Source organism: Macaca thibetana, chromosome 13 (genome assembly GCF_024542745.1).
Source record: "Macaca thibetana thibetana isolate TM-01 chromosome 13, ASM2454274v1, whole genome shotgun sequence".
Taxonomy (NCBI): domain Eukaryota; kingdom Metazoa; phylum Chordata; class Mammalia; order Primates; family Cercopithecidae; genus Macaca; species Macaca thibetana.
Genome location: NC_065590.1, coordinates 48601737 through 48673825, shown reverse-complemented (window position 1 = coordinate 48673825; position 72089 = coordinate 48601737). Strand labels below are relative to the sequence as shown.

The 72089-nt window shown below is 37.3% G+C and overlaps 1 long non-coding RNA gene across 2 annotated transcripts; it reads right to left on the bottom strand.

Annotated features, from left to right (window-relative positions):
- Positions 1–19940: 19940 nt before the first annotated feature.
- On the bottom strand, positions 19941–54559 carry LOC126933956 (uncharacterized). Of its 2 annotated transcripts, XR_007718784.1 has the most exons (5): positions 54417–54559; positions 46263–46356; positions 44724–44808; positions 35654–35980; positions 19941–20014 (listed from the first exon to the last, which is right to left on the bottom strand). It is a non-coding gene; the product is annotated as an uncharacterized LOC126933956 (long non-coding RNA). The 2 variants fall into 2 exon arrangements; XR_007718783.1 differs by lacking the exons at positions 19941–20014; positions 35654–35980 and adding an exon at positions 44480–44629 and having other exon boundaries at positions 54417–54556.
- Positions 54560–72089: the final 17530 nt, after the last annotated feature.

Sequence of the window (72089 nt, the reverse complement as noted above, 5' to 3'; positions counted from 1 at the left end):
TTGCAGTGAGCCGAGATCGCGCCACTGCACTCCAGCCTGGGTGACACAGCGAGACTCCGTCTCAAAAAAAAAAAAAAAAAAAAAAAAGTTCTTCAGTGCTGTGAGAGCTGAACTATAAAAGAAATCCAAGTATTAATGGACAAGATACCGGAAACATTGGGGGAACTACTGCAGTAAATTTGACAAGGGTACTTGTATTACTAAAAATATACAAAGGTGGTCTCAAATTTCTAAGCTGCCCAAGAATACTACATACTTAAAGAAGAGTTCAGGTAAATAAAAATGGTTGGTGAGAGGGAGAAAATGTATATATGGCAACTTTGAGTGACTTGCTCAGTTTTTCTGTTAATGTAAAACTGGTCTATAAAAATGAAATCTAGGCTGGGCATGTTAGCTTACACCTGTAATCCCAGTATTATGGGAGGCCGAGGTGGGTGGATTACTTGAGTTCAGGAGTTCAAGTCCAGCCTGGCCAACATGGTGAAATCCTGTCTTTACTAAAAATACAAAAATTAGCCAGGTGTGGTGGTGCGTGTCTGTAAACCCAGCTACTCAGGAGGCTGAGGCATGAGAATTTCTTGAACCCAGGAGGTAGAGGTTGCAGTGAGGCAAGATCATGTCACTGCACTCCAGCCTGGGTGACAGAGTGACACTCCGTCTCAAAAAATAAAATAAAATCTATTAATTAAAAAATAAAAATGATTGAGAATGAACTGTCATTGTTACAAATAGCTATAAAAAATATTATAAATAAAAGTAAGCATAATTACTTTTAGGTATTACAGCTGATCTGGATCCATGGTTAGGGTTAAGAGGACTGAAAGAAAGCATATTTGCTCAATCATTTTAAAACCTAACTTGCTGATATGCCGCCTTGTTCTAAATTGCAAGTTTCATAAGCACTAAAAATTGGCTGACCTACTTCACCATAGTAATTGAAAGGGATTATTACTGACAATTAGCAAGCAAGCAATAGTAATAGATAATTTACTTTCCAAATATTTTGCAAGCAAGCACATTTTTTTTAAAAAAAGAAAACACATTAGACAGTTGTTTCTTGGCAAATTACAATGCATCTTTTATTTCTTGACAAATAATTCATACTGCAATGTTTTTTACAGCCTGTAATTCTAATGTGGCTGTTACATTCGTTATGTCTACAGACACTTTGTCAGGATAAGTATTCAGTACAATGCATAGGGACTTAGCCACATAGTGCTCATTATAGCCAATAGTCCCAAGATCATGGCCTGGGCAAAGCTCAGAGAGGAGGCCTTTCATAGCCAGATTTTGTCCTTCGAGGGAAAATGGAGTCATTTTCTATGTAAATGTTAAAACTCTTCCAGCCTCAGATAGTCTATAACAGCCTTTCCAAGATGTTTTCTTTCCTAACCGTAGTGAAAAATATAGTAAAGTCATGGCATATTTTTCTCATCCCACACAATGGAACAGAAATCACTATATCTTTAGCAAAGGTTAAGTAAGGTGAAGGATGGAAGAGGCTCTGATGATTCACAATGTATTGTTGGATAACATCTTCATTTTCAGGAAAACTATATTTTGAGTTTAAATTAATTATTACTTATTGGATTATATTTCTGGTCAATATGCCATTATTTAGCACTCTGTTCTCTAATTACAACCTTGTCATACAATTTCTATGACTTATATCACTATCAGGTTAAGTTTAACGCAAAATACGTATTAGGTAATCCAAAACTACCTGAATGAATTTAGTCCTCTGTGGTTTTCTGCAAAGGCACTGCATTAATGGGTTCTTCAGTGTCAATAAATCATTTTCTTTCCTTATCCTCAGAAAAATACATTGTTTTCTGCATAGAAAAGAAATTATGGTAGAAATTAAAGCATAGGATTTGCCAATCAAAAACTCTGGGGGCAGTATGCTGCTCTTTGTTCTAATGAAAAGCCTGGGCTATTCTAAAGTCATGGACCTGTGTTAACATGGTTTCTTTTTGTTGGAATAGTACTCAAACACTGTTTGTTATATGAATGGGTGAATAAATGAGTGAGAGAATGAATGAAAGTCCTTCTCTTTACCTTCTGTCTGGATCTAAGGTATTCTTTAGAGCTCACCCTTACTGCTGTGACTTACCCATCAAACACCTGTAGTTATACTTTGTGCATCTCCCCACACATCAGGAATCCAGCTTTCTGTTCAGTAAATATCTAATGAATTAATGAACCAGCTGACAGCAGTTTACTTGCCCTCTTAATAGATTGTGGCACTATTGACACTATGTCCTTCTTGAAATAAACTGTACTCTTGCCTGATTTTTCTGCTTCCCTCTAGCTATTTCTTCTCAGACTCCTTTAGCAATTTGTTCTGCTCTTTCTTCTATTTCAACATTCTTAGTTAATTTCATCCATTACTTTAGTTTTATATACTATGTAGGATAATGCCCTCTAGGGCCATGCATGTTATAGTAAGTGAAATAAGCCTGACAGAAAAAAAAAAAAATCTTGCATGACCTCACTTATATATGGACACGTTTTTTAAAGGCCTAATGTAAAGAGATAGAGAATAAAATGACAGGGTTTGGGAGGGTAGAAAATGGAAGATGTGGGTAAAAGATACAAAGTAGAAAATATGTAGGATGAACAAGTCAAAAGATCTAACGAAACGAGAACTATAGTTAATAATGGTGTATTATATTCAGAACTTTTGCTAAATGAGTAGATTATAGCTGCTCTTGCCATGAGAAGTTGGGAAGGCAAAAATGGGTAACTATGTGAGATGATGAATATGTTAACTTGTTACACCGTAGTCATCATTTTAGTATATATACATATATATTTATCTTTTATAATATCATGTTGTATTCCTTAAATATATACAACTAAATGTATTTTTAAAAAATAAATAGTATCAAAATGTTGAAAACCCTACAAATTATATTTCTTTCTCAGACCAATCTTCAATCTTCCGAGCTCTAACTTCATTTATATTATTATTTATTATATATTATATATATTTATATATACATATATAACTTCATATTTATTTTTATACATATAACTCCATATATATGTATATTTACATATATGGTGCATCTTCTCTATTCCAGGTGTCATAACAAAATACCACAGACTGGGTAGCTTAAACAACAGGAATTTATTTTTCACAGTCTGGAGTTGGGGAAGTCCCAGATGAAGATACCAGCTGATTTAGTTCCTTGGTGAGGGCTCTCTTCCAGGCTTGCAGATGGCAGATGCCCTTCTTGATGTGTTTTCACATGGTGGAGAGAGATGGAGGAAGCAAGCTTTCTAGTTTCTCTTCCTACAAGGGTACTAATCCATCGTGAGCACCCCACCCTCAGATCTCATTTAAACTTAATTACTTCCCAAAGACTCCGTCTTCAAATGCTATCATGGTGGGAGGTAGGGTTTCACCATGTGAGTGGTGAGGCGATACAATTTAGCCCGTGGCACCAGGTAATCTCTCCATGGATACAGACTGAACAAAACTGATACGGGATCCTTTCTTACAGAACTACATTCTAGTTAAGGAAAGCAAACAGGAACCCAGTAAACAAAAATAAATCATTTCAATTCTTATGTGCCAGTAAAATATAACGGTTAAAAAGTAAAAAAGATAATTTGAGATAGTGATAAATGCTCTGAGGAAAAGAAACAGGGTAGTGTGACAGTAAAACTAGAATGGGATCAGGAGTTTAAAGGGCATGAAAAATAGGGCTAGTCTTTGTAGGGATGTGAACATTTAAGTCCTGGATCTGAGTAATAAGAAGGAACAAGCTAAAATTTAGGGCAAGAGTTTTCTAGGGAGAACAACCCTGAACTTGGCTACTTTGAGAAATAAAAATAATTTTATAAACAAGACTATAATTGGCATACCTAGTTGGCCACCTAAAAGACATTTTGTGAATGTAATCTTAAAACCAGTTCTAGATCACCCCCTAGAAATGTATATCTTTCCTGATCTTCCCTACCTCAGTAAATGGTTCTACCATGAGCTTAATTGATTAAGCAAGACTTCTAGGAGTGATTTCTGTTATCTCTCCGCCTCTCACTTCCAACATGCAATCCTGCTCCAAGACCTGTCTCCAAAATACATGTGTTCACTTTTCCTCCTTACCACAACACCAATACTAGTCACCATGATTTCTCCGCAGGAACTGTTTAAATTATATATTTATTTATATCTTTATTTGTTTTTTTCAGCAGGATCTAAACTTCAGGTGGTCAGAGATCTTGTTCTATTTTTGTCCAACGCTGGCTATTTTCTGCCTAGAGTTTGCCTGCCAACACATTAGTAAATAATAGTTTGTACACAGAAGTAAAGCCGGGCATGGTGGCTCACGCCTGTAATCCCAGCACTTTGGGAGGCCGAGGCAGGTGGATCACCTGAGGTCGGGAGTTCAAGACCAGCCTGATCAACATGGAGAAACCTGGGCTGTACTTTAAAAAAATACAAAATTACCCAGGGTGGTGGCGCATGCCTGTAATCCCAGCTACTTGGGAGGCTGAGGCAGGAGGATCACTTGAACCTAGGGGGCAGAGGTTGCAGTGAGCCAAGATCGCGCTATTGCACCCTAGCGTGGGCAAAAAGAGCGAAACTCCATCTCAAAAAAAAAAAAAAAAAAAGAAAAGAAAAGAAAAAAAGAAAAAGAAAAAGAAAAAAAGAATGAATACTGAGTATAATTTTAGATGGTTCACCTTATGTAGAATTTCTAAAACCAGATTAGACCACGGATGAACTGAAGTTTCAGAAAGTATTTCCTATCTTTTTAATGTTTCAGTGATACTTTTTCTATCAGCAACTTTTTATATAAAAACTTATTACTCCGGGTTTTTAAAAATGCTGATTTAAAACATGTTTAGAGTGAGGTTGAAATTTCAAGGAAATCTTAAACGGTATTACCAAGAATTATTTTTTCTGATGCCAGAGGGAATTTTTTAAGAAAATAATATGGCTATTGTTTTGTAGCTTAATGAACTCAAAGTGAGGAAATGCGCACAGCTGCTGGCATTTAGATCTATCAATAGGTAAATAAGGCAAGAAAACAAGTAATAAACCTTGCTTTCATTTTTGATTGCCAGGAGTAAAATTAGAGTTGTTAAGAGAAAGATGGAGCAAAATGTTGGGGTTTTGTTAATTAAAAAAACCTAGTATATATGCTTAAAATATTCTTAAGGCAATGAAGGTGATGAAAGATATATATTAAATACCTAGGTGCTACATTTTTCAACTGCCAGTGAAAATTCTGAACATTTTGGATGCACTTAATTTTTAGAAGAGCAGAAATTAAATAGTTTATACTGCGGTAAACTATAATCTTTAATTTTCTTAGCAAAAATATATTTTCGTTAACAATATTGAAATGTTGACATTTTTATGCAGTATATATTTTATATGAGGTAGCTACACTATCTGCTTCTCAAACTTTAATGTGCACAAGAATATAATATATCCAGGAGAATCGTATAAAATGAAGATTTTGATTCAGTAGATCTTGGATGAGGCCTAAACTTCTGCATTTCTAGTAACTTCCTGGGTGATGCCAATGCTGCGGGTCCAGAGACCACACTTTGCATAGTAGTGATCAGTACACTATTGAACTTTGTTGGCAGAGGTAGTTCCATCACTAAAAAAGTATAACTAGATGGTACCTTGAAGATCATTTCGTGATTTCCTGCCTTCAGGAGAGGAACATGTATCATGAGGGCAGATGGCTTTTCTCTTTTTGAAGATCTTAAGGAAATACTAAACTGCTTAATTTACATCCCATTATAATGTTTATTCACGTTGCTCCTTAAGGATCACATATCCTGGTGAAAGTGGCAAACATATAGGCATGTGAACCACTGAAAAATAATACAAGGCAATAGATGACTATGGGCTACTGACACCCTTGGCTCTTGACTCAAATATATATTTCTTTATATCATTTTTCACTTGATTTTTATCTTTAACTGTTCTGTTCATATTATTATATATATAATCATATGCTACATCAAATAATTGTTTGAATTATAAAAATACAAGTTAGAGAATGCTACATGAGTGTTTTACATAGTAAGTCTGATAGAAATTCAGAGAAAGGGAAAAGTGTAGAGATCACTAGACATTGTCCTAGAATGCTTCTTTTAGGAGGTGTTTTTAAGCTGGGTCTGCAGCAATACGAGTGAAGTATAGAAAGGTAGGACAAATAAGCTAAAGAATGAGTAGAACAACTACCTAGAGCAAAGTGTTGGGAGATAATAAGAAATTAAATAGAGGAAAAATTTAAAAGTAAAATTGGAGTTAGGCAGTAGAAAACTTTAAGGAATAAGACTCAGTGATTTGCCTACTCTTCCAAAGGGGAGTCATGGGAGGTTTTCTGTGCGCAAATGACAAGATGAAAGCACAGTTGAACAGGCTGGTGGGAGCTGGAAGTAGCTGGAGTCACAGAGCCCATCACCCTACAAGCCTATAGAACCCTGCCATGGACATGGAAGTGCAGGGAGAGGAACTAGCTCTGGAGAATATGCATTTGGACCAAAAATCTGAATCTGGTCTAACATAAATGTTTCCAGCTTTAAGTCAATATGTTTGCTTGATTTCTGTAAACATAGGAGAAAATGATTAGACTCTGAATAAACCAAAAAACTCAAAATCTAGATATGTTAGAAAATAATAGGTTTTTAAATGTAAATGACGAGTTGATGGGTGCAACAAACCAACATGGCACATGTATACCCATGTATATGTTGTGCACATGTACCCTAGATCTTAAAAGCATAATAATATAAATAAAAATACATAATAGGCTTTTTACTCTTTACTAGATATTTTTAACCTGTCAAAATGTTTAATGCTTGGCTCAGTTAGCCTAAAACACACAAACACAAACATGCACACACAGATACATACACAAATACATAATACATACACACACATGTTCTCTCAACCTTGCTCTTCACTTCTTTTGCCATTCTATTTCTCTCCTTCTTTAACTGCTCTGTGTATAGATGAGTCTACATTCATGGCCTGCCCTTCAACATTGCAAATTTGCTCCTTAAACACGTTGCAGTCTGTCTTCTGTGCCCCGAACCCCCATACACAGTTGAAATTTTGCTGAAGAATAATTTACTAATTTTCAAATTGAGTAGACTAAACAAAATTTTACTGTGAAAAATTTCAAATATAAAGGCAAATAGCAATATAATGAACTTTGTGTTACCATCATTTATATTCAAAAATTACCAAGACTTTGCCACATTTGCTCCATTTTCCTTTCCTCTATTGAATCACTAGAAAACAAACCCCAAACGTCATGTCATTTCACTGCTACATATTTAGATACTTTATTTCTAAACAAATATGGACATTTTCTTTTATAATTATAATGTCATTATCAACCATAATAAAATTAACAATTACTCCTTAATATAATCTGATACCTAGTACTGTAATCAAATTTCTCCTAATTGTCTCAAAATAATTATAATTGCTTAGTTTGAATCAGGATCTAAATAAGGTACGCACATGACAATTTCTTGATAAGTCTCTGAAGCCTGTCATAATCAAAAGCATTTATCCCTAGCTTCTGTTCCCTCCTTTTTCTTCTCTCTGCCTCTGACTTGCTAAAGAAACTGGGTCAATTGATTTGAAGAATATCCCACAGTCTGGATTTGACTGTTTGCTTTCTTGTGGTATCATTTTGATTGTTCCTTTTCCTGTTGTATTTGCTGTATGTAGAGGTTACCTCTAGATGCTTGTTTAGATTCAAGCTTAGAATTTTATAGCAAATAATTTATAGGTGATCCTATGTGCTTCAGACTACATCAAATCAACAGGCACATAATGTCTTAAGTCCTATTTTTACTGCTGCTAATATTGATCAATGGGTGCAAGTATTGACAGCCTGATCTCTCCATCAACTGTTCACCTAATGGTTCATCCATGTCGGGTTTTGCCTAAATCACTTTACATCATTAGAGTTTGAAAACTGAATTTCTAATTCTATTATCCATTGCAAATTTCTGGAGTTTATTTGTAAACAGGTACTTTTCCTTCTTCATCAATAGGGCTATTTGGTTAGCCTGCAATGTTTATACAGGAAAGGCAGAATAAATGCTTACCTCTTTCCTTTTAATTGACAGTCTTGAAAGTAAGGCATTGGTATTTAGTTAATATAAATGGTATCCAATGAGATACCATCTCCACCCTCTCACTTTCGAATTCTCTATTTTTCTCCACCTCTGTCTGTTGTGAAGGATCGTTTTGAATTCATAAGACAGTACTTAACGGTTTTAACCAATTGCATCATTATTTTTGATGCTGAAATTATTTCATCTTTGGCTACTTGGAAGTCTTCCATGTTGTCCACTGAGTCCTTTGATGGAGACCTTGCCTTCCAACCCATCAAGATTTTTCAGGCTCGTATTGTATAATTCTTCCCCCTGATGTGGAATTTTTTTCCATGAAACTGTTACCAAAATATCAGGGGGTTGATCTAGGTCCTGTTGATCATTGCACGAAAAGCCTATCACTGAGAAAACGAGTATTGCCACGGAAGAAGGCTTTATTTCGATGCAGCAGCTGTGGAGATAGGAGATAAGTCTCAAATCCATCTCCTCAATCGACTACATTTGGGGGATTATATAGTAGGGACAGAATGTAGCTATGTTTGGGGAAACAGGAATTAGAAAGGGGTAAGAAAGGCAAGTTTTGTGCTTACTACTACCTGGGAAGCCTGACAGTCAGTTTCCTGAGGAAGGAACTCAGATAAGACAAATGTGAGTTTCAAGCATTAATACTGAGAGGGTCAGTTTCTATGTTTATCCAAAAACCATCTACAGGACAACTGGGCTGGTTTCAAAACCCTGATCCCTTTTAGTGGGGATTGGCATTAAAATGTTACAAACTGGCCCTGCATGTACTCACAGTAATAGTAAGCTCCGGGTTCACAGAAATCAAACAAAAGTAACTGATTTACCTTAAAGGTAGAAACATTTATATTGGACTGAATAGCTTAAACAACAGAAATTCACTTTTTTACAGTTCTGTAAGCTAGAAGTCCAAGATTAAGGTTCCAGCAAGGCAGGTCTCTGATGAGGCCTCTCTTCCTGCCTTGCAGATGCCCACCTTCCTGCTGTGACCTCACAAGGTTTTCCCTCTGCGTGCACACTGACAGAGAGAGAGCGCTGGCGTATTTTGCCTTCCTATAAGGACAACAGTCCTGTTGAATTAGAGCCCCACCCTTATGACCTCATTAAACTTAATTACCTCCTTAAAAGCTCTATTTAAATGTAGTCACATTGAGAGTTAGGCCTTCTATATGTGAACTTGGAAAATGGGGCACAATTTAATTCATAATACTCATTTTTTTATAGATTGCTATTGCTTCTAGGCTTTTTTAGTGGACAAAGCTAAGAAGAATTTATTTGGGAAAAAAACTTGGTTATGTAAATTCATGTTGTTTTTTCTAATTTAAACGTAAATAAAATGGTAGGGTTTTAACCTAATTTTTTGGATTTTATTTTTGTTTCTTTTTCCTTTACTTTGAGAATCTTGGTTCCTAACAGTTATAACAATTACTCATTTGCATCATTCTATCATATACATAAAATAATTTCAAAATAATAATACCAATATTACTACTACTACTAAATAAGATTAACATTTCTTTGAAGCTCTATTTGTCTTAGAATATATTTCAATAAGGGCATACAGTCTCTCTTAAGTGAATTTAAATAAACTATTTTCTCTGAGTGGTTTTGTTATCAATTGGTATGTACTTTGGTTAAACACTTTTGTTTGTTTATTCTTTGAGGGTTTTTTTGTTTTTTTTTTTTCCAGACAGATCTCCCTCTGTCACCCAGGCTAGAATGCGGTAGCGTGATCTTGGCTCACTGCAGCCTCTGCCTCCCAGGCTCAAGCAATCCTCCCACCTCAGCCTCCTGAGTAGCTGGACCTACAGGTGCATGCTACCACTCCAGGCTAATTCTTGTATTTTTTTTTTTTTTTTGTAGAGACAGAGTTTCGCCATGTTGCCCAGGCTGGTCTCCAACTCCGAGACTCAAGCAATCTGCCGGCCTCAACCTCTCAAAGTGCTAGGATCAAAGGCATGAGCCACTGCACCCAGCCCAGAATTTATTTCTTAATTATTTATTTTGAGAAGGCAAAATACTTGTATTTCCAAAATCAAACCTACATAACATGGAATATTCAGAAAAGTCTTACCTTCATTCCTGTTTCCTCTACCATATTTCCCCCCTTCTCTTCTAGATAAATATTTTTTTAAATTGACATTTGATTTATCCTTGCTTGGTTTATTTTTACTAGGCTAGCAGGATCGTTTTACAATGACAGTCTCAGCTCTGTATCTGTTAATTTTTTTGTTTGTAGATAGTCCACTTCTGTGCCTTTTATTTTTTTGTTCAACATATTCTAATGAAATCTGTCCTGGTTTTAAGTTAAAACTTTTCTTAACATGTTCATTTTGAATATTGTTTTTTTTCAAAGTACACACAAACTTCAAAAATATAAAAAATGTAAAAGGTTTGGTCCCTAACTGGATAGAATATCATCTAAGACCTACTCTCTGATGTTTTACTAGTTACAAAAAATCACTCACACTTTCAGGTGAGAAAATATAGCAATTTTTAAAAAACAGAAAAATCTCAGTCAATCAGGGAGCTGGAGCTTACTTTCTAGTTAAAGTAGACAGACAATGAACAAGTACCTAAATAATATATAAAATGAATATGCAACATGTAAGTCATATCCATTTCTCAGGGCTGTCACAACAAAGAACCGCAAATTGAGTGGATAACAACAACAGAAATTTATTCCTTCACAGTTCTAGAGGCTAACAGTCTGAAATCAAGGTGTCAGCCAGGCCATGCTTTCTCAGAAGCCTCTAGGGGAGGGTCATTCCTGGTCTCTTCTAGCTTCTGGTAGCCCCAAGTGTTCCTTGGCTTGTGGCAGCCTAATTCCAATCTCTGCTTCCATTTGCTTATGGCATTCCCTCTGTGTGTCTCTCTGTGTCTGCACATGACTATTTTCTTAGAAGGCCATCAGTCATATTGGATTAGGAGCTCTCTCTACTCCAGTATGACCTCATCTCAACTAATTACATTGGAAATGACACTAAATGACACTAAATGACTCCAAATAAGGTCACATTCTCCAGTCCTGAGGGTTAGGATTTCAACATGTATTTTTTTGGTGGAACACAACCTAATCTATAACATTGGGTATTGGTAAATATTACAAAGAAAACAAAGTAGAGCAAGGAGGATAGAGATGATACTGCAGTAGTATTGAAGGAACGTGAGACATGATGAGATATTGAGCATATTTTTTTTAAGATACATTTTTCAGAAATCATGGATAGATATGACATGTTATCAAGGATTATTCCAAGTTTTTGGTCGAAGCCACTGGAACAATAAAGGCACCATTTGCTGTGGTAAAAATTAAAAAGTAAAAGTTTTGAGGGAATAATTAAGATTTGAGGTTTTGATCAATTTTAAGATGCCTGTTGGACACACAAATGGAGATGACAAATAAGCAGTTGGATATACAAATATAGACTCTAGAGGGGTGGCTCAGACAGGAAATATAAATTTGGGGGTCATCAATGACAAATTATATTAAAAGCCATGAGACTGTATAAGATCATACAGAGACTGAGAATAATTAGTGACTTGGCTTTTAGTAGAATCAAAGTTTGGAGATTGGAAAACTAAAGAGGCACTTGCATTGAAAACTGAGAAATATTGGCCTGTGACTTAGAAAAAGGCATCATTCTGAGTCTTAAGTCTTTCAAGAACAGTAGATCCTGGTAGACCAAATACAGTGAGGATGTTATTAACCATTGGATATGGCAATGTGAAGGCCATTTGTGATCTTGACAAGAACTGTTGATAAGAGTGGTAGGACAAAATCCTGACTATAGTAGATTCACAAGGGAATGTATAGAGAAGAATTGGACATACTGCACACAGGTGAATCTCATGGGGTGAAATTTGCTAAGAAAGGAAGCAGAGAAAAAAGCTGGAGGGAAAGTTGGATTCAAAGGGTTACTTTTTAGATGACCAGTAGAGAAGGAAAAACAATGATACAGGAGACAGAGGAGGCAGTTGTAGATGCAGTCGAGTAAATATGAGGGAACTGGATCTAGGGAGGCACTGACCTTAGTTTGAAGCTATAACTTCTATCTACAGTTTATTTCTAGTAACAACAGGAAAGCAAGGATATCAATGTGGATTGAGTTGTGCATAAATTTGCTGTTTTGCTGCTGGAAGCATATGAATTGTTCGTTATTTCAAAGACATAAGAAGCAGTGTCATTAACTGAAAGGGAGTCCTCCAAATTAAGGCCAAGATGAAGACTTCAGCACGCACAATTACTCACTTTATAATAGCATAATGAAGACTTACTTTATCATGTATCACTTGTTTTCTATACTCATCATACACAAGTCTATACTGTAATATTTTTTAAGACTCTGGAATTTTCCACTATGAAAGTGTATTTCTGAGTTTCCTTAAGGATATAAGAAAAACATTGTAATGGGGATGATTTACTTTATTATATAAACTTTAAATGGTGCTTTTTGGGATTTAAAAAAGAAAATGCTCATTATAGATATGATGGTCTATAAGCCAAACTTTTATAAAACTTTAATAATTTTTGCAACCATAAAAGTGATCTATTTCAAAATTAGACAGCCTCACTCATTTCTATTCATTTGGGTAGAAATTTGTCAAGCAACTGAATGAAGCAGAAAAGATAAGAAACAAACAATGGAAAATAATTTATTTCACATACGAAATTAGTTAATAGAAGGACACAAAGAAAATTATTTAAACAAAATTTTCCTTTAAGGTAGTACCAGCAAGATATCTAGTGGTAGATGAAGAGAAAACCCCATAATATATCCAAAAGAGATGGTGTTTGTTTTATTATTTTCAGCAACAAATATATAATCTAAAATTTATGAAAACAATGTTCTTGACAGAAGCATCTAAGTTTGAATGTTTTCTTAAAAAATTTTCAAAGAACATATTACGTTTAAAATTAATTTTTAAAAATTTGCACTTGTGTCTATATTAATATTTGAATGTCAAAGCTTTGTGGCCTCCTGTGTCCATTTGTGTGTGTATGTGTGTGTGTGTATGTGTGTATGTTCAAAAAGAGGTAGGAGAGTAGAAAGTTAAAAGTTTATTTTTGGAAAAAAATGCATTGCTTGGAAGAGTTTACAGTCTGGTTGCAGAGAACATACATAGAAGAGAATGACACACAGATGTTATGTAAATGAAGATAATTTAAAACACATACAAGTGGAAGCTAACACAGTAACATGAGCTCCTAAGTGCCTGACAGTATAGTAAGGACTTTTGAATGCCAATGGAGGAGAGTACATAGAAGTTAGTTGTAATAAGAACCTGGGTATGGCTTTCTCAGCAACATTTAAAATGACTAATTGCTCCCTCTTTGGTATTCTCTCTTTTTTAGATTTCAAGATACTATTATTTTCTAAATTTTGTGCTTTCTCTCTTTCTTGGTTTCTTTAGCCAGCTCTCCTTTCTCCCAGGAAGCAAGATTCAATATTAATTCTCTTCTTTGGCAACCACGATAGATAACCAGCACTGTTATATTAATCATTGTTCTGAAAACAATTTTTTTGCTTAATCCTCACAATATCTTATGAGGTAGAGATTATTATTACTGTCATCTGGCAACGAGGAAACTGAAATCAAATTACTTGCCCAGGTAATTTGCCCAATATCTTTTCAAAGTTTCTGTACCCCTTAGTTTTAGCATGAAGTCTGTTTCTTACATTTAAAATATAACATTTTTTTCCTAAGTACAGAAGTAATTCATGAGGGTCTGTATTAGTAAGGGTTCTCCAGAGAAGCAAAACCAATAGGATGATTTATTATTAGGAATTGGATCATACAATTTTGGAGGCTGAGAAATGCCAAGACCTGCTGTCAGCAAGCTTGGAGGCCCAGGAGAGCTGATGGTATAGTTCCAGCGCAAGTACAAGATAGAAGACAGGGGACGACCAATATCCCAGCTTGAAGGCACTCAGGCAGAGAGAGGGAATTCTCTCTTGCTTAGTCTTTGTGTTCTGTAGTAGTCCCCCCCTTATCGGTAGTTTCTGTTACTCGAAGTAACCATCATCTGAAAATATTAAATGAAAAATTCCAGAAATAAACAATTTATACATTTTAAATTGTGTACCATTCTGAGTAGCAACATGAAATCTCACATATACTCTCTGTGTCTTACCTGGGATGTGAGTCATCTCTTTGTCCAGTGTACCATGCTGTATATGGAACCCACTTGTTGCTGTATAGGAAAAAAACAGTGTTTATGGGATTAGGTCTGATCCAGGGTTTGAGGCATCCACTGAGGATATCCACCCCAGATAAGGAGAGACTATTGTATTTCTTCCTTCAATTAATTGCGTGAGGCCTACCCACACTGGGGAGGGCCATCTGCTCTACTCAATTTACCAATTCACACCTTAATCTCATACAAAAACTCTTAGAGACACACCCAGAATAATGTTTGACCAAATATTTGGGCACCCCTTGGCCCAGTCAAGTTGACAAATAAAATTAACTATCACAGTGTCATAAAATTTTAAAACCAATACAAAACTAGGAATTGATAATACCTCCTCTCTTATTTTTTGCCATCATTCATTCTGCTCCTGTTCCACTAACCTGCTTTCTGCACTTCAAACAGTCTAAGTGTTGACCCATATTGGAAATCTTGCCCATGCTGTTTTGTCTGCTCATAACAATTTTTCTTTCTTCTCATCATTTAAATTTTAACTAAATTGTTACCTCCCCGAAGTGACCAAGTGATACCCTTTTTCTAACATAGTACTCAACCCAACCTCCCAATATTAACCTGAGAAATTTCCATTCACTTTTTATTTTGCTTTCCTGTTGTAGTTTCTTTGTGGAACTCATTATCTGAAATTATCTTACTTATTTTCATTTTATCTTTTGAGTTTATTATCTTTCTCTTCAACTAGGAGATAACCACTACAAAGGTAAGAGCCATATCTATCTCGTTCATTACTTTGTCTCCAGAACTCAGACAAGTATCTGGCACAGAGCAAATGCTTCATAAATATGGAATGAATGAATGAATGCATGAATGAATGAATAGGAGCTCCTAGCATCTTCAGTCAACCATCCTGAACTAACCGTTGTGGCCAGTAGATAGAATAATCTTCCTAAAGCAGCATTAATCATATCATTTCCCTGCTCAGCAGCCGTTAATGTTTTCCCATGGTTTTCTGAATAGCTTACAGATTTTGGTTGCCATTCAAGGCCCTAGATTATAAACAAGGGATATTTTAGCAGCTCTAACCATTTCTCCCAAACACTCCAATGTTCAACCAAACTGTACCAGTCACAAAGCTTCCCATTTCTGTATTAAAATATTTCCCATCAGTGTAGATTAAGCTCCAATCTCACCACTTCCTTTGAGGCTTCCCTGAACACCCTGAATGAGCCAGTAGAGTTTATCTTTTTCATCTGGATTCTGGTGATCCTTGCTTTATGCCACTGTATGTGAATATATAGCTTTAAATTAATGTTATTTTAGCATACGCATTCTTTTCCGTTATTAGAATGCAAGCATGCTGAAAACAGAGTGAGACAGACTGGTGCAGTTGAAAGAGTGCAAACTTTGATATGGGTGAAGTAATTTACTTAAACACTCTAAAAAATCTAAAGCACTCTTAAAATGGAGAACCAAACATAATGTCTCTAGTAGGTTGCCTGCCATGTGTCAAGGTACCTGATAAATGTTAGTTTTCTACCTTTATTCCATATTTATCTTTATAGTTTTATAGGGCTATTGCCACAGATATATAGCAAATATTTGCAGAATAAATTGAACAAAAATTATCTTCATAATTCCAATTTATCACATCAGCTCCATGCCTGTGTTTTAACTTCTACGTGGGTAACCTGCCATAACCGCAAACTTACCACATCCCACATATGACTCCATATCATCCTTGTTCCGCTGTTCAATCACCTTAGTTTTGTCACTGGTAAGACTACTCTCCACTTCTCAATACAGTTGAGTCACCCTATCTTTTTCATCTTCTTTATCTTTGTTGCCTGCTAAATGTCTTTTTCCTGCTTACCTTTTAAGATATCTCTAGCATCTGTCTCTTTCTTTTCACTCCACTACCACCATTCTAGTTCAGTCTCTTAGCAAAACTTAGCTAAATCAGTCTATGAAATCCCCTGAAATATTAGAAAAGGTTCAAGCATTAGTACTATGTATTTAGGTTAAAGGATGGATGGTTGGATGGGTGGATGGATGGGTCAATTGAAAATAGACCTAATCCCTGATATTGTGCATTAGTTTCCAAAACTGAATTTGTGATAGGGTGTTTTCAACTATTTTAAGAGATCAAAAACTTTCCAAAACAAAATTAGTTTACTTGAATTTGAAAATTCATATCATTAAGCAATTCAAAAATTAAGTTTGCAGGTGAGTGTGTTTGGGAAAGTGTGCTATACTTAAACCAACACAGAATATTTTAACTCCAAGTTAGAGCTTACCTTTTAAAACAGCTCATCATCAGGAACTAGTGATCACTGTCAAAGGAAAAACAACGATGGAGATCAACAGTGAGCCCTGGGCCTTCATAGGGGATGAGAACATAAACAGACTTCATATTTAAAAATCAGTATGGACTATATAGTACCTGAATCCAAGCCAAAAAAATCATTTATTTCAAATGGTTTCATCAAATTATTCCTACAGTCTCTGTTGTTTTAAATGCACTCAGCCACAGTTTGGCATTAGTCACACCTGATATTCTGGCAAATGACTCTAGGCCATATATTGCCTAACTTTGTTTTCTCCTTGTTAAGCAGTCAGCCTCCAAGACAACCTTTAACAATTCCTGCCTACTGGTATTCACACCCATGTATTAATCCTCTCCCAGATTATTCTAGGGTTGGTCCATGTGAGTATATCAGAAGTGATGTTGTGTCACTTCCAAGATTAGGTTATAAAAGACTGTAGCTTCTGTCTTAGACTGTACTTCAACTCACACTAATGAGTGCATGTGGAGTTCTCCTGACTAGTTTACAAGGAAGGAAAATACTTAAGCTTGATATACAGGTGATTCTGCATGATATTCAGACAGCATCCAAAAGTGAACGACTGCAGCCTCTGCTTCATTCGGGGATGATCCTGAAGGACAGTGGTGAAGGGAAATACTCTAACTTACAGAACTCTGAGCAGTGTGCCTAGCTGTTTATTTTTCCTAGAAAGAAAGATGCCCAGAGATATTGATATGTACCAACTCATGGGCTCTGTCTAATGGTTTGACTGAATGAGCAGGGACTTGGATGAAACATGATTGGAAAATGGATGAGAATGATGTCTATGGAAGAAATATATGAATAAAGCCTTCCAGATGGGAACAGAGTGTAAAGATATTTACATTCCATGTGGAGGTTCACCAAAGGGTGCCTCAGTACCATAAGATTTTATTAATCAGGTAGATAAAATGACCATTGACCATAAAATGTGGATTTCAATCAGCCTCCTTCTTCAGTCACTCCTGCCGATGTCCAGTGGGTTCATGAACAAAGCATCAAGGATGAAGGATTTGCAGAAGCTCAACAACATGGACTTTCACCCACCAGGGCTGATTTAGCTACAGCCATTCCTGGGTGCCTAGTCTACCAATAGCAGAGACCAACACAGAAACCCTCATATGGCACCTCCTGGAGGGATTAATCAACTTCTTGGCCACATTAAACCACTTCAATAATGGGGCTGGTGGCACTTGTTCCTAACAGAATAGACATGGACTTCCATACCCTGACTGCTACTACACAATGGAAATAAGGAGGAATAAGTCTGGAATGCAGGAGATTCTCTGCAGGATTTTCTATGTCCTGTGATTAAAATAAATGGAAAACTACCACAACCCAATTGAGGCAGAGCCGTTAACAGTCCAGACCCTTCAGGAATAAAAGTTTGCCTCACCCATCCATCAGACAGTGAACTATGTTAGGTGTTAGCTTTTTGCTAGGGCAAAGAGAATATGAAACAAGTGGTGAAAGAAGGTGGTTATAAATACAAGCTATGACCAAGCGACCAGTTACATAAATGAGAACTGTAATAGTTATATTTCTTGCATATTTTTATATGAATATGTTTGTATATATATTGACCAAATATTTTTGTTTACTTCCTCTCTCTCTCATCCATTTACCATCTAACATGTGTTAATAGTAGTTAACTTCGTATCTCAGTATTTAAGTTACATCATAACAAAGAAAAAAATATGAATGAGCTAGAATAGGCTTTGATAAACTTTTTAAGTAAAAAGCCAGACAGTAAATGTTTTGGACTTTTTTAGACTTTGTGGGCCACTTACAGTCTCTGCTGCATATTTTTTCTTTTTCTTTTTTTTTTTGACAACCTTTAATTTAAAAATAATGTTATTTTATATTTTATTTGTTATTTTCATCCTATTGGTATATTATTAAATTATCATAAAATACTTTGAAGCAAAACTTTTAGCTCTCAGGCTGTATAAAAACAGGTGAAGGGATGAATTTTGCTTACAGGCCATAGTTTTCCAACCCCTAGACTAGAAAAAGAATAACCATTATCCAGAGACAAAAGCAAAACTTTGTGTTGTCTTCTGGGAAAAGGCTTAGCATGTTTTCTTTGTAGGCAGAATAAGTGTATCGTATTAGACATAATGTCATTATTGTTTCTATTTGGAGATTAAGTATAGTTTAAGAAAATATGTCTGGGTGCCAAAGTGATAAGTGGTGGACTGGTAGCTTTGTAATGTGTCAACTTGGTTAGAATGAATGACATTTCCCAGAATTCCCTTCCCAGCATGTTGCCAGTTAGAGTAGGCCACAAGTGAATCTTATGCAAGATTTGGAGGGCAGAAGAAGAGAAGCAGCAGCAGTCGTTCTGAATGCTCACACACATTGTCACTGGCATGGAGCAGTAGCCAAATCTGCAACTGCCCTATCTTCCCCCGAATCCCCAGATGATGAAGAATGCCAGATTCTCCTATAGACACTCATACTATGAACATCAGAATGATAGAAATTGCCAGCTCATGCTTATGGGTCCCAGCTAGCTCTTGCACTTCCCTACTTTCCATCTTCTCTTCCTAACTCTGCTTTCCCTGCAGTCCTTGAGCTCCAGCATAGCTCTCAAAGGCAACAGCCTTGCAGAGACAATCCAGTGAGCTTCCACAATTGTGTAATATCAAACCCCAGTAACAAATGTCTTTTTAAAATGTATATATCTGTGTATCTATGTGTGTATGTATGTGTGTACATATATAAAATCTCCTAATGGCTTTGCTTCTCTAACTGATATACCCTGCTAGCTGAGTTTAGTGGTATCTTGCCTCTGAGAGCTGTTATACTATTTCCATCTCCAACTAGAAGAACCAAGAAGCAGTAAGTCTTTGTATATTAGAATTCTGAGCTTGGTATATTTTCCTTATTCTGAGTGTGCAGTAAAATAATATGGCTACTGTTAAGAGAATTTCATACTTTAGAGCTCAAAAAAATGTTTTAAGATACAACTTTTGCATAGTGATCGTTTATTGCACCAAATTACTTCCTTATTATCTTTCTCTGATTCAGAAAGATCCCAATTATAGAATGCATAGATTTCTGCATACTATTTATTTATAAAACCGTAAAAAAAATCTATTTTAATGCAAACAAGTACCGACAACCTGTAATCTTATTTGGCACTCTTCTCTTATTTGTCTAGATGCTAGTAATCTCATACTTTCACTAAATGGTTCCTATCGAGCTTACTTTGTATCCTGTGGTCAGCTTACTACAGTGCAAAGCCAATTACTCTCAGATAATAGACTTACACTCTTATTTGTAGCTGTATCTATTCCTATGGAACATACCTAGTGAAATAGCTCCCGGATCCAAATTGCTTTTGTCTCAGGATTCCTGATCCTGAAATGTTATGATTTACCATCTGAAGAGTGAAACAATATATTACCATGTGGTGGCAGGAACAAAGGAGACATGGCTAACGGGGAGAAGAGACAAAAATAAAGACTTAAGGAAAAGATAATAGCAATAAAAATAAGTTGCTATCACGTGTTTTACATAGATTCTGTGCCACACATTATGCTATGCTTCTAAAAAAGCATATTTTCAGTATATCAGGAAATAATAAGTACTTTTTAATCTTTGATTATGAAATATTTTATATAATACCATAAGTAAATTTTTTAAATAACATCTATGTGTAAGAAATGGAACATTATCAACAGCTTGAATGTCCTCTACATCCCCTTCTTGAGGCATCATCCTGATTTCCATCGTGTCCAAATGTAGGTACAGATCTGAATTTTGTGTTTCTTATTTTCTTGCTTTTCTTTATCATTTGGCCTCATGTATATGTATCCTGAAACAATGTATTTAGCTTTGCTTGTCTTTATACTTCATATAGATGGAATTAAATTGCATATATTCAGTGAGTTCCTTTTTTACTCAACCTTATGCTTGTGAGATGAATCTATGTTCTGTGTGTATGTACTTGGGGCTTATTCATTTTCACTATTGTGGACTTTCTGATGATACCTGACTTTATTTATCCATTCATCTATCAATAGATACCTGGGTTATTTGCTATTCTGTTTTTTCCATGATTAAAATTAATTCTGTTATAAATATTCTTGAATGTATCCTTTGATCAACATGTGTTAGTGATTTTCTTTCACCCATAAGTGTTTCCTGGATTTGTTTTCACTCTACAAGTTATTTCTATATTGTTTTCCAAAGCAGTTGCAACTATATATATATATATGTGTGTGTGTGTGTGTGTGTGTATATATATATATACCCATCAGCATTATTAAAAGGAAATTCCTTTTGTTATATTTTTTCAATTTTTCACAATCTGGTGGGTATGAAATTAAAGCCACATTGAACTTTAATTTGCATTTTCCCAACTATTAAAGGGGTTGAATATTTTTTCATATGTTCATTGGCTATTTGTTTTCCATATTTCTTGAAATGTCAGTTCATATTTTTTGTCTTTTTTAAACTACTGATTTTTTTTCTTAAGGATTTTTAGTGCTTTTTTATATATTCTGGAAGCTAAGCCTTTGTCCACTATGCGCAACAAATAACTTCTTTCATTTTGTGGCTTATTATTTAGGTTTCTTTATGGTATCTCTTAATTAGCAAAAGTTCTTAATTTTAATATGCTTGAATGTATCAATCAATCTTTCCTTTATGGCTAGTACTTATCTGCCCTGTTTATGGAAATATTACTTATCCTGAGCTCTTAAAATGGTTCATATTTTCCTTTAAGTTTTGGCATTGCCTTTCATATTTAATTACTTAATCCACTTATGTAGTAGACACACATTTTATTTTTCTACTTGTACCAAAAAGGCTACATTTCCATCCAGCTTCATAGTTTGGTGGAGCCATGGGAACACGTACTGGGCCCTAAAATCTCTTGCAAGATCCTCAGTGCTCCCCATCTGCCAGCCAGCTGCAGAAGACACAGAGGATAACTAAGCCAAGGGGATGGCAGAGCCACTAGCTTAAAGGAGCTGGATCTCTGAATGACAATGGAGATCAGAGCATTGACATACCTCTCCCCCACAAATATACATTGGAATGTGACACAGATAGGAAATAAACGTGTTTCATGTTAATCCATTGTAATCTGTGGAGGTAACAAAAATAGCATGCCCAGCTAATAAAACCTAGGAATTAATTTTTGTATGGTTAAGAAAGATGCAATTCATTGCCTCATGAATAAACAATGGTCCAAGTTTCATGTATTGAATACATCCAGCCTTTCCTCATCGACCTGCATTGCCATATCTGTCATATATCAAGTTTCCAAATATGTTTGGGAATACACCTGGAGTTTCTATTCCATTCCAAGCATCTATCCCTGTACCAGTACAGATGGTTTTAGTTACTGGTGTTAGGATAAATCTTGTCATGTAGCAGAACAAGAACCACCACTTTATTCTGCTTTGTCAAGAAATTCTTGTCTTGGATGTTCACTCTTCTATACAGAGTTTAGGATCAGCCTCACAAATTTTATGAAAAACTTTATGAGATTCTTTTATTGAAGTTGCTTTGAAGCAATAGATAAACTGGGGGAAATTGACATCCTCATAATATAAAGGCTTCTTACCCATTTGTTTGTATTTACTTGGTGTTTTTCAGTTTAGTTTTACAATTTTATCCAGAAAAGCATGAAATCAAAAACTTAGATAGCATTTGTGGTAGGCAGAATAATGCCCCTTCCCCATTCCCCAAATGTCAATGTACTAATTCCCAGAACCTGTTAATATGTTACCTTAAATGACAAAAGGGACTTTGCAGATGGGATTAGGGTTAAGGACTTTGAGATGAGAGGATCCTGTTTTACCCAAGTGGATCCAATTGAATCACATGAATACTTAAAAATGAGGACCTTTACTGGCTGTGATCGGAGGAAGATGTGACTGCAGAGAATGGTCAGAAAATACGCTTTGAAAATGGAGGAAGAGGAACATGAGCCAAGAAATGTAGGTGGCCTATGAAAGCTTGTAATGGCAAGGCAAAGATTCTCCCCTTAAAGCCTCCAGAAATGAATGCAGTGTTTGTTGCTGACATGAAGATTTTAACCCAATGAGACCTGTGTCAAACTCCTAGCTGCTAAACTGTAAGATAATAAATTTATATTCTTTTAGGCCATCAAATTTGTGGCAATTTGTGATGGCAGCAATAGAAAACTATTAAAGTATTATTATTGGTTGATACAATTAGATATTGTTCAACTTTACCTGTATATTTATCATTTTTATTGCCAATGATTCTTTTTGAATTTTAGAACCTCCTAGGTGATGATTTGGCTCTGTGTCCCCACCCAAATCTCATGTTGAACTGTGATCCTCAGTGTTGGAGCTGGGGCCGGGTAAGAGGTAATTGGGTCATGGGGGCGGAATTCCCCCTTGCTGTTCTCATGATAGTGAGTGAGTTCTCACGAGATCTGGTTGCTTAAAAGCATGGAGCACTTCCTCCTTAGCTCTCTGTCTCTCTTCTGCTCCACCATAGTAAGATGTGTTTGCCTCTTCTTGGCCTTCTGCCATGATTGTAAGTTTCCTGAGGCCTCCCAGCCATGCTTCCTGTACAGCCTGTAGAACTGAGTCAATTAAACCCCTTTCTTCATAAATATCCCAGTCTCAGGTAGTTCTTTATAGCAGTGTGAGAAGAACCTAATACACTAGGATTAGCGTTTTTCTTTCTGAAGTCAGCTTTAGAAGGTAGTTGACTTAGCATATGTTTATGAAACACTTAGGTTCTTTGTTTGCCTTTTGTTTGTCTTTGTTTTTGAAAAATTTCACAGAGTGTGCAATTTAATGTTGACAATTGTTTTTCTCTCAGTACTTTGAAGATATTCCCCTCTTTCTCATTCAAATATCAGATATCTGACTAATTAATTATTCTTCATTGGGTATTCTGTCTTTTCTTTCTGGCTACTTTTAAACTTTCTCTTTGTCTGTGGTTTTCTTTATTTTCACTGTATTATTTCTAAGTGCATTTCTTTTTATGTAAGCGTCTGGGGATTTGTTTGCTTCTTGAGTATGAAAATCCTTGTATTTCTCATTAGTTATCTCTTCAATGTTTTGTCTTCACAATTGTCTCTATTATCTTTTTTTTATTAATTTTTTATGCAACTCCATGTGTTGAACTTTCTCACTCAGAGATCTATACTCTTAACCCAACATTCATATTTTCTATTTCTATGTCTTTCTGAGCTTCATTCTGGATAATTCATTGTCTCTGAGTTTGAAAATGGATACAGTTAAATTGAGATAACCACTAGTACAGTCAGAATTTGGGTTTGGAAGCTACAAGGTGAAGACTTAGAATCGAAAGTTCTTTTTTTTTTTTTTATTTTTTGAGACAGGTTCTAACTTTGTTGCCCAGGCTGGAGTGCAATGGCACAATCATAACTTACTGCAGCCTCCATCTTTTGGGCTCAAGTGATCCTCCCATCTCAGCCTCCTAGGTAGCTGGGACTACAGGTGTGCATCACCATGCCTGGCTAAATTTTTTTATTTTCTTAGTAGAGACAAGGTCATGCTATGTTACCCAGGCTGCTCTTGAATTCCTGAACTCAAGCAATCCTCCTGTCTTGGCCTCCTAAGGTGCTGGGATTATAAGCATGAGCCACAGTGCCTGGCAAGAATTGAAAATTCTAAGACTCTAGATAAGAGAGAGGAAAAGGTACAGAGTAGCGAATACTAACTAAGTATGGATAGTAGGAAGGGAAGCAGAAAAAGCAGGTTTTGAAATGTTTCAAGTCATCATTTAGAAAATTATTTCTGAAAAGAGAATAATGGGAAACCTGTATGTAAAAAAATGTTTTGTTCAATCTCCTACTCTGACAAATAAGTAAAGAGCACATCCTGCTTGAATTTTTCTCTGCTTTGTACCAGAGAATAGATGGCATTTTAAAAAATGGAAGAAAAGTCTTGACTAGTAATAAAGTTTATTAGCTAGGCTTCACAATTTAAAGGTTAAATGTTAAAGAAGGCACTATGAACACCTATAGATATGTAGGGATAAAGGAGAGTCACTACAAAGAACTCAAGTGTACAGACATTGCTTTCATAGTAAGCATGAGTGTTTCCTTTATATTTTGATTTGTATTACCTAAGTAGTGGTTCGAAGCTGCATTTCTTTGCAAAAAATAAAAACATCACATATAAAGTCAAAATCCCTCTACTATCCTCCTCAATTTTAGAATATTCATCCTAGAGGAACCATGATGTAGATTTTCCCTAAATATTTACATTAAAAGGTGCCCAGATAAAGCATATGAACTAATTGTATGTGTACTGTATGTGTAGTTTGTATATATGTGTTTCATATAAGATTAGAAACATAAGTAGATGCCGCCCACCAGAAAGCCAGAATGAAACTGATAATATTCTAATCAGGAAGTAATCAGGTCCCAAAAAAGGGCTGACAGAGCAAAGGAAGCTGCTAAAGTTGATAAATGAGTATATGTGGAAGGAGAAAGATTTGAAAGTAAAGATAATGCCAAAGATTTGGGCTTAAATACCGGGATAGCAGCTGGTGATTCCCTTGGTGTTTAGGAAGTAGGGCAGTTGGGAAAATTTTAAATGAAACAAAGACATTTGTCTGAGGCATGCTGATTTGAGGTGGAAATGACCTCAAATCTGATTTAAATCTTTAATCAAATAATAGTCTTCTGTGGCTTGAAATGTACCGTATTTGACTATCTATTTAATAAGTAATCTATCCTACTGAATATTGATATCTATTTATATCCATCCCAGTCATCATTATATTCAAAATTTCAAAATCTTTAAAAAGTGTTTCTCTAATTTTTTTTCCTTTAACGGACATTCTTTAAGAATTTACTATTTGGCCGGGCGCGGTGGCTCAAGCCTGTAATCTCAGCACTTTGGGAGGCCGAGGCGGGCGGATCACAAGGTCAGGAGATCGAGACCACAGTGAAACCCCGTCTCTACTAAAAATACAAAAAATTAGCCGGGCGCGGTGGCGGGCGCCTGTAGTCCTAGCTACTCAGGAGGCTGAGGCAGGAGAATGGCGTGAACCCGGGAGGCGGAGCTTGCAGTGAGCCGAGATCGCGCCACTGCACTCCAGCCTGGGCAACAGCGTGAGACTCCGTCTCAAAAAAAAAAAAAAAAAAAAAAAAAAGAATTTACTATTTAACTGTAGTGTTGAACAGTAAATTTTTAATCTGGACAATTAGAGTTGTGTAACCTCAGTTAAGTCATTTGCCTTCTTGTGGCAAGTGTGCTGTTTAAACAAGGAAATGTAGGCTTCCTTTCTCATCAACATTGAAGACTAGGTATCCTAACTTACCCTTCTGCTGAACGCAACTAAATGCTAAACAATTCTTTTTTAACTCCTTAAGTGCATTAATAATATGACTACAAGACAAATAAAAAACTAAGTGAAGTCAAGATTTCAGAAGTGTTCCTATGTAAGAATAAGAGTAAGTTAGAAACAAACCAGATTCCTTCCTCCCTGCACCCCACACGCCACCCCCTGCCACTCAGAATGCAAGGAAAATAGCATGATGGTCAATAAGAGAGAAAAAAATTCTCCTTTGAAATTTGCTAAAGAAATGCCAACCCTCAGAGCTTATAGGTCAGTTTACATTGACTGGGTTCTTCAAAAATCTTAAAATGGCGTGCCAGAAGCAAATGCAAGTGCTCTTTGGAGGAATTTACCTCAATCATAGGTCTCAAAGAATTTTAATAGATGATATTTCACATGAGATAACATATGACAGAAACAGACTACAAAAAATGGCAGATACATAAATCATCGATTATGGATTATAAACCAACCATGTTAAATGTTTAAGAAATAAGACAGTAGCTTGAAAGTATGAGCGGGAAAAAAGGAAATATAAAAAAGGAACAAGCATTTTTGGAAAAGAAAACAAGTAGAACTAGAAATAAAAATTTTAATAAATTTAAAATTCAGTGGATTGTACTAACTACACAGTAGATTAAATTAGAGAAACAATAAGTGTACTGGAAGGTGGATCTGAGAAATTATTTGGAATGTAGAATGGAGAGACAAAGAAACAGGAAATATATAAAAGTGATAATAGAAATACGGAGCATAGAGTGAGAAAATTTACCTTTTAAAAAAGAAAAAGAAGAGAATTGATATAGCGGAAGCGAGATTTGAAAAATTTCCACAACCAATAACAAACAATAATCCACACCTTCAAGAAGCTCAGCAAATTACAAACATAAAAAAGTTCATACCTGACAAATCCTACTGGAATTGCAGAGGCCTACGTGGTCGAGATATTATTTTAAAAGACCCATTACATTAACAGAAGCAATGATAAACCAGGAATTAATGAACTCTACTGTGAAGGGTGAGATGGTCAATGATTTAGGTTCTGAAGGCTGTATAATATCTATCACAAATATTAAACTCTGCCATTGCAGCAAAACCAGCGATAGAAAATGTGTAAATTATTAAGCATGGCTGTGTTTCAATAAAGCTTTATATACAGAAACAAGCAAAAAAAAAAAAAAGATGATGATCCAGATTTGGCAGGTGGGTCACAGTTTGCTCACCCCTAAGTTAGACTGACATCTAACTCCTCAACAACAAAAATGGGAGACAGAGGCAGTAGCATATCTGTAATGAAATGAAATAAGACCATGGCCAACCTGCCTTTCCATAGGCAGCAAAATGGCATTCAAGAATAAGGTAAACAGTGGCTCACACCTGTAATCCCAGCACTTTGGGAGGCCGAGGCGGGCGGATCACGAGGTCAGGAGATCGAGACCATCCTGGCTAACACGGTGAAACCCTGTCTCTACTAAAAATAGAAAAAAATAGCCGGGCGTGGTGGCGGGGCCTGTAGTCCCAGCTACTCGGGAGGCTGAGGCCAGAGAATGGCGTGAACCCGAGAGGCGAAGCTTGCAGTGAGCTGAGATCGCGCCACTGCACTCCAGCCCGGGCAACAGAGCAGACTCTGTCTCAAAAAAAAAAAAAAAAAAAAAAAAGGTAAACAAAGGACATTCCCCAGAAAAAAAAATTTGATAGATTTTTCCATCAATATAACTTCACTGAATAAAATTCTTAAAAATGTAACTTCAGGCAAGGGGAAAAAGTGATCTCAGATAAAGAAATAAAAAGATAAAGAGCAATAAAAATAATATATGAGTAAGTCTAAATCAGGATCAACTATGTAAAACAAAAATAAAGGTATAACAAGTATATAAACAATAATAAATAAGATAGAGCTAAAATTTCCAATGATAATAGCATTTACTGTGAAAGAAGTGACTGGAATAAAGTGCTCTAAGTTCTTAAATTATTCAGAATGAGGATGGAAATATTGATTAACTTTAGGCTATAATATTGATATAAGTAAATTAAATGTTTGTAAATGTATATAAACTTTCTAAAGGAAGCACTACATAATAGAAGCAGAAAAAGGAAACCCAAACAAGTAAGGGAGAAATACGTGTTTTAAAAACCTACTATAAGAAAGTCAAGAAAGGAAAGAAAAAAATCATAGAAAGAGACATACGAAAAGGACAAAAAATATGGTAGAAACGTCTACATACATAAGCAGTTAGCATTAATATAAATATACTGAATGCTCCAAATAAATAAAAATGGTAATGCTGGTTTTTAAAAAGCCACCCATTTACTACCCTAGGGAAGAGAGCAATTTGAGCCTAAAGCAAGCAAAAGGGAATAAATAGTAAAATTTAAAGCAGAAATCAATGAAATTACAAAGACGTAAACAATAAGAGATTTTTTGTTTTTGTTTTTGAGACAGGGTCTCGCCCTGTCACACAGGCTATAGTGCAGTGGTCATCATAGCTCACTGCAACCTCAAATTCCAGTTCAAGTGATCCTCCTGCCTCAGCCTCCCAACAGCTGGCACCACAAGTATGTGCCACCATGCCTGGCTAAATTTTGTATTCTTTGTAGAGATGAGGATCTCGCTATGTTGTCCAGGTTGGTCTCAAACTCCTGGGATCAAGCAATTCTCTCACCACAGCCTCCTAAAATGCTGGGATTACAGATGTGAGCTACTGCACCCAGCCTAAGAAGAGAATATTGACAAACCACAAACCTCATTCTTTGAAAAGATTAATACATGTATTAGCCTAAAGAACCAGGCTAACCAAGAAAAAAGAGAGAAGACACAAATTACAAATATCAGATGAAAGAAGGTCATTATTACTGATCCCATGGATATTAAAAGGATAATAAAATAATACCACAAATAACTCTATGCTTACAAGTTTGATAACTTAGATGAAATGGACCAATTCCTTGAAAGACACAAAGTACCAAAATTCACAAAGAGAAATAGATAATCTGAATAGGCCTATGTCTATTTTTAAAATTATATCAATAATTCATAATCTTCCCCCAAAAAAGCATCAGGCCCAGATGGTTTTATCGCTAAATTCTACCAAACATTTAAGGATGAAATTACATGTACCAATTTTTCACATTCTCGTCGAGAAATAGAAGCAGACAGAATATTTCTAAACTTATTATATGAAGCTAGAATTAACCTATACCAAAGTCAGACAAAGACATTACAAGGAAGGATAACTAAAGACAAATAGCTTTCATGAACATAGAAAGCTAAAGTAATCTTTTGTTAAAGATTTCATACAAAATCTTTAACAAAATATTCATAAATCAATTTCAAAAATGTATAAAGAAAATAATATGCTATGATAGAGTGGGATTTATTCCAAGTGTGCAAGTCTGGTTCAAAATTCAAAAATCAATCAATGTACTTCACCAGTTAGGCTAAAGACAAAAAAAGTCACATAATCACATCCATTGATGTGGAAAAAGCATTTAACATAATCCAACATCCATGCATAATAAAATTCCTCAGCAAATTAAGAATAGAAGAGAACTTCCCCACTTGATAAAGAAAATCACAAAAAGACCCACAGTTAACATTATACTTAATGGTGATAAACTAAATGTTTTACTCCTAAGACTGGGTACAAGGACAGGGCATCATTTCATTCCAGGTACCCATTCAATTTTTTGTGCTGGAAGACCAAGCCTATTCAATTATATAAGAAAAGAAGAGAAAATATATAAAGATTGAAAAAAAGAAATAAGATATCTTTATTTGCAGATGACATGATTGTCTATGTAAAAAATTTCAAAGACTTGACAAAAAAAATACACACTCATGGATCTAACAAGTGAGTACTGCAAGGTCACAAGATATAAGGATAACATGCAAAATGAATGTTTTTCTATATGCCAGGAATGAACAATTGGAATTTAAATTTTAAACAAACAAAACACTTACAATAGCACAAAAAAGAGAAAGAAATACTTAGTTATAAATCTAACAAAATATGTACAGGATCTATATGTGGAAAGCTACCCAAGTCTGATGCAAGAAATTAAAGAATAGGTAAATACATGAAGAGATAGTCCATGTTCATAGAAAGAAGACTCAATATTATTAGTCTAACTTGATCCATAAGCACACTCCTAATCAAAATCCCAGGAAGCTATTTTACATATATTAATACACTTATCTAAAATTTACATAGAAAGGCAAAAGATCTGAGATAGCCAATACAAAAAAACAAAGGACACCATCTAATTTCAAGACTTACTTTAAAGCTACAGTAATCAAGACAGGATGGTATTGGTGAAATAATAGATACGTAGATCAATTGAATAGAATAGAGAGCCCAGAAAAAGACCTACAGAAATATAATTAACTGATTGTTGACAGAGGAGGAAAGGCAATTGTATTAATTTACTATTGCTATTGTAAAAAATTACCACAAATTTTTTACAATTTGTGTAAAAAATTGTACACAACACAACAATTTATCTTATAGTTGTTGTGGATTGCACAACACAAATTTATCTTATAGTTCTAGAGTTCAAAGGTCTGACATGGGTCTCACATGGCTAAAATCAAGTTGTCTCTAGGGGTGTGTTCCTCTCAAAAGATTCTAGGGGACAATCCATTTCCCTGCCTATTTTAGCTTCTTGAGGTGCCACATTTCTTGGCTCATGGCTCAATTTTATCTTCAAAGTTGGCAATAGCCTGTCATGTCTTTCTCACATTGCATCACTGTGACATTGCTTCCATCATTAAATCTTGTCCTTTAATTCTTTCACCGCTCTCTTCTACTTTTAAGGAGTCCTGTGGTTACTTTGAAGGGCCACATAGATAATCCAGAATAATCTCCCCATCTCGAAATTAAATGATTAGCAATCTCAATTCTATCTTCAGCTTTGATTCTCCTTTGCCACGTAACCTAAACGTAATTTACTCAGAGGTCTTGGGAATTAGGATGTAAACATCTTTGTCAGGGTGTTGTGGGGGAGGAGTGGATTTTTATTTTCTTTTCTTTTCTTTCTTTTTTTTTTTTTTTTTTTTTTGCTTACCACAGCAATTCAGGAGAAAGAATAAACTTTAGTAAATGGTGCATGAACAATTGGCTGTCCGTGTGTTAAAAGAAAAAAAAAAAAGGTTAATCTAGCACAACTTTCACAAAAATAAATCCGGATCATGACCTCAGAGTGAACCATAGACCTAAACGTAAAATACAAAACTATAAAACTTCTTGAAGAAAAACATAAGAGAAAATCTAGGTGGCCTTGGGTTTGTGTTGAGTTTTTAAATACAACACCAATAGTAAGAACCATGAAAAAAAAATCTGGCAAATTGTAACTTAATAAATTTTAAAAGACACTGTCAAAAGAATAAAAAGACAAGTCCCAGTCTTAGACAAAATATTTGCAAAACGCATGTCTGATAAAGCACTTGTATCCAAAACACAAAAAGAATTCTTGAAACTCAACAATAAGAAAACAAACAATCCAATTTTAAAATAGGCAAAAATATCTGAGAAGACACTACTTTAAAGAAGATACACAGATAGCAAATAAGCAAATGAAAGATGTTCAATGTTTTCTATCTTTTTGGAATTACAAATTAAAACTTTAAGGAGAAATTTCTATACACTAGTTACAACAACAAACAAACACACAAACAAAATACCTCTAAATCTGACCATACAAATTACTGTCAATGATAAGCAACAGGAACTCTCATTCTTTGCTGATGGAAATTCAAAATGGTATAAACACTTGGAAGATAGTTCGGCAATTTCTCAAAAAGCTAAAAAGTCTTACCATACAACTTAGACTGCACTTGTGTTTAGTTACCTAACTGATTTGAAAACTTATGCTCCACACAACCTGCCCATGAATTATTATAGCGGCTTTATTTGTAATCAGCAAAACACTGGAAGCTAGCTAGATGTCCTTCAATAGAAGAAATGGTATGTAAACTGTGATAATCCATGCTAGGAATTACTAGTCCATAATAAAAAATAAATGAGCTGTTAAGCCACAAAAATAGATGGATGAATCATAAATGTGCATTGCTACACAAGTGAAGCCAGTTGGAAAAGCCTATATATTCTGTGATTTCAATTAGATTTGTCTTGGAAAAGGCAAAACTATAGAGACAGTTAAAGGATCAGTAGTTGCCAAGAGTTTAGGGGAGAGAGGAGAGTTGAATAGGTGAAGCACAGGGCAGTGATATTTTGGGGTAGTAAAACTATTCTGAATAATACTGTAAAGGTAAATACATGAAACTTTGTCAAAACCTATAGAACTTTACAGCACAAAGAGTAAACTTTAATGTATACACATTTTTAAAAAATCATTCAAGAGGTTGTGGGATCCGGAATGGAATGTGGAATGCGACAAGACAGTATACCTTTATTACAACATTTAAAACAATTTCACTGAAGCATTATGGGAAAAAGTTGCCAAGCTAAGTAACTTTGGAAATGAGTACAGTTTGTTAGACAAAAGGCAAAAGAATCTGTACATAAGCACTATACTCTAGTTGATAAAGGTGGTTCCCATGAGGTTACTGCTAAACAACTCTGATAGCGCTCTGCATTTATACTGAAACTAAACAATTAAGTAAATGGGTGACCAATGGTAGGAGCCAGGTTTCTTACTGTCGGAGCATGAGATTGCTGATATACCAAGGAAGTAGCCTAGAAAGATCCATGTGGTGGTAATGGACCACAGTTGAGGACATCAGTATGAACACATGTTTAGCTTACTATATATAGATGATTATAACATAAATATTATAGATATGTATGTACATATACCTGGATTAGTATACACATATATTTTCTTGCTGTATCAACTGAGAAAATCTAGAAGCAATGATAATCCAGGAGTAACAAACATACCTAACACATAGATCTTGGTTTCTCATGCCACTCTCCAATAAAAAGAAGCAAGGCTTCCTGGTAAAATGGCTGATTCTAGGATTGGGATGGGAAATGTACAAGAGTATCCTGGAGCATCTAATGTAAGATGATAATAATAGGGGAAACTGGGTGAGAAGTATATGGGAACTTTCTGAACTATCTTCACAATTTTTTTCTAAACCTATAACTGTTCTAAAAGAAAACATTCATTTTAAAAGAAATCTTGTATTAAGCCAAAAGAAGGTGATAGGAAGAGCAGAAAGTTGGAAGATGCAAGATGGACAAATAGACAAGAATGACAAAAACTAAATAATTACATAAAGTTTATGTAAATTAATGCCACTAATTACAAGGCAGAGATTATCAGACTGAATTAAAAAGCAGAACTCATCTATAAGTTCTCTAAAATTGGTGCGTTTAAAATTTAAAAGCACACAGAGATTAAAATGAAAAAGATGGAAAAAGATATACCATGAAACCTGTAAGCATAAGAAAGCTAGAGTGTTTATGTTAATATCAAATAAAACAGGCATCAACACAAGGGGTATAACCAAAGGTAAAGGACATTTTAAATGTGTGCTAAATTCTACAATTTTTTTAATGGGAGAGTTACGCTACATGATTTCTAAAGTCCTTCCTGCACTAAGGTCTATGATTTCAGAGCTGGGCAGTAGCAAGTCTGATTTCTAAAAGTGAGCACATTTTGCTATGCCTTTACAAGTCCATAAAGAGCTGTTGGATTCACATGGATAAATTCTGATGGGCTCTTTCTGAACAGATTTGTCTATGCAGAATATTTTGCTTGAATTCAAATGAAATTTGTATTAACCTTTGTAAGTGGGAAAGCATAAAGAAATAGCACAAGAGGTTTATAGACATACCAGACCATAAGATTGTTTGCTTATGAAAGCTGTTGAACTATTTATTTGATCCACACCACACACATTTAGGAGGCATTGAACTGAAAGCATAATAAACCCTAGGGTGTGTATGTATTCTAGAGAAAGAGAAAGACTTGCATTCAAATGAATTCATTTTGTTTAATGTATGTTTTAGAACCATACTTGAAAAGTACTCTATGAAATTTCAATTTGATTTTGTTGGGTCATTTTCATTTAGAACTTAGTAAAATCTAAACTGCCTAATGAATATTTAGTATACCTTAGACAGTTCAGCATTTTCAAACCTGCATTAAATTGAAACATCAAAACAAAAATATATTATTTTTCAAATTCTTCTTGATATTTTCCTTTTGTGCCTCCTAAATAAAGATAGTCTAATAGCTGGAAATACTAGTATAAAATGAAGAGGGTAATGAGTAGGAAAAGAAAGGTTAGGAAGTTACAATCAATTGTGAGCTTCAATACAATCCTAAACCATGAGAGCTAAATAAGTCCTATCTCTGCCTTTGCCCTTTCCTTGTAATAATGCACACAGTGATTTTTAAGTAATATAAGCCTGAGATAAAAACTGCAAAGTTCAATTATCTTAGCAATGAAACATTAGGAAGGAAAAGTGGATATGTTTGAATAAGTGATAAGAGTGGAAATATGACAACATAATGACATTTCAGTAACAAAATTAATTTACCTCAGATATAAGAGGGTACATTTTCCCATACTGATTGCTACTGATTTTTTGGTTTAGTTTAGTGAATTGTAAATCTCCCTGCTGCTGTTCTAGTAATTATATATTCATTTGAATTATGAAAATGATTACCGTAATATTTCAGCCTCTAGGGAGCTATAGACGTTTTCCATCACTTGAACCATTTTTTCCATTTTTTAAAACTCAGAATGACTTACATTCATTTTGTAAATTGTATAGAAATATTTGTGAGTTTAAATGTGATGTGATTCTAACTTGCCTTATTGAAAAAGCTAATTTCTGATGGTTTTGTGTGTGTTTGTGTGTGCATGAAATAACGAAGTTATTTCGTTGGAATGCACAGAAACTGAAGAACTAATGAGTTACTAAGTTGAGAATGAACAGAAACAGAGCAATGAAAGACTGAAAAATGAGTGCATTTCCCCATAGGGCCATTTTAAATTTAAACCTAATAAAGATATATCAGGGAAGGGGCAGCGAAAATGGGGAAAGACAGCATATAGTCTCACTTTGTATATATATAATAGAAAAGGTGACGGCAAATTTTGGAGAACAAAAATGTTTAGAGATTCTTTTGCAGTGGAAATCTTAGAATTGAAAGAGAAAACTAACTTGAAAACAAATAGCATATTACCATTTTCTCTCTCTTTTTCTTTGGCTCCATAAATAGGTACTAAGTCTCTGCCAAATGCAAGGACACTTAGCTAACTGTGAGGATGGCAGTATATACAACACTGGTCCTCAAGGAGCTTTTATTCCCTTAATTGGAAGGCAGTGAGGGAGCTCGCCCGTTGTGTTGTGTTACAACTAGGGAAGAACATTTAGATAAAAATTCAGAGAGTGAATATTTTTAGGATGTCCCAAGGCTAGTATTTTTTTTTTCTGTTTTTCTTTTTTAAACAGGGCTTTGCTGTCACCCACGCTGGCATGCAGTGGCATGATCATGGGTTCACTGCAGCCTCGATCTCCCAGGCTTGGGTGCAAGCAATCCTCCCACCTCATCCTCCCAAGTACCTGGGACTATAAGCATGTATCACCTCGCAAGGCCAGTATTTCTGTGAGCCTCATTTCCACTTCCCTCAGCACCATCTTACTGATGGAGTCAGTAATTGATGGGCTAATTCCATGTATGCAAACTTAAGATCATTTCCAGTCATGAACTGTTCAAGCCCCATCTTTCTTCCTACCTGCTTTCCTCCTTGTGTCCAACATTAGTATGAGGTCATGTTTCTAAATATGCTTCTTAAAGACCCCACAGTTCTGAATGAAGCAAAATCATTCACAGTTCCAAAATGCGTAAAGAATTTGGGTCGGGTTGTGGGCAGTTCAGATGCCATCTCCTCTTCTCATGTGCATATAATTCCTTCCTGGATAAAGTGTGCATTCACATGAATTTCTCTTCAGTTCTGACTTTCCATCTTGAAGTGATTGTCTCTGCAGATTGGAGTCCTTCAGTCCTGGGAAGATACTATAAGCTTCATTAGTGTTATTCTGCTGTCCCCGAGCTCAGCAGCCTATGGAAATAAATTTGGCTGTATTAGAATGTATTCTCAGGCAGGTGCGGTGGCTCACGCCTGTAATCACAGCACTTTGGGAAGCCGAGGTGGGTGGATCACCTGAGGTTGGGAGTTCAAGACCAGCCTGACATGGAGAAACCCTGTCTCTACTAAAAACACAAAATTAGCCAGGCATGGTGACATGTGCCTGTTATCCCAGCTACTTAGGAGGCTGAGGCAGGAGAATTGCTTGAACCAGGGAGACGGAGGTTGCAGTGAGCTGAGTTTGTGCCATTGCACTCTAGTCTGGGCAACAAGAGTGAAATTCTGTCCCCCCGACTCCCTTCAAAAAAAAGAATGTATTCTCAAATTTTGCTGTTTGGATATGCCCCTATATCCTCCTGCAGCCCCCCAAAACAACAGCAAACCTGGTTATGCAGAACCCAGCACATGATAAGCTTTCTCTGTGAAGTGTTTCTGGAAGACTTCAGGGGGTGTCTCATGGGGGCCAAACACGTCTGTGCTGCTGGCTGCTGTATGCCCCCCACCCCATCTCCTTTGCCACTGGCTGGCTGCCAGCAGTGACGCAGGTGCTCTGCCACTGCATTTTCAGGAGCTCCCTCTGGTGCCTGTTGTAGAAACTCAGGTTTGCAAGATGTTATTATTTTGGTTGCATTTGTGTAATTTACATCAGTAGACAATTTTTTTTTTTCCAAAGCGCTAAGTTAGTTGTGTCTATCCTGAATTTGCACTTCCAAATTTGGGGAAATTTTAGCCTATGTTATTGGAGGACAGAATTATTTATATATAAAATCTTTAACTTCAGCATTATCAAGTAATTTTTAATGATGCAGATACAAAAAGAACAAAACTAGAATGACCCAAAGTATGTCATTATAACTCATGGAAAAAAATCATAATTGCCAAAACTTGAAAGCAAGCAGTATGTCCTTCAGCAGGTGAATGGACAAATGAACTGCAGCATATCCAGACGATGGATGGCTAAAAAGAAATGAGCTATCAAGCCATGAAAAGATGCAGAGGAAAATGCAATGAATGTTACTAAGTGAAAGAAGTCAATCTGAAAAGGCTACATACTTTACAATTTCAACTAGATGACATTCTGGAAATGACAAAACTATGGAGACAGTAAAATGATCAGTGGTTTCCAGAGGTATGGGGAGGGAGAGATGACCAGGCCAAACACAGACGATGTTTAGGGTGATTCCTATACTATTTGATGCTGTAATGATGGATACATGTCATTTAAAATTTGTCCAAATGGCATAGAATGCACAGCACCAAGCATGAACTCTAATGCAAACTATGGACTTTGGATTATAATGATGTGTCAATGTAGGTTTATCAATTGTAATAAATATACCACTCTGATGGGGAATATTGATAATGGGGGAGGCTCTGTGTGTGTCAGGATACAGGATATATGGGAAATCTCTGTTATCTTCCTCTTAGTTTTGATGTGAACAAAAAAAAAATGCTCTAAAAAAGTAAAATGTTTAAAAAACGTAAAAGTTGTGATATTTATTTATATTTTACTCCTTAGCCTATATAAATAGCTTTGAACATCATTACTTTTACTAAACTATCCTTTTTTAAAAAAATAAAATGGAATCTGTTTTATATTGTCTTTTCTGAGGATGTAACACTGAGCTTAGTTTCTCTTAGAAAAAAAAAAAAAAGCCTAAGTCCCTTTCTTTTTTTATGTTTCATTTTTATAGATTTAGGGGGTACAGCCTACAATGATACATTGTGCATTTGTGAAATCTGGGTGTTTAATGTAACCATCACCCAAATAATGTACTAGTTAGGCAATTTCTCAACCCTGACCCTGCCTTCACCCTCCCACCTTTCCAAGTGTCCAACGTCTATTATTCCACTTTCTATGTTCATGTACACACATTATTTAGCTCATTCTTGTAAGTGGGAACATGTGGTATTTAATTTCCTGTTTCTGAGTTGTTTCACTGAAAGTGGTGACCTCCAGTTCCATCTAGGTTGCTGCAAAAGACGTGACAATTTCATTCTTTTTACGGCTAAGTAGTATTCCATGGTGTGTGTATGTACATATACAAAGAAAGACGTGATATATTAAAAGATATAGAAAATAAAGAAAATGTGATATGTCCAATCATCTGTTGATGGACACTTAGGTTGATTCCGTATCTTTGCTATTGTGAATGGTGCAGCAATAGACATGAGAGTACAGGTATCTTTTTGATATAATGATTTCTTCTCTCTAAGTAGATACCCAGTATCTAGTAGTAATCCCAGTAGGACTGCTGGATCACATAATAGTTCTATTTTTAGTGCTTTGATAAATCTCCACACTGTGTTTCATAGAGGTTGTACCAATTTACATTCCCACCAACACTGTATAAGCATTCCACTTTCTCCACATCCTCACCAACATAAGCTGATTTTGCCTTTGTATTAATAGTCATTTTGACTGGCATGATATCTCATTGTAATTTTAATTTGCATTGCTCTGATGATTAGTGATGTTGAACATTTGTTCATGCTTCTTGGCCAATTGTACAAAGTCATGTTGTTATTTACTATTGAAGATAAGTTGTAACTGCCAATGGCCATAGATACATGGGTCTCATGTTGTTTTCAAATAGAACAATGCAGAATTATTCTAAAGCAGCTTTTATTTGCCAAAAATAAAGCAAGTTGTGAGTTATAAATAACAATTGAACACAAATTGTTTGGTTGTGTCCCTTTTTAACCCAGTGTATAATTGTTTATAAAAGCAAAACATCTGGTTCTAATTTTATGGGTATCAAAGTTACAAGAAGAGGCAACATGCAAACAATGAGCAGATTTGTCACTTTTGTAAGAGGGTCAAAAATCTTCTACTGCTTACACCCTAATGTGAGCAAAATGCTGCTCTTCCTCTTCACTCAGAGCAGAATCTTTGATCCCTCCCCAGATGTTCTCAAGGCCAAAGCCAGAAGTCATGTCCCACTTCCTGATTTTCAAAATGTGGCTATAGATTTGGTCATCTTTTCTGCAAAGATCACAGGAAAATGGGTATCATTCATTCCAGGAACCTATAGAAATTAGAAAACGATAATTTAGGACTGCAATATGAGCCTCTTGCAGTTCTTTCCTAGGGGAGTGATTGAGTGATATGCTCCCATCTGGTGGTTGAAATCCAGTGCCATAGAGTCCTATAGAAGCCCCAGTCATTTTACTATGCTGACTACCATGCTCAGATCATCTTTTTAACAGCTTTTAAAATACTATATATTTATTTGGAAGAGTAAACAAGCATTCTATTATTGTAGTGCTACTATTCTTCTAATTGAGTTAAATTAGATGCTGATTTTGTGAAGAACAGAGTCATTTTTATCACTGATTACACAGCACAAATCTCCGATATATGTAGGCTTCCTTCCTGACATGAGCATCCTCACTCATCCATTCATGCCCACTTCAGCATTGGCTTGAACATCCAACTTCCATGTTCCATGCAGATCTTGTGTTCTCTGAGAAGCCTGTCTTAGACACAGTCATAGAACAGCAGAGCTGGGAGATCACTCTAGCAACATTACAGATAGGACACTGAAACGGAAAGCTATTAAGCAATTTGCCTGAGATCATCCAGCTGGTTAGTATAAAAGTTCAGACTGAGCTTGGGTCTCAGATGGCTCAGGCCACAATGACTTTGGCATTTTCTGGATTCTTACAGTCTACTACATTATTTAACACTTAATTATGTATTGCCTGGCCATACTCCCTAAATAACTCTTGTGTCTGGACCTTGCCTTACAGGCATACCTTGTTTTATTTTGCTTTGCTTTATTGTCCTTTTAACGCAGGTTTTACAAATTGGAAATTTGTATTAACCCTGTGTTAAACAAGTCTATTAGTGCCATGTTTTCAACATGTACTCACTTCATCTCTCTATGTCATATTTTGATAATTCTTGCAACATATAAAATTATTTTTATATCTGTTATGGTGACATGGGATCAGTGATCTTTGGTGTTCCTATTGTAATTGTTTCGGGGTGTCATGAATCACACCCATATAAGACAGTGAAGTTAATATATAAATGTTGTGTGTGTTCTGACTGCTGCAGTGACAGGCCAGTTGCAGCCTTTTTCTTTCCTCAGGCCTCCATGTTCTTTGAGACATTTCAATATTAAAAGTAGGCCAATTGGCCGGGCACGGTGGCTCACGCCTGTAATCCCACCACTTTGGGAGGCCGAGGCGGGAGGATCATGAGGTCAGGAGATCGAGACCATCCTGGTTAACATGGTGAAACCTCATCTCTACTAAAAATACAAAAAATTAGCCGGGCGTGGTGGCGGGCGCCTGTAGTCCCAGCTACTCAGGAGGCTGAGGCAGGAGAATGGCGTGAACCTGGGAGGCGGAGCTTGCAGTGAGCCGAGACTGCGCCACTGCACTCCAGCCTGGGCGACAGAGCAAGACTCTGTCTCAAAAAGAAAAAAAAAAAAAAAGTAGGCCAATTAATAACCCTACAATGGCCTCTAAATTTTCAAAGGAGAGAAAGAGTTGCACATCTCACTTAAAATCAAAAGTTTAAAATGATTAAGATTAGTGAGGAAGGCATGTCAAAAGCTGAGATAGGCCAAGAGCTAGGCCTCTTGTGCCAAAGATATCCAAGTTGTGAATGCAAAGGGAAAGTTCTTGAAGGAAATTTAAAGTGTTATTCCAGTGAGCGCATGAAAGATAAGAAAGCAAAATAGGCCAGTCATGGTGGCTCATGCCTGTAATCTCAGCACTTTGGGAGGCCGAGGTGGGTAAATTGCTTGAAGACAGGAGCCCGAGACCAGCCTGGCCAACATGGTGAAACCCTGTCTCTACCAAAAATACAAAAAATAGCTGAGCGTGGTGGTGCACCTGTGATCTCAGTTACTTGGGAGGCTGAGGCAGGAGAATTGCTTGAACCCAGGAGGTAGAGGTTGCAGTGAGCAGAGATCATGACACTGCACTCCAGCCTGGGTGGCAGAGTGAGACTCTGTCTCTTCTACCCCCCACCCCTCCACACACACACCCCCAAAAAAGGAAAAAAGAAAACAAGGAAAAAAAAAGGAAAAAAGAAAGCAAAACAGCTTTATTGCTCATAGGAAGAAAGTCTTGGTCTAGATAGAAGACCAAATGAGCCACAACATTGCCTCAAGTCAAAGCCTAATCCACAGCAAGGCCCTAACTTTCTTCAATTCTATAAAGGCTGACAAAGGTGAGGAAGCTGCAGAAGAAAAGTCTGAAGCTAGCAGAGGTTGGTTCATGAGGTTTAGGGAAGAAGTTTCTCTATCATAGAAGTACAAGGTGAAGTAGTAAGTGCTGATGAAGAAGCTGCAGCAAGTTATCCAGAATGTCTAGCTAAGATCATTGATGAAGACGGCTGTGCCAAATAATAGTTTTCCATATAGATAGAAGAGCCTTTTATTGAAAGAAGATGACATTAAGTGTTTTCATAGCTAGAGAGGAAAAGTCAAGGCCTGGTTTCAAAGCTTCAAAGGACAGGCTAACTGTCTTGTTAGGGGCTATGGCAGCTAGTGACTTTAACTTTAACCAATACTCATTTACCATTCCGAAAGCCCTGGGACCCTTAACAATTAAGCTGAAACTATTCTGCCTGTGCTCTCTAAATGGAAAAAGAAAGCCTGGATAACAGCACGTCTGTTTACAGCATGGTTTACTAAATATTTGAAGTCCATTGTTAAACCCTACTGCTCAGAAAGAAAAAAAAAAAAAGGTTTCTTTCAAAATATTACTGCTCATTGCCAATGCACTTGGTCACCCGAGAGCTTTGATGGAGATGTACAAGGAGGTTAATGGTGTTTTCACACCAGCTAACACAACACACATTGTGAAGCCCATGGACCAAGAGTATTTTTGACTTTGAAGTGTTATTATTTAAGTAATACATTTTGGAAGGCTATAGTGCCATAGATAGTAATTCCTTTGATATACCTGAAGAAAGAAAATTGAAAACCATCTGAGAAGAATTTGCCATTCTAGATGTCATTAAGAACTTTCATGATTCAAGGAAGGAGGTCAAAATATCAATGTTAACTGGAGCTTGGAAGAAGTTGATTTCAACCCTCATGGATGACCTGGAGGAGTTGAAGACTTCAGCTAAGGAAGTAACTGCAAATGTGGTAGAAATGGCAAGAGAACTAGAATGAGAAGTGGAGCCTGAAGATGTGAGTGAATTACTGCAATCTCATGATGAAACTTCAGTAGATGAGGAGTCACTTCATATGGATAGGCAAAGAAGGCAGTTTCTTGAGATGGAATCTACTCCTGCTGAAGATGCTGTGAACATTTTTGAAATGGCAACACAGGATTTAGAATATTATATCAACTTATTTGATAAAAAATAGCAGGAAGGTTTAACAGGATTGACTCCAATTTTGAAAGAAGTTCTACTGGAGGTAAAATGCTATCAAGCAGCATCACATGCTACAGATAAATTTTTTGTGAAAGGAAGAGTCAAATAGATGTGGCAAACTTTATTGTTGTCTTATTTTAAGAAATTGCCATAGGCACCCCAATCTTCAGCAACCACCACCTTGATCAGTCAGCAGCCATTGACATCAAGGTAATAGCCTAGGCAACATAGTGAGACCTTGTCTCTACAAAAACTTTTTAAATTAGCCAGGAGTGGTGGCATGTGCCTGTAGTCCCAGTTACTGAGGAGGCTGAGGTGGAAGGATTGCTTGACTCCAGAAGGTTGAGACTGCAGTGAGTCGAGATCATGCCACTGTACTCTAGCCTGGGTGACAGAGTGAGACCCTGTCTCAAAAAACAAAAAAAAAAATACCATCGTAGCAAACCCATCAGCACAAAGATGGCAGAGTTTCGCTCTTGTTGCCCAGGCTGGAGTGCAATGGCACTCCAGCTCTCTGCAACCTCCGCCTCCTGGGTTCAAGTGATTTTCTTGCCTCAGCCTCCCAAGTAGCTGGTATTACAGGCATGCACCACCACACCCAGCAAATTTTTTGTATTTTTAGTAGGGATGATGTTGGTCAGGCTGGTGTCGAATTCCCGACCTCATGTGATCTGCCCACCTCAGCCTCCCAAAGTGCTGGGATTACAGGTGTGACCAACTGCACCAGGCTGTTAACATAACTTTTATATGCACTGGGAACACAAAAAAATCATGTGATTTGTTTTATTGCAATATTGGGCGGCCTGGAACTGAACCCACAATATCTCCGGAGTATGCCTGTATCTATTGACTGCTGACTCCATGGTAGGTGCTCCAGAAACATGTTAATTGACTGACAAGGCTCACGCCTGTAATCCCAGCACTTTGGGAGGCCGAGGCGGGCGGATCACAAGGTCAGGAGATCGAGACCATGGTGAAACCCCGTCTCTACTAAAAATACAAAAAATTAGCCGGGCGCGGTTGTGGGCGCCTGTAGTCCCAGCTACTCGGGAGGCTGAGGCAGGAGAATGGCGTGAACCCGGGAGGCGGAGCTTGCAGTGAGCCGAGATCGCGCCACTGCACTCCAGCCTGGGCGACAGAGCGAGACTCCCTCTCAAAAAAAAAAAAAAAAAAAAAATATGCAGTGATGTGGATATTGCCTCTTGAAAACTCTATCATGAGACCAAAAAGAAGAATTCCATTAAGATTTTCTGTTCTCATCCTTGAGATCTTGAAAATATTCCATAGAACAGTGGTAATCCTGCCTATTTTAAAAATCAATACATTCAATATTGATATTACTAACTTTTAACAGATAAATCCCTTTTTATAAAAGGAAGCAGAATCATATGGAACAAAGTATCTTTCACTACTGGAAAAGGTAAAGAATGAGACATTAGCTCATTGTGTCCTTCCATACCCAATGCTAAGAAATTGGCATGAAAACTAAAAAAATTCAGCCAATTATCTGGATATTTTAGTTTGTCTTATAAAAAATGGTATATAGAAGGTGTCCAAAATTCTATCATTGCTTAGTTGTCAGTCAAAAAGTCATTGTTATACATAAATATGATGTCATATCAATGCATAATAAACCTTCCTGTCAATCAAAAGTATTGTTATGTATAGATTTTGTGTCAGACATTTTAGGCTTTGCATTGAGATATGAAGTGCATGCAAATTAAGGAAAATTTAAAGATGGCATGGCCACAGGCAAATATATTTTAATAGAGTTAGACTTTACAGGGAAATTGACACTTGAGCAAAAACACAAAATGCAAGTAAATACAGTTTGCTAAACAAAGGAGCTAGCTTTTGAAGGGGGAAAGAAAATATATAATTTTATCATTATACAGGCATATTTTCAATTTAGACAATCCACCCATTAGGATTCTATAATTCAAAATGGGAAAATAATAAATGGAGACAAGATATCAAGACAAACTTCTTGTCTCAATTTCTACATTTTCTAATATTTAAAAAATTATTTAATATAGCTAATTTTCAAAGAAATTAATTATCTGTCCAGTTATATATTACATTGTATGAGATCTAATATCGAAAATAATAGTTTCACCTGGAAATTTAATTCAATTTTCCATTCTTATCACTGGCAAAATTTCTTTCACTGAGGGGGTCAGCAGGATTCCTGAAGAACAGGGATTATGTAGTTGGTCACCTCCTGTCTTGCCCTGAACTCCTCTCTATGTGTTATGTTATCCCTGCTGTGGCTGCAACTAAAATTAAAAAAAAAAAAAAAAGAGTCAAAGCAGGAGGCATAGGACAGGAATGATCTAAACTCACATCCTATCTAATCCAAGCAGCACAAACCTTCTGCAAGGGTGCCTGCCTAAATCTGGTACTTGCAGAATTCGACGTATGACTTTGGCCACTTAACATGACACAGGTTCTTCATCTACAAACATAAAAAAGTGAAAATAAGTTCATTTACATAATAAACATATTTTGAATACTTTCTATGTTCTAAATACCAGGATAGAGTAATAAGCTAGAATATGGTTCAACCTAGAAGGAGGGGCAGACTTTAATACATTTCCTGGTTCACTATCTAGTTGCAGGTGGGATAAGTGCTCTTGAGCAACATATTTGAGGATATACAGCAGGGGACTCATATACTCAAAGGCACAGTTAGAGGTAGGTGGGTGGATAGTCCAGATGAAAAAAACCCTAGCAATTACAAATGGGCTTTGTGAACCTCACGTATAATGGTTATAAGAAACTGCCTTGCAAAGTATGAAGGGCTAGATACATTCTAGTATTATTAATTTGGAATGTATAATTATGAACATCAGCACTTAGTTCAGAGTTAATTAACATCATAGATGCTAAAAATATATGTGCTGGATTGATTGCTTTTATAGACCCCTTCACAGATTGAGTTTATTCCAAAAATAAAGTCATGCAATATTAAATGTAAGTTACAAAGTCCAAGAAGGCAGGAGTCATGCTGTCTTGTTTATTTCTGGTACAGGCCCTAGCATATAGAAGACACTAAATGAACACATGATTTGGGGCTAAATGAAACAATGGACTTTAATTGTTCCATTTTACAGATGAGAAAACTAAAGGCCAGAGAAATTGCTTTGTTCAAGGTCAGAGGCTACAAGTTAGTACAAATAAAGTCTGAACCTAGGATTTTAGCTCTTAATCCATTAATAATAGTAAAATTTGTGAAAATAACAGGATATCCATTGATTACTGACACAGGGGATAAGATCAAACATGATTTCGAGAGGAGATAATTTTCTTCTTAGGAACAAACAAACAAAACTTTATGGTAACATATCGTGTGCATTGCTTTTCTTTTGTAGCAGGCTGAGATTAAATTTCTACCACATAGGTCACCTTGCTACCCCTTACAGAGGTTAGGGGGGACCTCAGTAACAAAAAAGTAAGGCATATGGGTGCCAATTACTGATAGCTAATGTTGAATGCTTCACAATGGTCAAAAGCATGCTAATAAGAGAATTATCATTTTCTCACAGAGCTGAAAAGGTTTGGGGAGAAAATTCATTCTCTTAGTGGAGAGTTTTTTAATGTGTATAGTTGAGGGGTAACACTGCTGTAGCTAAGACTAGAAGGCCCCATGTATTAGTATCTATTGTTGCATGGCAAATTATCCTAAAACTTAGAGCCTTAAAACAACAATAAAAATTATCTTACAGACTTTCTGTGGGTTCAAAACATTTGTTATCACACATGATTATTGTGGGACAGGAAGTTAGAATTGGTTAAGCTGGATGATTATGAGGTCTGTTATGAGTTTGTAGTTAAGATGTCAAATGGGGCTACAGTCATCTGAAGGTTGGATGAGAGCCAAGAAAGGCACCTTTAAGATGGTTCACTCACAGGCCTGGTGCTGGCTGTTGTCAGGAGTCCTTAGTTCCTCACCATGCATATCTCTCCATAGAGCTAAGGGTCTTCATGGCACAGCTGGCATTTTCTAAAGTAATTTCCAAGAAAGCAAGGTGGAAGGCACAATATCATTTATGGCCTAACCCCAAAGGCCATACTTCATCATTTCTGCAGTATTAGAAGTTATTCTGTGTGGAAGAGGATGGCACGAAGGCATAAATACCAAGAGACAAAACTTACTGGGAGCCATATTGGAAACTGGCTACCAGATCACCCAAGATCACATGCTCTTCCAGGAAAGAAAGTGGACATTGGGGCCAGCGTACAAGAAAGTGCCTATAGTACACCAGTTGCACCTGGTTGATAAATTACAATATAATAGACTAAAACCTTCACTTGTTTACCCTTTTGAAAAGCAAGGGAACTATTAAAATTTCTCAACTTAGGTTCAAACAAACAAACAAACAAACAACAAGCATAATAAGGAAGCATATAATGTAGAAAGACATTCTCTCCTAGTATCAGGGGACATATTTCGTGTCAAGTTTGAAATAATTGGTAACCAGAAGGGACTATATATGCTTGCGGAATTGTTCTGAAAATATCTTCATCCCGCTGATCAATCCATAGAGAGATGCTGGTAACAGTCAGAGGAGGTCACAAAGTTTCACTTGCTAGATAGAGAAAAGATGTCCCATGAAGGAAGTAGAGGAACTGAGAGATATAGGAAGTTTGTAAAAGGGCAGAAAGGTGATCTACCCTAAAGGTGGACTGCAACTCACCTAGGGATCCCTGAAGCTACTTACCACCAAACCAAGCAACAGAACAACCTCGTCACACAAGGCAAGGGATTTAGACTATTTGAGACCAATTCACCATTGAGTACCTCTGTGGGAAACTTGGTTTAATCCCAAAGATGGGCATTTCTCACTGTCCTGAGGAAGTGTACATTCTCACAGTTCCTAGTCAAAAATGAAATGTGCTTCAAAGTAGGTCAGAGCTGAATAACAGCTCTCAGGAGCTTTGCAGTACACCATGCATGTAAAGGAGGAAAAACAAAGCTGCTTACAGAAGAGTCTCAATTCTCAGATTTTAGAATGAATTCTGTAGCTGGAATGAAGTAAAGAATAATCTTTTTGCATTTATTGAATGATTGCAGTAAGATTTTTGGCCATGAATTTTATCATGTAGCGTGATTTTTCTTCTTCACACTTCCATTTTTTGGGAATTTGGGTGTATGATAACTACTCCAGATTCTGTTATTAACAAGCAACTTACAGATTTTTGTTTCAATAAATGTTTTGAAAGTTAATCTAAACATACCCAACTAAGTGTTTACAGCTGTTTCTCATTATCTGTAGTAACAATTCTTTTTTTGTTTTTTGAGACGGAGTCTCGCTCAGTCGCCCAGGCTGGAGTACAGTGGCACGATCTTGGCTCACTGCAAGCTCCGCCTCCCGGGTTCACGCCATTCTCCTGCCTCAGCCTCCCGAGTAGCTGGGACTACAGGCGCCTGCCACCACGCCCGGCTAATTGTTTGTATTTTTAGTAGAGACGGGGTTTCACCGTGTTAGTAAGGATGGTCTTGATCTCCTGACCTCATGATTCGCCCGCTTCGGCCTCCCAAAGTGCTGGGCTTACAGGCGTGAGCCACCGCGTCTAGCCTATCTGCAGTAACAATTCTTAACCATGGAATAATTTGGAGAATACACACATTTGATACTAAAAACAGTTAAGGTTTTGATAGAAAGATAGGTAGATAGATGATAGATAGATAGATAGATAGATAGATAGATAGATAGATAGATAACTGGGTGGGCAGATGAATGGATGGGTGGGTGGGTGGATGGATGGATGTATGAATGGATGGGTAAGTGGGTAGGTGGGTAGAAGGATGGATGGATGGATGGATGGATAGATGATAGATAGGTAGATGTTTTCTTGAATGGCAAGCAAGGGGCTGTAGTTTGTCTTGAGCAAGCAAAAGTGAATGATGCAGCTATAATTTGTATTCATTAATGGTATCACAGTGAAATAGAGATTGAGAGCTCTTGGCCTGCAATATAAAGTGGATCTTCCCACCTACCATTTTGAACCACTTCTAATGGAGCACCTTTCACCTACTGTTCCTGCACATGTCCCCCACATTTTCCTACTCCTAGGCCTTTGCTCATGTTTCCCCCCAGCTTCTCTGATTAGCTTTACATGGCTAAATCCCAGCTAAGTTTTAAAAGCTTAATGCCACCTTCTCCATAAATCTCAAGTCCAACAGACCCTTTTCTCTGACCTCCTAAAAGTATCTTTGCTTTTGTACTCCTCATTTGATTTTTGATTCGTGACACAGAGAAGGTTTAAAGTGATTAATTAATTAAACTAACACTTATTGAGCATCTATTATGCCCTTTGCATTGAGAATACAAAGTTGATTAATCACAGACTTTTCCTGGAAAGTTCATATTTTAACAGTAACGATAAACAAGTAAGTTACTGCTGAATGTAATAAATTCTATGAATAGCAATATGGATAGAGGGCTGGAGAAGCACAGAAAAAGAAGTGACTTGAAATTCATATATTTAGTTTAACAAACACATACAAGGAAACTACTACTGCCAGAAACTGTTCTAAGTGCTTTGTAAACATTAACTGATTTTATCCATCTAACAATTCTATAAGGTACATATTGTTATAATCTCCAGTTTACAGATGAAACTGAGGCATGCTCACACAGCTAGCAGGTGGCAGAGCCAGGATCTGACCCAGGATGTCTCAATCCTGAATCTTTACTAAGAATTATTAGACAATGCTGGCTCAATGGCTATTGAATAATCAAAAACGTTTTGAAAATAGACTTATTTTCATGAATAAGCTCCATAAATGTTCATGGATTAAATGGCTTCATTCATGAAGGATGTATAGGAGTTTGATAAGCACAGAGAAGAAAGAAGGGCATTCCTGCTAGATGAATGGAGAGGTTTCAAGATGTATAAATATGAAAGAACAGAAAGTATCCAGAAAACTGGAAAGTTCCACAGGCAGGTACTGGGCCTGTTTGCCTCGTTTCCATTCTCACTCTTTCCCTGTTCAACACTGTATCACGGGAGAGCTACTGCTACAGCTATCTTGTCCAAACATTTGCATGAAGCCAGATTTGCCACTGGGAGGACCTGGCCAGACACTGCAGACAAGAAGGCAAGCAGTGGTCAGAATATTTTTCCCATACTCTTGTCTGTGCCAGGGCCTCTGGCAGCAGCTGTGTCTCCTGGTCAGTTCCCACCAGGTGACTGGGCCCTGGTCCGCTGTCTTCCCCCTTGGATCCTCTAACCCAGATGTGCTGGGTGCCCTGCAGTTGCTAACCTCTGAGCTGTTGCACCATCCTCTGCTCAGTTTCTCACCTCTTCTGTTTCCTGTGTAAGCAACCCCTAGTACTAATTCATTTTACATACACACAAAAAATTATAGATAGGCTTTTGTTTTCATGCTTAGACCCTGACTGACATATTCAGAATATTAGGGACACAGTGTATTCACCATATGTGAGAGAAAAAGGTATGAATTTCTCATTGACGAACAGAATAAACAATTTTAATGATATTATTTATTTACTCTTTACCTTATATTTTAAAATCTTATGTTTTGCATAATGCATAATTAGTACAGTGATGTGTCCATAAATAATACAGTATGTATTAAATGTAATGTATAATTTAAATCTATGCGATGTATTTATAGTTATACATTATACATTTTATACAAGGTATCTATGTACTATAAACATGTTATATTTTATGCATCTAACAATTCTATTTAAATGTATTTAAATATATATTTTAAGATATTCATTCTCACAGACTGTTTCTCCTGATGAGGCATTCATCTGAAAACTTTAGAGTCTCTAATACAAAAACACATTTAGTCAGTCTCATTATAATGTCAACAAAGTTCATAAGTCATCGGCATCTCCTCTTAGTGACAGGCACTGTTGTGTGAGAACTCATGATAGAAGCATATTCAGCTTCACAGAATGACTTATGTGACTTATGTGGGCAAAATGACTACTAAGACTTCTACAGTTGGTTTTATTTTCTCCCAGACATAGCTGAACTAAATTAAGTACTCTAACGTTGGACAGAAAAAGAAAGATGGAAGGAAGAAGGAAGAAGAAAAAAGAAAAGATGGAAGGAAGGAAGGGAAAATGAAAGAAGAAAGGAAGGAAATCTCAAATAGCATGTGGTCAGAAATGAAAAGATAAAAATGGCCCCAAAGGTCCAGCTTCCATCCTTGCAACACTGTCCCCAGAGTGAAAGACACTTAGAAGATCAGATATCCTTCCTTTTGGATGGTTGGTGCCTATAGAGGATATGTGGCTCCTCCTGAATGTGGTTTAGCCCCTGGATCGTTTTTTCCTGGATCTGGGGATCAATAAAAGAATAGAGCTGAACCCAGGATATCAGACAGACAGAATAGCTGCAATATCCACTGAAATGCACAATTTATTTTTATTTTTAGATGAAAATAATAAAAAGTGTCTGTAGATAGAAGTTTTAATATTTTTTTCTGCATTCTACTTTGGAAACTACTGTTTTATGAAATTTTCCACTTCATTTGGTATTTTAAAATGCTAGTCACCTTTATTTGTGTTTTCAAATGACCTGAGGGGAAGAACAGAAGGAGCGGAGACAGAGAAACAGCTAAAATAGCTCAACACCTGAGCTTGCTCATACTGCTCTTTCTCAAGTTCATGCTTCTGCACCAGTTGGTTCAATCCGGACAGAACCCTGGGAAATAAGCAAACCTACAGAATAATTTCTCTGTGTTGTGCTTCATGTTTCAGAGTAGCTATTTTCAACTAGTATCACAGAGTGCTGCTACTAGCAACTGTTAAATTACATAGGAATTTGACTTCACACTGTTTATTGAAGAAATGCTAGAGCATATTAAGTGAATTTTTATTGTGCTTACATATTTCTCAAATGCAACTACAATGCTAAGTGCCTTTATTAGAGTGAGCAAGTTGATACAGCATTTATAACATATAAATATTTAAAATTTATATTTTCAAATAGTCTATGAAAACAAGATAAACTAATGGTTTATTTTGGTGTTTGGGCAAAGAAAGAGTAACTAGAAATAGAAATAAAAAGTCTTGATATAGAAAACACATATCATCTACACTGGAGATTTAAGAAGATTATAAAAGTATATGTGTCATAAAATATATGCTTTGCAGGGTAATTTTAAGAAATAAGAAAATCTAATCCTATTTGAGAAAACCAGCACTTAATTTCCTTTGGGTTCTCCCTTTTTTATCTTTGAGAATTACAAATCTCTCAGTATTATCTGTTATACATCTTCCCTAATGCTTAGTTCTTGGATTTATGTTCTATTCAACTACTGATTGCATTAAATAACAATGTTAATTCTCAGTAGTTATTAGTTAAAATTAGCTAAATTATTTGAAATCTCCCTATTAGGATAAAAATACAATTTAAAATACCTTTGTTACTTTTTTGGCAAGAGAACACCATTATTATAACCACCATCTCCTAAAGATAGTATTTATTACTTCTGTGTAGAATAGAGAACATTACAAGACTCACCTTTAAAAGAGCACGCAATATAATGATATAAAGGTAGAAATCATTTTCATCTTTCCATGCACCCATAGGTTACTGCTAAGAAATGAGATTTGCTTCACAAACAAGTGTATGCATCACTGAACAGACAACAGCTCACTAGGTATATTCTGAAAAGCTTTTTAAAAGCATATGAAAGAGTGAACAGTGGATTTTTCTTTTTCATACTAGGCTGCAAGCTATAGTAAAGTGTGTTTTCTGAGCATATTTTAATATACATATGCATATGTGCATGTATGTATGTACATATTCCAGATATTGGTTTATTCAAAGGAAAAAAATAACAGTTTTCCAAAGCATAGATTCCAAGGGGTATAATTAAGTTTAAAATTTTAAAGACATTTTGGGCTTACTTTAATATTTCAGGCTGAAAAAGAAGTGAATGAGGTGGTAGTGGTTGGGAAGATACTCATTTGGCTGCTCAAAGAGATGTGTCTGGGTTCTGGGACCCGTCAAGTACAGCAGCAGCTGCGCCTGTAGATGATCCTGTACCTATTCCAAGAAGTGCCTGGCTGGAAATAGGAAATTCATGTTTCCCGATTACCTGTGCCAAATGCAGGGAGAGGCATTGTCAAGACCCTGCAATTCTTCTCTTTGGGTTTGTCATGGATGCTGTGGGTACAGTTTTCCAAAAAACGAAGGATAATGAAACTGAGTTAGGAGAATTTGATCATTTCATAACTCTGCCTATTAAAACCTTATATTCATTCCAAAAACTATAGAATGCATGGGTTTTCCAATTGTTATTCTCCTGGGATTTGAAAAATAATCTTCTTAAGCCAAAACTTTTTCTGAGACTGACAGAAAGAAATTTTATTTCCTGGAAACCTAGTAAGAAATTGGGAACCATAATAATAGAACTGTTTTATTCATCACTAATGGACATATTTTGGAAGTAAAAAGTATAATTTAAAGAAATGATGAAAATAATCCTACTATATGCCAGAATTTTTAGAAAAAAATTGTTTTATAGAATGAAAATTAAGGGAGGAAAAATTAAATCAAAGAGTAAGAAATGAAGATACGCTTTAATCCTAGGAAGAGTTAGAAGTTAAACATTGCACGAGAAATACTGAGAAGTCATCCTGCCAGAAAAAGTCCCTTCATCTCTACCACATTGCTGAGATTTCACAATTTAAAAAGTCTTTATTTTATTTTTTATTTTTAACAAAAATCCTTTTGTGGCTCTCAGAGCTTTCCTCTTCCCAAATCAAAATATCTAACAGTTCTAGTGATGTTACATTGTGATTGGTGTCAAATACACAATTTGAACCCAGGTCACCTGACGGCCACCCCAGTACTATTATCTAATAGTAATCTTGCTCGAAATGGAATTTTAACTCAATGCTAATCTAAAAAATAAAAATATTCTTGACCCTTTTAATGCCCGTATTTGTGTCTAGAGTTGTGCCAACTTTAATTATCTTTATTAATTATCAACTTTAATTATCTTGGACTGAAACAGATAAGAACTTAATGCATCCCAAGTGGCGGCCAAATGAGGTAGGGGAGCACTGTGGTAAGGAAGCTTTCATATAACTTTGAACAGAGAAAGTGATCAGCTCATTGTACAACAGCACAGAAGTATAGGATTGTTAGTAATGGCCAGCACCATATTCATGAGACTAGAGGCAGCTAAGTGTTGGCAAAATAATATCCCATTAGACAGGTGCGGTGGCTCACACCTCTAATCCCAGCATTTTGGGAGGCTGAGGCAGGTGGATCACCTAAGGTCAGGAGTTCAAGACCAGCCAGGCAAACATGGCAAAACTCTGTCACTACTAAAAATACAAAAATTAGCCAGACGTGGTGGCACATGCTTGTAATCCCAACTATTCAGGAGGTTGAGGCAGGAGAATCGCTTGAACCTGGGAGGCAGAGGTTGCAGTGAGCCAAGATCACGTGACTGCACTCCAGACCCCCAGTGACAGAGCGTGACTCCATCCCCCCCAAAATAACAATAATGTCACATTAAATTAATGTGGGTAATTTAGCTCTTGGTTTTATAGATTTGATTAACTTTAATTTGTAAATGTGTGAATATTGTTTCACGGTTGTATAAAACTTTTGAGCATATGGGGGTCTGAGAGAATTCTTCTAAAAACAAAACATTATTCGAGTTCTGAAGTTTAGCAAACTGTGTCCTTTACTAGTCTGAGATATTGACTCTCTTGTCTCCCTCCCACTTGTAATCTGGATAACTGATATGTGTGTGTGTGTATTGGCTGCAAATACAGAACCAAATTTAATGTTACAGGACCCAGGTCCTTTGGTGCCTAAATCAAATCCAAGGCCTTTTGAGCACAGGGAGATGACTTCTAGGTAACCAGGTAACCACTTTCATGTATTGAGTTTGTGTCTGAACCCAAAATTTCCATGTGTTACTCATTTCTTCTCATTGTTTGTCTCACTTGAACAATTTCCTGGAGAAAATGTGTATTTTAAAATATGCCTAATTTCTAGAAGTCCCAATAATTGGGAAAGAACTCCTGTTCATTCACTCTGCGTTGTTACCTGGGGACAGAGCTGGGATTTGAAGGCAGGAGAGCTGAACTCCAGAGCCTGTGTCTGTTGACCTCCTTGCTTTACAGACTCAAAGATTCTTCATTCTAAAGTGATGACATAAAGACAGTCCCCAGAATGGCTATTACATCATTGAAATAACAGTGTCATTAAACTCTAAGAAGTGACAAAGGGAAGTTCTAGTTCTGGGAGGCTCTATTAGGCAGTTTTTCTAGTTTCTCTTCCTCCATCCCTATGTCTTTTTGCTAAATTCTCACCTCCAGCAGTCATCTGACCATGTCGCTAATCTTTTAGCTGGAGAAAGCTGTATCAGTGACCTACTGCTGTATAACAGACCATCCCCAATTTAGTGGTTGAAACAATGATTTATTGTCATGTTCCCATGAATTGACTATTCTGTTCCATGTAGTGTTGGCTGGGATCACTCATGCATCTGCACTCAGCTGGTGGCTGGGCTAGGGTACCTTGATTCTTTTCCTCTAGACGGTCTCTGTCTCTCTAGCAGGGTTCCTTAAGATTCCAAAAGGGAGCATTCCAAAAGGACTAACCCCAATGTGCAAGTGCTTATGGAACTTCTGGAAGCCACAGCAATTTACATGGGCAAATCCATGGTCCACGTGGAAGGGGACTAAAAGAGGGTATTCATGCAAAACAGTGTGATTGATTGGGAGCCATCAATGTGTCAGTCGACCAGAAGAGCCTACGAATGAAATGTAGCTATGTACGAATTTCCATTTTTTTAAATGTATTTTCAAGGAGTGTCGGTATGTGATTACATTTTGTTAGGTATGAAGCTACACATGTGGAAATCTATTAATATAATGTGATCTTGCCTGTTAAAGAGAGATATGAGAATTTGGAATAGGCTCAAGAGAAGTTCTACTTGCCCCTCACTCTCTAATTTCCAAACAAATTTCAGTTCATGGCAAGTGACACATGAAATAAACCTGAGGATGGACAGGGGAATGGTGCAAACATGCAACATTCAATGTGTTAGAAAAAGTTAACGTCATCCTGCACATGTACTCCTGGACTTAAAAGCTAAACAAAGAAAAAGAAAAAGTTAATGTGAATATGGACACTAATTCTAAACAAGCAGGGCAGGGACTTAAAGAAATTAATTATTTAAAAGTGAAATTATAGCTTCTTAAACCTAAATTTTGTGCAAAAAAAAAAAAAAAATCCTTCCATGTATTGGCATATCAGTCCCTATTCAAGGGCCTTGATCACCAGTTGTGAAGCTCATTAGTTTCACATCTGATGCCAAGAGAATAAGGTCCAATCACTGGGAGAGGGTACATACATATCAAGGTGGGTTTTGCAAGGTGAGATATAGGCTAGAATTTGGGGAAACATGTAAAATTTGGCATGCTATAAAAAAAGAGGCCAGGTGCAGTGGCTCATGCCTGTAATCCCAGCACTTTGGGACACCAAGGTGGGCGGATCACCTGAGGTACAGAGTTCGAGACCAGCCTGACCAACATGGAGAAACCCCGTTTCCACTAAAAATATAAAATTAGCCAGGTGTGGTGGCAAATGCCTGTAATCCCAGCTACTCAGGAGGCTGAGGCAGGAGAATCACTTGAACCCAGGAGGCGGAGGTTGCGGTGAGCTGAGATCAAGCCATTGCACTCCAGCCTGGGCAACAAGAGCGAAACTCTGCCTTAAAAAACAAACAAACAAAAAATCAAAAGTGTGGAAAATAATATGATAATAACCTCTGTTAAACTTGCATGAGGGAATAGACTAGACCTAAGTGTAAATAGGTGATTTGATTGGGGTCATTTTGATTGCTTGGCAATACAATTCCTTTCTTTTATATTTAATCAGAATGTTTGAACACCTATTTATTAATTGACCCAGTGGGTAAGATGACCACAGTGACTGGGCTTAGTGTAAATACTCATTAGTTCAGTTCTCTTGATTGGATCAGATGACCCTTTTACCCATACGATCAATACATTATGTGACGCATAAATGGTTCGTCCAAACTTCTAAGGGTGACATTACTCTATTCAATAGTGCTCTCCCCACAGAGAAATAAGCATAGGTAAGGAAATAACTTCTTTTAATGAGATTAATCCCGATGATAACTTAAAAGGCAGTTTTACTGCAAGATGTAGATGACTTTCAAACCTCCTTATGAATTAAAATATTGAATCATTTTTGGTGTCATCAACATGGTGGTTATAAATAGAAGTGAGACTGAGGGAGTAGTTTTTTAAATAAATGAAGCCATAACCCTAGAATTTTCTGCTACGGATTACCCTGAAACTCATCATAAGTTCACCTAGAACAGGATTTAAATGATGCCTGCATTAACCATAGTCAAAACTGGTGATCAAATGCATTTCTGCCCACAGAAACCCAGGTGAAGGAATGCTGAGCCCTTCTTTTCACCAGGACCTAAATATTTCCTGGAAGTTTGAAACTCAAGGCGCAGAATATACTCCTTCCCCAATATTTCTGCAGCTATTTTATTGGGACCAATAATTTACGCAAATATGAGGCTGAACAGTTGGGCTCCTCTGGGAGCTTTCCACTGTGTTGGTGCTAGTTTGGATCGTTTAAGTGTGCGTGCGCGCGCACGCGCGCGCGCGCGGAAAAACCGGGTATTTCCCTGAAGGAGTTGAGGTGACACCAAGAGGTCACTCCCCTGAGGAGCCGGCTGCAGGGCGGTGATTCGCCTCCGCGATGGTGGCGGCGATTCCGTGCACCCTCCTGCTGTTGGACATCAGTTATATTTCAGGCTTTCAAAGTAAACGACGAACTCAGCACTTTGGCAGAGTCCAAAATCCGCCAGCGAACTTGGGTGCTAGAGAGTTCGGCGGGAAGAAAAGGTGACTCAGAGATACACCGCATTTTTCTGGCACTTTCCACCGAGGATACTCTAATAAACGGGGGAGGGGGGAAGAGGGAGGGAAGGAGAGGAACACCCTCCTCCTCTTCCAGAAACTGCACCTCAGCCTGAGATTTGGGTATTATTTTACCTGTATTTATAAAAACCACCACCGCACTCCCTGCACCAACTACCCAACTGCCTCGACTTCCATTAAAAGCAGCTACTAAGACTAAAGAGAGGGAAAGACTAAGGGCGGGGTGGGGGGGAGAGACAAATAAATAAATAAAAGAGAGTGCGAGGGGGGAAGGGGAGAGAAGGGAGAGGGAGCGCCTGGGACTCGAGACGGCGGCAGGTTCAATTAGCTAAACAAAGAAATCATGGCGGATTGTTTACATTTGGCAGCGCCCGGGCTGCGCCGACCGCCGGCCTCAAGCCGCCGCGGGCCCCGAGGAGTCGGCCGAGCTGCCCCCGCGCCCTAGCCGGGTAAGTGACGCCGGCCGCGGGCCCGGGGCGCGGCTGCCGCGCGCGCCACCCCCGCTGCCTCCCCGCCCCCGGCGGCCCCGAAGCCCCCCCACTGTCCCCTGCCCCCTCCCCCACCGGATCGCCTCAGCCCCCTCCTCTTGCCCCCGGCGCAGCTGGGCTCCGCTTGGATTTCGGTGACGCTGTGGCTCTGTTCGTTTGCTGCTGCTGTTGCTGCTGCTGCTGCTGCTGCTGCCGCCGCTGCTGCAGCCAGGGGGAAGGGGTGGGGAGAGTTGGGGTGGGGGCGGCAGAGCAGTGTGGAGAGCAGTGCCCCTTCACTCTTTTGTTGCCTCTTGGGGTCAGGACCTCCCCGGCTGGGCCAGCCCAGCGGACGGCCACGGTGCGCGCTCGCCTTGCGCCACTGCCTCCGGGACCCAGGCAGAGCGCGCCACTCAGCCCAGGAGGTGGGGCCGGGCAGTGACCCCGCGCAAAGTGCCAGTGCGGAGGGCGGGGGTGGTTAACGAAAGATGTAATCCCAGGAGGGGCCGCCGCCTTCGCTGTCCCCTACCTGTAGCCCCTCTTTATCCTACCTTCCATTCCCCGACCCTTTTCTCTCTCTCTCTCTTCTCCCCGTTCTTTTCTACACCCCTCATTGCTTTTCTCAGACCGGCATTAACGTTGAGAACCTGCTCAAGAGGTCACGTGACCTTCCAAAGGCTGACCTTGCCAAAGCCACCCACGTCTGTGAGAGCTTTTGCAAAGATTGACTATTTCCTCATCTTTGTGGCCCGAGGGTTCACTTTTTTCCGTAGGGTGGAACTCTCTTTCTCCTACAGAGGCTTTTTAGACGCGTGTGTTTGTGCTGCGGTTGGCACAGCAGTACTAGGAGGTTAGGTAATGACAGGGGAGGAAAACAAAGGCAACAAATGGGGGAAAAAGAGAGGGCAATGTCACCAACAACAGAGGGGGCTCTCTGTGTTCCCAGAGAAGATGGTTTCCTTTGCGGAATCCTTCCAGCATCATCGGCATGCAACTGACATATTTCCTTTGTACAGAGAAAAATCCTTAGGTCCTTCAAGTTAACCTCTATTTCCCTTTCAATAAAACTTTAAAAAAATGTTTAATGCATTCAGTAGTTTGTTTTTTCTTTTTCTCTTGCTTCCTCTTTCCAGAACCTTAGTTAATATCTGTGTCCTATTTGGGAGAAAATCACAGCCAAGACTAGCTGTGGAACAGAGCGGGACTGGAGGTGGTGACATTTAAGCAGCCTTGACTGGGGACCAGGGCAACAGAACCAGGCCCAGTTGCTTCTCTCGCCTTTTTGAGGCTCTGACATCATACTGCTGCTGTTTTGCTAATGCACCATTGTAAATCGTACAGTGAATTGCTTTATTACCTGAGAAAGAAAATGCTGACATTAAAAACAATCTTTTGCATTACATAGCAATCATATCTTGTATACAAAAAATGATTCAAGCGAATTCTTGATTCATAATTTTTATTATACCCTGTGGAAGGCCCATCTGGAAGAAGATATTGCACCTACTGTTTCTCTTCTTCCCCTTGAAAGTGGCAAACACTAGGTGATTGGTTTTCATTTGTTAGATTACAGCAAATTATGTCTATTTTTTGCTTAATCACCAAAGCAACTTTCTATCCAACTCACTACATCTTTAGTAAAGCAAAACTTATTTCACAATTACTATCTGGCAGGTATAGCCCATCACCTTACCATCCCACTACTCAGTTCTTTTTGACCCATTGACAGTTTAAAAAGTAAGGTTTATCTTCAGAGAGCAGAATAGAAATGGGAGTGGGTAGCGAGTCTTAGCTAACTCAAGAACTCAGGACTTACTGGAGTCAGAAACTTTCAGTGAAGATTGCACATGTGTATTTTTAGTTGTGTGGACATGAGAAACACAAAGCTGGTGGTTTCATAAAGAGCTTCTACCCAGACACTTAACTCACCAGTTAGCTTGAGATTCCATTACTCAGTGACCCCAGGCACATTCTCATAAATGGATTTTATGTTGACTCCCTGTCCATATCAGTTCAGAGATCATAATCATGGAAGAAAGTGAATTGGCTTCCACAATGACTTTAACAGAAGTAGAAAGATCAGCCTATGGGTTATAGATCTTACTGACCCATTAAGGGTCAGTAAATTAGTAGACTGCACTTGAGTTGACACTTCTGATCCCATCTTAATGGGTTGATTAACTCATGGCTGCTATCTTCATTATGGGCTATTAGCACATTGTTAAGCCTGATCTTAGAGTAAGAAATTGTTTCTATGTTTACTTTTTGGTTCCCAAGGTCAATCAATATTCATCATGGCCTATTTTTCTTTAAACTGAGGAGGTTAGTTAAATAAGTCTTTCTATAGAGAAAAGAAAATTTAATACCGTAACTGTATATGAATTTGGGATGCAAAATATGGGATGAAAGAATTTTGCAAAATACACAAATATATCGTTAGAAACACCATCTCCAAATGTAAAAATATGTATAATATATATACATATTAAGGAATTCGAATCTACATCCTTCTCATTGGTAGCTAGCATCCTCTTACTCTTGTGTGTGCCTTTGAATGACAGACAAATTTAATGTATGATATTTAAACCTCCAATGCTAGTTTTTGGAAATTGTTGTGTAGAATAGTCAAAGTCTAGACCTTGTCTACTAGGAAGTGTAAAATGTAGGCTCCAGTGAAGCAGATATTTGTGATCAGTTTAAGCTAGAAATCAATCTCTAGACTGCGTTATTACATCCATGAAGTATTTATTCTTTCCTGGTTTTCCTGAAGTTTCGAGAGCATTTCAAGGTAATTACAGTCCTAGTAGTCTGGGTGTCATCAGTAAGTACGCTGTAGTTTCACCATTTGGTAATCAGTATGTCAATAATGCTGGGAAAACTGCTTAAGGAGCTTGCAAGATTTATACTCCTAATCATGTAATAGATTAAGAGTTGCCTAGATGGTTCCACATGGAACGTCATTCTAAACTCAATCTGTTCTTGTGTCAGCTAGGCCCCAAAGTAACAATTTCTGGTAGGGTTTTTTGGATCTATTACTTGGTAAACATTTATTGAAATTCAAGCAAAAATAAAAATGTAATGAAACCTAAGAATTAGTCTATGGAAAAATATAAGGAGAATTGGGATATTTTTCTGCCTCTGAAATCAAGATGAAGAAGTGTGTTGAGGAAGCCTGGTAGTATCAATAACAAAGGAATGGTCCCCCAAATCATGAGAGGCCACTGAATTTGTCAAAGAGGAGATCATTGATAACCTTATGATGGGCATTGACTGAGGGTATAAATTAGAGAGCAAGATTGTGGGAGGGTAAAGAAGAAGATGGTGAGAAAGCTATGATAGATAATATTCAATTTGAATATCCCAGGATGATGTTCTTGAAAAGTACTATAATTGGCAAATCCTCAGTTCACAATGCCAGTCTCAGAGAAAATAGTGTCTTGTAGAAACTAAATTTAAAAAGTATTAAGTACATTAAAAACTCTAGAGCAAATAAAAGCTGAGGAAGGCACCTGCCTTCAAAACTAGCCACATTGTCGACATTAAAACCCTGTACCAACAGGTAATCCTCTTGAATCATCTTCTTTAGTCGTTCAGGGACACATGGCTGAAGAATTGTGATCTGCTGAGTACAAGTCTCCAAGCCCTAGGGTACACAGATTATTTTTTGTTTTAAAGTGTTTGAGCCCATTCTTACTTGAAATTCAATGTCCTTTGCACTTGCTTTCTCCCTTATTTCATTTCCTTAAGCCTTGCCAAACTGCTTTTGTAACCATATAGCCTTTCAACAAATTATCTTGGTATTTAGGGCAAGTTTTTTCCTTTTAAGGGTGCTGGTGCATCTGGTGTCGTATCTTTAGAATTAGAAGTTGTGCTGTCAGCAGATCCCTTTCTGAAACACCTGACTACACAGCCCACCAGAGAGAGAGAGCAATGTTTATTGTCTGTCCTGCCCCTTCAGGGACTGAACTGAAGCTGTAATACATAAAAACATTGTAGGTTTTAAACTTATAATGTGTAAATATAAAGTGAGTTATTTTAAATTTATCTGGCAAGAGCTTATGTATAGGTATATGTAGGACAGGGAGACGTAAAAGCAAAACATTTGGCTTTTATTTGACGGCAATCTGTAGATCTTTTTTTTTTTTTTTTTAATAAGAATTTGGCTTAATTAAGGTGACTTTGTGGTATGCTGTGTGCTTGGAGCAGGAATGGGAGACCAGCAAGGGCTATGAGTCACAGGCTGTGAAAAACAAAGTAGGGCAGCAAAACATTCCCTTTCAACCCAGATCTTCACTCCTGCCCATCTCAGGCAAAACAGCAATATCAACAACCATGACCACAGAGCTAGGCCAACTCAAATCAGCAGAATCTGCATCAAGGGAAAACAGGGTAGACAGTGTTTCAAAGGAGCAGCAGCTCTTGTCATCACTGGGTTTTCAGATACATAAATCAGAGAGCTCTGTGCCAGTTAGTACCAGAGCTAGTGGAAGCAGAACTTTGTTGGAGGAGGAGGCTGGCTGAACTTCACTGAGATGCCAAAGTCCCAGTCTTGGTTGCACCTGGGCTCCATTACTACCAGAATACAAGCTAGGAACCAGGTAGAAGATGTCTCAGATAGCTAGGTAGACTTCATGTGGAGATTAGGAGAAGTGTGGGTATTTGGACTTTGCTCTCACTCTAGAACCCTTTGTTTAGGGGCAGCAGACCCAACCCCTCTTGCCAAATCCATTTCCACCAATGGATTAGATTTTTAATGTTCTATTATGTCCCCACTGTGCATGTTTTATGGAAAGAGGTGAAGACTGAGTATGGCTGCCGAGATTGGATAAACAGGGTGGAAAACGATGGGGACTGATAAAATGAAATAACCCAATGAGACTGCAGAATTAACTATAATTAAACATTTATAATATAATATTCCAGAAGTACAGTATCTGAAAACAACAACCATATGCTCAAATAAAATCATGGGTCCAAGATTATGTATTTTCAACAATGCACTGAAAGTTAACTTTAACTTACTCTTAATTATGTCAAAATTCCTATATCAAGCCCTTGTGTGTGTCACAACTCAATGAAATTTTAAAATTCGGGAATATTCTCATACAACACATTTGACACATAACCATCCTTTCCAAATGAAAGATTCTAAATATAGTCCAGGTGAAACTGAGCACTGGAAAGAGACAGTGAGTTTGACAATGACATTCTATTATTAATTGCTATAGTTTCCACTATAACAACACATTTCTTTAATTGTATCTTTCTGAGGACATCACATAAGATTTAACAGAGTTGATTAAATGACAATAACTTTCTGGCTAAAACAAAACAACAAATATCAAACATCTTTACTATCTCGTAATTAAAGAATGATGTTCCATATATACAAGAGGCTCTATGAATCTCTAAGAATATCACTCAATCAAGAACACAGACAGAACTCAACATATTAAACATTCAGACCAACATCTGAAAAATCAATCTTTCTTCTGTTTAATTTGACTTGTTATGACTACCTTAAATTTTCAGTAGTCTACAAATTGAGGACAATATATTAGTTTTCTATTGCTGTCATAAAATAATTACTACAACCTTTGTGGCTTAAGACAATACAAATTTATTATCTGACAATTCTGTAGGTCAGAACTCTGATACACATTTTGACTAAAATCATGATATCACCAGGGCCATAGTCTTTTTCTGAAGGCTCCTGAGGACAATCCATTTTCTTATCTTTTCCAGCTTCTAGAGGCCACCCATATTCCTTGGCTCACAGTCCCCTTCCTCCATCTTCAAAGTCAGCAATGTTGAATGTTTCTGACCACTCTTCCATAGTCACGTTTCCCTCTAACTACAGTTGAGAAAGTTTCCTGCTTTTAAGCATCCATGTGACTTGATTAGGCGTACCCGGATAGTCCAGGATAGTCTTCTTCTCTCAAAGTCTTTAACCTTAATCACATTTGCGGAGTCCCTTTTGCCACAGAAAGTTTCATATTCACAGGTTTCAAGGATTAGGATGTGAATACCTTTGTTGCCCTATTATTCTGCGTAATCTTTAATTCTGGTTTCTTCTTAACTGTGTTAGTTTAGGTAACTCTAGAAGCAGTGGCCAAGGCAAGGATCCCAATGCCTTTAAAGTTTAAAAATACAAGTTTCTTTGGGAGTGACACCAAAAAATGCTGATAAGGGAGTAGAGAGAAAAGACAGGAAATTAAAGAAATACAAGATAAGGTGTATTAGCAAGCAACTTACCACTGGGGTATTCTGAGAGTTAGTGTAGGACTAAGAGTTATTCTAAAGGAGCAGTGAGGAGTTTGGCATTTGTCCTCCAAATCTCTGTTTTTATTGGTTTGAGCTGTTCTAAAGGTGTTATCTCTCTGGCACTGCTGGCTTGTCTTGCATGTGGGCCAAGCATATTCCTCCAGCCAGGCTGAATACCTCAAGCAAAGATTATAGGTGTGCACAGCAAGCAGCTTTCAGTGTGAAGAAATGAGTGCTTGGAGTTATGTGTGGGGCACCCATGGCTCTGCTACCCCACTCCCCAGATTTAATTATTCACTAAGTCTTATGTTTTATTATTCCTACATAATTTCTTTGCACTTCCCTCTTTCTAGCACTACAATTGAGATCAGCCTTTCTGCATCAGTCTACTAATCTGATCTATTCCACTCTATTTTGTGCTATATATGGCTCAAAATTTGTCTTCCTGAAAAATATGGCTTTTAGAGTATTACTTAAACAAGCAAACAAAAGTCTCCACTGATTTCTCATTAGCTGTAGGAAAATGTAAAAAGAGAAGTCTTCAGCCTAGTGAGCCCTCAGTTACTTCCATTCTAGCCCCGTAATACCTTATCTTTGTCAACTCTTATGCTTATACTGTCCTATATATATCAACTTTACCTTGTCCCTGGAGACAGGAAGTACTAATGCAATTTGCCTAACTGTACTTTTGTTTTGTTCATAGTCCTTAAGTCTTCAGATCTCAGCCTGGCTGATATGGAACTTTTCACCTGGCCCAGGTGAGACATTCTTGTCTCATTACTTGTCTTATCACTGTTTTTGAGCCCAGCATATGATTTCCTTTCCTCTTACTCTTGATCATAGAGTTTCTTTTTCTGGGCTAATGATCTAATACCTACCATCCTTGAAGGTTTGGGTGAAACCTTTCCCTTCTTTATTTAGCCTTCCATTAGCCCATCCCAGCTGGAAGTGAGGTATCTCTCTTCTGTGACAGCTTTAAAACTACTATTTTAGCTTTTATTATTTTGTGTTCATAATTTTAGCTATCTTTTCATAGAATGAAAGTTTAATCACCTCAGACAGGTTCTAAGGTCTTTGAAGATAACAGAATATCATACTCTCTTACCTCTCAAATTCTAGAATATTTTGATTGTAGTATGTACTCTTTAGCTATTTGTTGATATATTTGTCAGACACAAGTAATCTGTTTTGGGAAAGTGTGCACAGTATATTTCAAAATGAAAACTAATAAAGGAAAAATAATCAGTATTTCAGTGATGTGCTACTGTTGCGCTACAAAGCAATTCATTACTTGAGTTAAATGATAAAATAATCTAATTCTCTTTTTTCTTACTTCAGCAAAGTAATTTTTTAAAGTTGAAGAAACCAACAAGTTTAAAACTAAGATATCTTAAAAAGTATGAACAAGTTTGGATGTTTCTCCTCTATTCTTAACCTAGACCTAAGAGATGTAGTGAGGATGACAAAGTCCTGTTCCATTTTGAAAACTGCTGAAACGTCCTGAAAAAGCATTTGTACTTTTTTATTTAAAATTTTCAAATTTCCAAAACTAATTTTAAAAGAATCTAGGATATGACTTTACTTGCAAAGCATATATATCTAATGGCGTCTTGGATGCTGGTGTTTCCATTCGTCAGTGGGGGAAAAAATAAATGCCCCATTTTCATTTTGATCTCCTTTGTCAAGTGGGAGGCCTGCAAAAGGTTGGGAAGCATGGCTAATTATTATAGTATCAGCATAGCTTTTCCTTTATGCATAATTTTATACCTCAGAGCCTGCGCTTTGGGGTGCTTTTTCAGTGTTGGAAATAGTACTTCACAGTGCCTTTAATCAGGCTCTTTGGACCAACAGGTATTGTAGTACTGCCAGCAGAATAGGACAAAGTTATCTGGCAGGGGGAGCATCCTTTGTTATCTCCGACCTCATTAACACCCATCAATTGAGTTAACAATCAACACATACTGCTTGGATTACTCAACCCTGGGAGTTTAAAAATACTGATGCCTGAGCCCTACCTGCAGAGACGGGCTGGGCTGTGTTCTGGGCATCAGAATTTTGAAATTAGCCCTAGGTGATTCTAAAGAGCAGTCAAAACTAAAAACCAGGGGTCTGGTCTCTATTGTCCTCTGAAGGCTGATAGAATATGGATATCATGGATTATAGAGCTTATAGATAATGTAGAAATCATCTACTCTCCTCTCTCAGACAGTCTACGAGCTGAGCAAGCAGATCTGGCAATATTAAGAGAAATGACTCATACAACAGGAGTCAGGGCTAAATTTCAGGTCTCCTAACTTACGGGCCATAGTCCTTCCTTACTTAAAGTATGGTCCTAGGACCAGCAGTGTCACTTGGGAACTTATTAGAAATGCAGAATTTTAAGCCCTAGCCCTAATCCCCTGAATCAGAATCTGTTTTCAGCGACTTCCCCAGGAGACTCGAATTCACATACTTTTGAGAAGTGTTCATCTTTACCATTGCTTAACCGTCATCTCTTATAGGTTAGAATCTCATTTATCTCTGTATCCTCAACATCTAGCACAATGCCTGGGACATGTACATTTTAAATGCATTTTTACTACAAAAGATGTTAGACATGTACTTTAAAACATTTATTCTTTGAATAGATGAACTTTATTATACTTTCCATATACTGTTCCGTGTTTCATCTTTATGAGTCTTTATTGCGTACTTTAAGTATCCTTATTTTGTACTAGGCATTGTAACTACAAAGGTAAATGAGATATTTTCTAGGAGGTCACTATCTAGTTGGAGAAGAGGAATCATAAACAGATATAATACGTGGAGTTAGAACCACAATGGAAACAGTGGTTTGCCATAAGAGCCCACAATGTTTGCCGTGGGAATGTGAAGAAAGAACACTGGGTTTGGGTCTTTGGGTGGTCTTGGGGTTTGAATGGCAAAGCTGACTTCGGATACCTATTAGGAGCCAGCCAGATGGTAGAGATGAGGGATGCAGGCAGCACTGTTGAAAGGGCGCTTTAAGAAGAGACAGCAGCCTAGGCAAAGACTCAGAGATACCTTGTGCATCAAAATAGAAGGAAAACTACACTTAAGAGTGGCTACTCTTGAGAATCCAGTAGAAGTATGGGTGGAGGTGGGGTGCAAGGAAGAGAACAGGGCTCCTGTGTTTCTTATCCACCTGGATTTAGATGTAAAGGAAAATATTTAGAAAACTAAGGAACAGCCCAAACATTTTACAACTTGGAAATCTCAATATTAATTGCATGTGAACTGAGAAATGCCTTACAGTCCAGAATTATTATTATTATTATTTTATGTATTTATGTATTTATTTATTTATTTTGAGATAGAGTCTCGCTCTGTCGCCCAGGCTGGAGTGCAATGGCATGATCTTGGCTCACCGTAACCTCTGCCTCCTGGGTTCAAGCAATTCTCCTGCCTCAGCCTCCCGAGTAGCTGGGATTACAGGCATGTGACACTATGCCCAGCTAATTTTGTATTTTGTTTTAGTAGAGATGGGGTTTCTCCATGTTGGTCAGGCTGGTCTCAAACTCCCAACCTCAGGTGATCCACCCATCTCAGCCCCTCAAAGTGCTGGGATTACAGGCGTGAGCCACCATGCCCGGCCTACAGTACAGGGTTTGGAGATCTTGTCATTGTGCTTTCCCGGTCTAAATCCTCAGAACGTCTAGCATTCACAATCAACAATAGGCAAACAGCAGTCCGGTTCAATCCAGACAGAATCATCCATTACGTTCGAAGTACCTTTCTTTTTCAAATGAGACTGTAAGTCTAAAGAAGCATTGTCCAGTATGGTAACTACTAGCCACATGTGGCTGTTGAACTCTTGAAATGTGGTTAGTCTAAATTGAATGGTGCTCTAAGTGTAAAATGCATACCAGATTTGGAAGACTTACTAAAACAATGCAAAACATCTCAATTTTTTATATCAATGACATGCTGAATTGATAATATTTTGGAAACATTGGGGTAAAAATATATTAAAATCCATTTTACCTGTTTCTTTTCACTTTTTTAACGTGAAAATTAAAATTATATATGTGACTCACATTGTATTTCTGTGAAAAAAGCTGGCCTAGATTATTTAAACCTGAAGATGTCACCAAATAATTACCTTTCTCTTCAACCCTAGAAACTCACTCCCATCTTCTACCCTGGAAACTCACTCCATTTGGGGCTCCAGAAGCCTTGAAAGTGATTTTAGCTTTTAAGTTGTAGAGGAAAATGTTTTTTTTTTTTTTTTTTTGAGACCGAGTTTCGCTCTTGTTGCCCAGGCTGGAGTGCGATGGTGAGCTCTCGGCTCACTGCAACCTCTGCCTGTCGGTTTCAAGCAATTCTTCTGCCTCAGCCTCCTCAGTAGCTGGGATTTCAGGTGCATGCCACCATGCCCGGCTAATTTTTGTATTTTTAGTAGAGACGGAGTTTCACCATGTTGACCAGGCTGGTCTCAAACTCTCAAACTCCTGACCTCAGGTGATCCGCCCACCTCAGCCTCCCAAAGTGCTGGGATTACAGGCATAAGCCACTGCACCTGGCCTGAAGTTTTTTAGTAATTGTGTCAAATTGGGATAAAGTAAAATGAATAACAGGTAAAATTTTGCCTTTATCAAGTATTTAAAATTTTTTTATTTTAGTATGTCTCTTAAACATCCCTGCAGTTATTTTTATTTAATGGTTATGCAAGTTTATGACTTGTCCAACTCTTTCCCTCTAAAGCTTGAATAAAATGCCATTGTCAAATACACCCTTTCTAATCTGTGTTATTTGACATACAGTAGGTAGGACAGAGCTTTCGGTTCTATTTTCACTGCAGTGCAGATGTGAAAGTTCCAGTTGATGAGAGCGTAGTGTAAGTGTTTGTGTTTCAGGAAGAAAAGGCTCCCTGAATCTGCCTTAAAGCTTTAGATATTCTGTACAGGGAATAAAGTGATAGGCTCAAATTAACTGTGGCCAGACAGATCCACATGATATGAATATAAATGTTTAAGTTTTGCTCGAATTAAGGTTCTTGGTATCAAGGAAAGTGCTTTCTCACTAGGCAAGTCAGAATCACTGTATCTCACTCCTCTGCTGGGACATATAGTATGGGTTTTGCATTGAAGTCAACTATGAGATTTTATTCAGTTCTCTTATTTGGATGCTTTGAAAGGTAGCTTCAGTAGTCTAAAATATTCAGTCCACATTTTTGGGGACCTTCATAAATCTTTCCTGATTACTTTACATCAATGGTGATGTGATTAATTGGAAAGAAAAGTATGGAGGCTAGTATGTGAATTTTAGAATCAGCAGACAGGTTTTCATGCATCACCATTTGGTGATTAAAAGCAGGTCACTTCACCAAAAACAGCTTTCTGAAGGATAATTACCTTGAATTGTATTTCTCCAAAAATTACTTCTCAGAAAGTCAATTCACCGAAATCCAATTCCCCTACTGAACAATTCATGGAATGATCAATTTGCCAAATCACTGCTTTATAAAAACTTTCCTTCTATTAGGTTTCTTAAAGTTTGTAGCAAATCCTGCTGTATAAGGTGATTGTATCAGCTTTGGGAGTTAATTTAGAGTTTTAGTTTAGTTTAGTTTGGTTTTATTTCTTCTTAGAGCTGCAGCCATTTTACATTATAGCTTATGTATTTCAAATCATAGTGTTGTGTTGTCTTAAAATCAAAGACTTCTTAAATCATAAGGATAAGGTGAGTTCCCATCATCTAACTCATTTTTAATCTGACCTATTGTTGTTTATACATTTTTGATTCACAGATTTGCTAACTGAATGAATCAAATGGATTACTTGTAATATATTGTAAACATATGCCTGAAATATGAAACATATAGGAAATGACATTTAGCTGATTTGGACTGACAAATGTGCTACAGAATTGCTGGGCTGAAATGGCTAGGGCAAAATTTAAAAGTAAACTAAAACTAGGACTAAACACAATTAAACTAAATATTCAAAATATCATTAAGGGTATTGAACCATCCCATGCAATTTGCTAGAAATTTTATAAAATGCAGAAAGTTTATGGCTTCTGTCTCTTTGTTATGTTAACTTGGTGCTGGTTTATAGGAAGATTTGAGATGAAAGACAATACCATTGTAAGTGGTAGAAAATAAGCTGGAGTGCCAGAAGGGATTTTATAATGGACCATGTAATTGAGACCTCAAATTTGATATACACTAATTACCAATACAAAGTGAATTTAAATTCCTAAAAATTGTTGCCATGAAGATAAAGTAAAAACCAGTCAACTAAAACTAGAAATAATCTTCAGAAGCTTTAATTACTATGAATAATATTAATTGCTACAAAAGTTGGACATAATTTAAAGAAATAATTTCTTGGTAAATTCAGCAAGTTGGCCATTCTTCAACTTTATTATTTGGCAAATTGGCCATTTGATGAATGGATTTTTAGCAAATTGACCTAAAAGTGATTTGTAGTAAGTTTGGTAAACTGTTCTAAATGTCACTTGCTTTACTCTGTGAATGGGGATGATAGGGAGTGTATGAGGATTAAATGAGGTAGCCTAGGTACAGCACCTCATACGTAACTTAATAAATGTTATTTTCTTATCCTTGGAGTGAGATTCCACCTATGACTTAGCCACTAACCAGCTGTCTATCAAACCATGTCAATTTTTCTGGGCCTTAACTTTCTTCTTCTTATTATTATTATTTTGGGGTGGAGTCTAGCTCTGTCACCCAGGGTGGAGTATAGTGGTGCAATCTCAGTTCACTGCAGCTTTTGCCTCCCACGTTCAAGTGATTCTTCTGCCTCAGCCTCCTGAGTATCTAGCACATGCCACCACACCTGGCTAATCTTTGTATTTTTAGTAGAGATGGAGTTTGGCCATGTTGGTCAGGCTGGTCTCAAACTCCTAACCTCAAGTAATCCACCTGTCTCGGCCTCCCAACAGGCTGTGATTACAGGCGTGACCCACCGTGCCTGGCCAGCTTTCTTAACTTTAAAGTGAAGGGGTTTGACTAAATTATCTTGAGAATCTCGTTCCAACCAAAGAATTCTGTGATGCTAAAAACAAAGAAACAAATACCTCAAACCTGGCCTGCTTAGATTTCAAAGTTTCTGAGGTCTGGGTTCCACAAAAGGACAGAATTCAAGGGTTAAGGTAACTGGGTCACTGGTGCTAATTATGAAGAGCCTCTCTGAGTTGTTTGCTTGGACCCTGCATATTTGGTGGTCTCAGGACTCCCAAGGTGATGTGCTCTTCAACACTTCTGAGAAAAAACAAGTTTGGTTCCATCTAAGCCATGAATGGAGGAGGGAGAGGAGCTGACTATGTTGGTTTCTTGCAGATGTCCAAGCATCAGTTCATCCTCCAAGGAGAGCTCCCTCACTGGTATGCCTGGGGCATAGGGCTTAGGAGTATTCTAGGGCTGCCTGAGGGCAGCCTAACTGAGCATCTACTGGAATGCTAACTAAGCATGAGTGATCTGTTGGTTTCTGCCCCTGTCCACTCCACCCTGGGCTTTTTTTTTTTTTTTTTTAACTTATCAGTATTGCACATTTATTTGCTATACTCAAAGAGCCTCTCTTTTATTAAAAGTAAATAGCATACATGTGACTGTATTACAGCACCTGAACGTGTCTGTGCAAAGCAAGTCCTTTTTCTGACTGGAGCACACTTTACTTGTGAGCCCAAATTAGAATAATAAATAAACAAACTTTTTTAGAGCAGACCAACAAGCTTCTGTTGAAAATAGCTACTGCCTAATTTAAAATGCTATAGAAAAATTTGATTCTTTCTTCTTGGTATTTTATGTTAGAGGTTTTCCCCCCATACAGCAAAGTTTACAAATATACTGTGCATCCAGTTAATACTACAGCCTTAGAGTAACTGCATTTCCCTACATAATTTTAAGCCTATCTTCAGGAGTTCTAAACAAAGTAAAAAGCACACACTTTCTTTATATTTCCATCCATAAAATACAGCAGAAATCTCACTACATTTTCTCAGGGGTAAAAGAAAGAAGTATCTCCTCCATGCTCTGGGAACCATTGACAGAACATATTGCAATCTTTTCATTAAGT